Source organism: Toxotes jaculatrix, chromosome 12 (genome assembly GCF_017976425.1).
Source record: "Toxotes jaculatrix isolate fToxJac2 chromosome 12, fToxJac2.pri, whole genome shotgun sequence".
NCBI lineage: Eukaryota > Metazoa > Chordata > Actinopteri > Toxotidae > Toxotes > Toxotes jaculatrix.
Genome location: NC_054405.1, coordinates 5168922 through 5241010, shown reverse-complemented (window position 1 = coordinate 5241010; position 72089 = coordinate 5168922). Strand labels below are relative to the sequence as shown.

The 72089-nt window shown below is 41.1% G+C and overlaps 1 long non-coding RNA gene across 1 annotated transcript; it reads left to right on the top strand.

Moving 5' to 3' along the window:
• Nucleotides 1-11592: 11592 nt before the first annotated feature.
• On the top strand, nt 11593-58432 carry LOC121190246. The gene is made up of 3 exons (XR_005894964.1): nt 11593-11937; nt 43398-43464; nt 57840-58432. It is a non-coding gene; the product is annotated as an uncharacterized LOC121190246 (long non-coding RNA).
• Nucleotides 58433-72089: the final 13657 nt, after the last annotated feature.

The following is a 72089-nucleotide window of genomic DNA, read 5'->3' as shown; positions in this document are numbered from 1 at the left end:
TATGATAATTTTTTAAATTCATGTATTTTGTCCAATTACTTCTGAACCAATAAACTTTGGGCACTACATGTTAAAACAGCTATATCTCCCACACAGATCTCTCTAAACTGATGTAAACCTACAGAAATTAAAGCTGAGATCTGGCACTGTGATGTTGTTTCCATTATTTTTATGTCCAAATATTTATGGCCTGGACTGTGTGCATATATTTACATGAATTTCAGAATATCTTAGTATTTGATTTGCACTTGGTTTGTCCCCCTTTTGCTTTAATGACTGTTCTTGAGCTGGGTGGACTCCACACTGTCAGACTTTTCTGCAGTGGTTTAATGCCACCGAGCGCTACCATTTACCTTGATGAACTAGTTCATAATATTTGTATAATATCAGAGGATGGACACGTGCATTTATTAGCATTTCTTTATCAGATTTTGGGAAATTCTGATAAATTTGTTCTACGTTTGGATGGACACCTCGCTGGTATAACTACAAGTAGAGAGTGTGTGGGTGCAATGAATTGACATTGGTGTTTCTGAACTCCTGTGGTGTATATAGGTAGTACATCTGCCATGCTGGGAGGTTTGTATGTTACTTTCCATTTTGAGTTTTTGAGTATTGGGTGTTGCGCACCTCTCAGGCCACAAGAGTGCAGGACACACTAACATCATATGCTGCTGTTCAGTGGGAGCAAAGCAACATGCTTCGTTTATCCTGCCAAAAGATTAAGATGTAGGTTACACAGAGCTGATAACTTCTGAAATCAAGAAAAGTCTTTACTCAATTTAATATGATAATTGTGTTGATGCCACATATATTTTTAACAAAATTCTACCAAATCATCTGTGTGTCATATCATAACAATATTGGAAACAGGAAAAGATCTGGAGATAATGCAAAATAACTGTTAACATCAACAGGCACCAAAGGTTGTCTATTAACCAAACTGTAGCAGTGAGTCTGTACAAGAGCTCCCAAACCTAATTTCATATCACGAGTTTTCAGTGTTAGTTTTACACTTTTGCCTTTGACGTTATATTTTAGTTTGTCTGCTCATATGTTCTCTTTTCTAATGTTTCAGTGTGTTGTTAAATATCCACACGTTTGAATAAAGGAGCGGTAACTAACTGCTTTGTTTTTCCACGTTAAAAGACCAGACGTGTAGCATCATGCACCCCCACCCCCCAGTGCTTACTGCAGTGAGCTGTGACAGATAGCAGAGGAAACAGCACATGGTTTCAGCTTTGCAACTTGTAAATATTACACAATCTTTATTTCCCTTCCCAAAGTTAATTGACTCATTTTTCAGCAGAGTCAGCGTTTTTTTTTTTTTGTGGAAAAAAAAAATGTTTGTGGAAACATGCAAAAAAAACAAACAAAAAAAAAAAAAAAAAACGTGTGATGGAAGCTCAGCCTTCTGCAGCTGCAGCGGCTGATTCAGGCAAAAGCTTCTCAGCACAGAGCGTTCCAAGTTCACACTGCTGGCAATTGGCAGCCGCCGCATGAATAGAGAGCGGTGGAGGGCATTCTTCACATAGCCATTCTGAACACATATTTAACATCTTTGTTCATGTTGGTCGTTAATCCCCCTTGAACTGAATATCAATTAACAAGCACCTCTTTATAGTCAGGTTTGAGAATAGCTGATGGTAAAAAAGGGATTTCAAATTGCTGCCCGCTCACTTAACACTTCATGGTGCTTTCTGAGAGTCCTGCCTTGTTGGGTCTGTGTTTTATGGTTAGATAAAGGTTGTGCAGGGAGAAAAATGCCATCTGGGCTCTGTGCCAGGGGCTGGTGTTTCACAGCAGCTACCGCCTCACACCGGGATATGATGAGAAACTTGGTGGGAGAAGGGTACTGAGGTGAGGAGGGGGGGCCTCTCAAGGTGCCACTTCCATGGAGACGCAGCTGGGTCAAACAAGACTTCCATCAGTGGACAAACAAAAGGTGAAGTGGCCGTCTGACTGCCTCATTAGCGGCAGCCCAGCAGCAGCCAACCAAACTGCTGAGATCTGCTTCTTTGGCCCGTCAGCGAGGGCAACGCTAATCAACATCTTTTGGTAATGAGTGATGTTGAGCATAAATCTTTTCTCATGTGATTGGCTGTGTTGTTGCTGTTGGTTTGGTTGCCTAGGAAATAAGCATCTCATTGTATGCAGCAGGCTGCAGCCTCCGTGCTCTTTTCCTCAAATCTTTTTATTTTGGAGTTAATGCCACATTCAAAACCAGCCATGGGTTCCCTCCACCTGCTTCTGGTTTGTTTAAACACATTTTCTTGCCTTGATGACTTTCATGCGCCCGTCAGCTCAGAATTGTCACCAAGCTCCGTTTTTAGCTCTCCTTCTGTTGGCTGGTTTGAAGACAAGGGGAACGAGGCAGTGAGGTCACCTCACACTCGACCATCCCTCTCAACGCTCCCTTTTCTCTGTCCGCTCTCTCTAATCATAGACCCAGGGACTCTGACAGCGTTGGCTGAAAAAGTAAAAAGCGCCCCCAGTCTCCTTTCCAAACACACAGTGTGGCACTGTGTTTATGATCTGCATTCAGTCAGCACATGCGACCCCACATGTGTTTGCCCTGATAAGACTGCAACAGGATGAAGTGCTGACATAACAAGAAGGTCACAGGGGAATATGGGATTGGAGAAGAACATGAACCATGCCCTGTTGCGGCTCTTCACTTGATCAGTGATGAAGACGTAGTGATGTTTTCAGTAAACCGCCAGTGCAGAGGCATGCATCGTTTGATCATTTCATTGGGTCCTAAATACACGGACCCAGTCTCATACAAACAAGCCTAAGATAGAGAGCGACAGCTCTGACGCTGACAAAGCACTGAACACTTTGTCCACCAGCCACGAGAGGTCTGTTTAAAAATAGCTCTGCAAATGAGGTGTTTGATGAGAGTGTCAGAGTCGCTCATGATGTGCTGCTAAAACCAACAGTGAGACATGAAGACTTTATAAAAGCAGTATGTAAAAATTATAAGTGTACTTCTCCTAAAAATATTATCAGTGATTTTGTGGAAAACAAACCTTTAAAGCAAACTTCTTATTGTGGTAGCTTTTGCATGTGTTTGTGATGACAGTAATTCTTTGTTTTTTTTTTTCCAGTGTGGTTTTGTATTTGCTGTAAAATGCATTACTGCCTCTGGGTAATCCTTTGTAATAAGTTCTTAATTACGGCCTTGATGAGGTAACTCTTAAGTGCTGCTGAACACTTTTCTTTCAGAAGCAGCCAATAAGAAATGAAGTCATGAGTGAGGAGCGAAGGAAACGAAGCAGGATCGCAGTGAGCACTCCAGACGTTCGGCTTTCAGTTTCCCATTTAGGCAAAGTCACAATCAGCAAAAAGAGCGTGTTGGCCTCCAGTCAATGAAGAAGAGGACTGATGCATTTTATATATGAAGAAACGTTCACTGAAACCCTGAGCTATAAATCATTACCTTAAGCCCTTTCAGTCCACAGTTTTCGTCTTTAATTTGCCCTCCCTCCCCCCACTTCATGGCCCAGATCACTGAGGAACTCACTAAGAGCATTGTTCTTCCTGCCAGCTCACTTGGCATATCTAGTTTTATTTAGAACCCTCCGGCTGTTTGGCAGGAGGAGGGAATAAGCGGTGTTAAAGGTATTTATGAGGTTGTCCTCAAAGAACCTTTCTTTATATCAACAGTTTGACTAATGCATGTGACAGTAAACTTGATGTTGGCAACAGCTATGAAGAAGTTGTCTCTATGACTGATGTTGGTTGTGATAGCTGCCAAGCCAACATGTATTAATTACGGTAGCTTTTAAACAGACTCATTTCCAAGAAAGACAATGTTTGGGAACTACCTAAATGACTAGGCTTTTAATGATTACAACTCCCCAAAAGGGTTTACTTAAATAAAACTACATGTTCTTAAAGTGTATCAGCAGCTAGTATACTGTTAAAGCAAGTCCAAAATGAGAGCAGGACTATAATTTGGAGGAGTGTCCTGGAGGACCAGTAGTCTGGGATACATGCCACATTCCTGAAGTGTCCCTGGTTTGAATCCTGCAGGTCGCATTTGTTGCTCTGCCATGAAACCCTGCTGTAGTTAGTTCCCCTAATGCTTGTATTAGTTTAAAAACAAAACAAAACAACAAAAACATTTAAAATAAAACAGCAGCGAGCATCAATACTGTAATTCAAACCACTGTGGAAATTCCCCACGTTTTATTTATATATTTCAAACCATCAAGAACTCAGTGAAGTGAGTGATGACGCGACAAAAATCACCAACTTAAAACTGAAACTGGGACTCAGTCACTTTGAAACCTGACAGCTTCAGCACGCTGAGAGCCTAATTTAATGCACAGATAACAAATTTCATGCAAACCAATCAAAAGCCGAGGACATCCCACTGCGACAGTGACTGCAGTGTAATCATACCTGTCTGCATGGATGTCTGTACAACTCTGAAAACTGCTGCGGCTGCTAAAACCTAATCCTAAACATTCCCATTCTGACGCCTGTGTCCTGAGATAATTCCTCACTGGAAACCATCAAGATGGAGCCACGAGAAACAAGAGGATAATGAAAAATAGCAGGATTCTCAGTAAAGCCTCGGGATAAAATAAAAATAAATGGGGCTTTAACCTGGTAAGTGTAGTTTGGAAGACTCCCAGGAGGTCAGAATATCTGAGGAGAATCAAAGTGTTTCGTTTATGTTGGAAAAACGTCAGAATAATAAGTACAAGACTCACAGGACAGATGTGAGCGTGTCCATCAAAACTCTCCCATAATCCACTGCGTTCACCTGCAGTTACAGTTAGTGGCACCTAGCCGGAACTCTTTTCGTTTAGGCTCTCTGTTCTGACCGGGCAGGATTTTCAGACCTACACTAAAACTGTCGGTCAGTTTTGAACGTGACAGGTTATTTTGAAAACCGGACGCAGTCGCGTGTGTGTTCTCTGTCTAACTTCTCCCTGTCCGACGCATTTTGACAGAGGGTTATTGTATGTGCTGTGCGCGGCTACAGTTCGCAGCCTCTCTTCAGGTAAGACTTTCATCCTGCAGTAACTGTCTTTGGAAAGTGAGAAAAATGTCAGAATAAAGTCGCCAACCCTGCCTGGTTGCCTGTCAGCTCACTGTTAACAGTTTCAGTGCGGTTACCATAAATAACAGAATACGGGCGCACTCCAAAAACTCAAGGGCGGCGGGTTTGACCACGGAGGAGCCATCAGAGGACTCAGAGACAGGAGTCTCTCATTTCTCTGCCTTTCACAGCTTTATATTGAGCCTTTAAATGAAAGACTAATCAAACAGAAGACACACGGGCGCTCCCTCTGGCCTGCGGATGAAATTTGTCATCTGAATACTGTGTTTATATGTTTTAACCTCACTCCTACTCCAGCCTGAAGATTCCCCGGAAAATAATCTCTTTATTTATTTGTTTACCTTTTAGTTTTCCCCATGTTTGGTGCTTTTAATTTGGAACTATCCAAACACTGACTGCTTGTTTTAACTGTAAGTCGGTGTCGATTGTTTATAAGATACGTTCCCTTGTGGTTTCAACCACTAACATAACACTAAACACACTTGGAATAATGTATGCCATTAGAGGTCTCTCCAGTAAGGTGTGTGTGTGTGTGTGTGTGTGTGTGTGCGCGCGCTTTGTGCCTCAGGTGTTCTCTGTCACCTTCATGTTGTGCTGATTATGCTTTTTGGGCCACAGAAATCCACTTGATAATATTTAAACACGGTCGCCGTCGTACCCTCCTCACTGACAGTGAACTCCAGTTATTAAATGAGAGAGGTTAAACTAACCTTCATTTGCTGGGGATTCCTGCTGAATCCGCCTGTGGCCATTTTTTTTATTTCCTTCAGTCAAATGTAATATGTTCAGAAGTGCTGTATCAAAGTTGTTGACGTTGAAATACTTGTGAATAAGAAAGGTAACCACTGACCCAGCTAATGAAGGAAGTAAACCGAGGGGATGCAAAACATTGTTTTAATTTTTCCTCTTCTTCTCTCTCTGTCCTTTATTTCTGTAGATAAAGCAAGAGAGGGAGAGTGGTATTGGTAAGTGCAGTGGAGAGCTTCTCATTATAATTAATTCATTAATCACGTTAACAAGCATGTGTTGAGTTTTTGGTGGCATTTGGTAGAAACTTAAGAATCAGGACATTGCTAATATTAATATATGACAGTGTGTATGTGTTTGTGACTCAGGGAATCTAGACTCCATGGTACTCAATGTTCGTCAGTGTCTGCTCACTCCTCTGACTGTTTATGAGTCTAGCCCTGCTGTGCATGTAATATGAAAACATGTCATTTTCCCATAAAGAGGAGCGGAGCTGTCAAAGGTTTCAGATCTGTAATCTGCTGTGAAATCTAACAGTGGTGGCGTCACACATACAGAATCAAATAAACAGACCTTTCCTGTCCTTTTTTACACACAAAAGAATATATTTCACATAAAAAGATAATCATTTGTAAAAACAAAAACTTCCTTTCTCTTTAAAATAAGCACATAATTGATCCTCTAATGTGTGGAATCCCAATAAGGAGCATACCTTATATTTCTTGCAAGTTCCTTTGCTGTAAATGTAACATCACATACATACTTTTTTAATTCCTCTCAAAACACACATGCATGTAAATAGCATGACCTTAAACAACTTTTTCTCAGATCTTTCAGAGAAAATACACAGATTTTCAAATGCTTGTAGCTTTTACACTGTGGCACCCACTGAACAGTAACTGTAGGGATATGTCTATTTGCTACCTGTGGAGGGCAGCAGCAGGCTGGGGATGCATCTAGGCTGCCTGTAGTGTCCAAAGAAGAATAAGAAAAGGGAAGGAGAGCAACAACACAGCAGCCTGTTTGTAGAGACCACAGCCGAAAAAACCTCATCGCACATCTGCTCTACCTCAAGCTCGGCCCTCACTGAACAGGTCTTTTAAAAATCGTATTCACAAGTTTTGAAGTTACAGAGCTGAAGCAGATTTATCTCCAGCTGACTGAGAGCAGGCTGTGGTTTAACATGAGGCCAAGTCAAAATGTGCTGGCCATTAATAAATGGCAGAAAGGTAAACACATTTTGAGGAGGAGCAGTAAGTAAGAAACAGTGTGAGCTTACTAAAGAAGTATTTTATAATAATCTTTACAGTTAGAGTATGAAGGAACTGGATCATGGTCACATTTAGATATTTTACACTTGTGATACTTTTGTTGGCTAAAGATTGTTGAATGTACAACTTACACTGTCTGACACTGACGTCAAGTTTTAAATTGTGACTGATGCTGAATGTTGTAGGTGCTGTAACAAAAACTGATTTGTCTGATCAGAGCTTGATGAGGAGGACTTGTTTCAGTTATGATACTGTGAGCTATTTTTTTTTTTAACTTTGTGCTGTGTTAAACCTATTACATTTCTCCCAGTATCCACTGAAGAAATAAGAATATTCTTAAATTAGAAACCATTTTACAAGCATAAAAATATAAATAAACAGGCTCAGGTGTAGCTAATAACTTTAATGATGTTCCTATTTTATCTGAGTGTCCTTGTAAAAAGCCCTGCCAGTGGGTAAATATTGGTATTTTGTCACTGAAGACTTTCTGACTTGTCACAGTAGGAAAAACACAGGTGTAAATAATGAGATAAATGATGTCTGAATTCCATTTAGCTGCTTTAATTTCATGGTCCTGGTACCGTGCATGCTGGCTCCCTGTCGCACTGTCAGGGAGCCGTCAGCCTCCCATCCCTCTGTATCAGAGGGCGGAGGTATGATCTATACACAGTTTCTGAGACCAATACTGATGTCAGTATTTGGTCATTTGAAAAATAAAATAAAATTAGCAATAGCATAACAAAGATAAGATAAACAACTGTCTTGCTATGGATCCTTTAGATTATGAATTGTGACTAAGATGCAAATTCAATGAAACATCTTACAGTTGAAAAATCAACTTCTTCCCTGATAGACAAACTATGTCATGGTGACTCTGTTTCCAGATGACTTCAAAGCTAGTTTGGCATTTCTGTGCTGCAGTTTCTTGTTACATAACTGCTGGTATATACACCAATACGGATATTCTCTATCTGCCATAAGAACATTTCAGCCAGTTTGTCCATCAAGCTCCAGTATGATCCCATTATCCCAGTGAACTTCTACTGCCAGCGTCCTCCGATGCTGGCTTTGGGAGAAGGAATAACCAGAAGTCATGCCTATAATTTATGCAAGGTATTATGGGGCTAGCCCCATAAAAGCTAAGCAATCTAAGAATCAAAGAACAGCTAAATGGAATTTAGCCATCATTAATGTTATTGACAGCTCGTGTGGTTTCCTGTTATGATATGTCAAGATTTCATCTGTAAAAAGACTTATAGCTGACAAGAGCTAAACTTGGAACTGAGCTGTTTCCTAGCAATTCAGTTAGAGTAAAACAGACCTGATATTGTACATTAATATGGTTTATCCATCAGTTTATCTGTAACAGAAATAGCTTGAACTGCACATTGTCTGCAAGTCAAGTTGTTAAATGTTTGCATGTAGAAAATTCAGGAACTAAATTCTGAGGGTGTTGAGAATAACTCATAAACCAGGCAGAGAGCAAGTCGCTTTTATTAACGATAAGATTATATGTTCTTTCCGGTAGACTTCCAGCGAGATGCTCTCTAATTTTCAGTCTAACAAGCAAACGTTTTCTTCCAAAGAAGTTTCCATCTGTAACAAACATGGTGCATTCCAAAGCCTTTTACCAGAAAAGAATGGAGAGCTTTGTTCTTGTGTAATATAGGTATGAGAATCTGACCATTCATCCAGTGTCAGTGGTTCATGGCTGTCAGTTTGGTTTATAGGTGAATAGAAGTGACTGTCAGCAGAACAATACTGGAAAAACACATGCTATTTGTGAACAAAATAACCTAGAGGAAGCAGCTAAAGTCAGGACAGAATGAGGCCCGAGATGGAACCCGGAGGAATTTCACCCTTCACTTGTGACAACTGTGGTTTTTCTCAATGAATTTTTAAAAGTTAGTCAGGGACCAGAACCAGAAATATACAAATGATCGCAGTTAATCCTTGTTGCTCAAGAATGTTTTAATTACCATTAAAACAATAGTTAAACAGTGACTTGAATGGAAATTCGATATTCAACTGTATAGTTTCATGTAACATACAAATAACATTTACAGCCTATTAGAAATCTTACAGCATTTATTGTCACCATCAGATAATGATGTGTATTGTATTGTACACATGCATGGCTCTTAAAATCAGTGAAGCAAATTTAGAAAGTTTAAAATTCCTGTAAAATAGCTAAACAAATAATTAACTGACATGCAGCCCTCTGCCCTGTGTGTTTTATTATTATATATATACATTTTAAATATTTTAATTAGTCATTATTGAGTTTGGAGGGTAAAGAAACATGAAATATATATACAAATATATTAATACTGTATAGTTTACAGACTACTTTTGATGTTTTTTTTTTCTTATATATTGAAAAATAGAAATACATCTAAAGACTTATTTTCTATCTTAAATCGCCAAAACAACATCTTAGTTCAACTCTGTGTCATAGAAGCTTCATCAGAAATGCAAATATATGGAACTTTGTGATTTAATATAAGCATCTGACTGTCCATTTGGGGAAGGTATCTCCTTTTATGTGGGGTCTATCACCTCATTATGTCTGACTTCATGATATAAGTGCAGCTGGGTCCTGGAAGTGGATGCATAATGTATATTATTCCTTTGACAGGACCTTCCTGTCAGGACCGCCCTGCTGGCTGGAGACTGACGGAGGCAGAAATATGAATTTCTAACTGGTAAGTGATCTGCTCTGTTGGTTTACCTTTTACTGTCATATCACAGAGCTGTTGAAGTCTGTGTGACAGGATGTTTTTGTTTTCTTAATGTAATTTTTTTTTTGCTATAAAATGCTTAGGTATCGAATTAAGTGATTCATTCCTTTTAAATGCGTATATGCTGTCGATATGGGGGCATGAATTCAAACTTAAATATATGTATAGAAATCAAACTTGAAAGAAAATGACATAATGCTAAGTCAGTTAAATCTAAATTTCTAGTATAGGTCATAGAAAAAGTGCTCAAAGGCCAAAATGTACAGTGTAATTGTAGGTAAAGGTCTCACTTTGCTGAAAGGTATGAACTGATGGGAAGTGTGTGTGTGAGAGAGAGAGAGAGATAAAGAGAGAGGGCAGGAGGGACCCGTATTAGCTGAGACACTTGAATGAATTCGAAGAATAGGGTTTTACATGCAGAGCAGTTACAATACTGGGCCCTGACTGGCGGACAGTACCAGCTTCTCTGTTTTCGAATGACGCACACCTGCCTGATTGGAGGGATTTAAACTCTTGTTTCGGGAGAGTGTCCACACAAAACCAAGACCAGTCCCGTTGCTTTAACTGCCGCTAATCAGAAATCAGCTAAATGCTAAAATGGACTCTTTTATTCACAGTGTCTTGCATGCAGAGTTAGAATGCATTGTCATATATAATAAGACACAAATGATGTTAGGTGACGTTAGTGATGTCTTGCCTCTATTGATCTATTACAGTAGTTTTATTTTTTTGTGATATTTTTGTTGTGGAGCTCATTTTCACAGAGAGTTAAAAAAAAATGAAATTAAAACATACAGTGTTGCTGTTGTGGAGAATGATCGAACATATTTCTTTAATGTTACAAACACTGCAAACTTTCCCTGAGCCTCTTGTAGTGTGGCCCATTTAGATACAACTTCTTCAAATTAATCAAATCAAGCAACTAATTTAGCAAATCAACACAAATGAATAAACACAAAACCACAAACAAACAGAGGAGACATTTTAAAAGTGAAGAATGGCCAGTTAACGTGATGTTCTTTGACTAACCAGACAAGTTTAATGCAATTACTCTTATGGAGTGCAGACAGCCATTGTGTGCATGTATCAGCAGTCAGTGTGAGATTGATTGTGACTTACTACAGCGGTGTGAATGTCCGACAGTATTAACTCTGTCAAGTGGCTGTCCAGCTACAGTTATGTGATCTCATGAGGCAAAGCTGGTCCCACAAATTTTAGTATATGCAGACACACACTCACACACACACGCACACACAAACTGTGCCTGACCTGGGGGTCAAGGTGCAGTGACTCTGAGGGTTGTCTAACTGGGCCTCTTGAAACTCTTGCCTTGCATTCCAGCGCCCAAAGGAGGGGGTTGTTTCAGCCGGGCTTATTACCAGAGAGAGAGAGACACAGAGAGAGAGTGATAGAGAGTGAGAGAAAAGAAGGAGGGAGAGGGTGGGAGGGAGTGGGGCAAGAAAGAAGCTGGAAGGTATTATGCACTATTTCCTTGCCTTCCTAGAAGCTCCCACTTGTTCCCTCCCATTTGGCCGGCAGAGTTCCACGGCAAAGTAAAGGAAACGCTGAAAACTTGAACCTGCTTTTCTCCGGCTGCCTCGGCCCTCTAACTAGCTCGCTTGTTTTCTTTCCCTGCCGGTCCTTGTGCATGTTTCTCTCTCTCTCTCTCTCTCTCTCTCTCTCTCTCTCTCTCTCTCTCTCTCTCTCTCTCTCTCTTTCTCTCTCCCTCCCTCTCCCTCTTCGTTTCTCTCTCTTTCTCTGGGCTGTGTGTAAGAGGATCACTTTGTTTCCGTTGCCTTTTTCCGCGGTGCTGCAGACACACATTGAGGGGAGGATTGGATTTGAGGAGATACTGACGGGTTTGCACAGCTGCAACAGTCCCCTCCATCTCCACACCAGGACTAATGCCCCCCCTCCCTCTCTCCCTCTCTCTCTCTCTCTCTCCCTCTCCGTGTGTTTGACTCTCCCTCTGTCGCACTCTCTGCTTCTGCCTCTCGGAGGGGTGGGGGTGCCATATGGGAGCTCAGAAAAATGGAAGTGGATCGGAGATAGACAAGAGAGGAATCTTTCATTCTTGGTCTCGGATGTCGGGATCTATGTGGTAAGTGCTTCTCTCTTTCTCTCTAAGCACTTTTTGGAAGTTCTATGTTTCCAAAGAACCCCCCCCCCCCCCCTTCCCCTACGCCTGGATTTTCAGCACTGTGTTTCATTCCTCTTTACTTTTGATTTATATGTTCCCAACAGTCACCTATTTAGAGTTTTTACTGCTGGACTTGCGGTTCTGTTTTTTCTCCTACTTCTTTCCAAAAGGGTTCAAGTTCATGGTTCATTGTTACAATTAATTTTCTAGCTGTGGAGATAAGACGGGCTTTGTGCTTTTGAATTTGTAAGTTTTGAGGGTCAAGGTAGAGCGAGAAGGGAGGTGGAGTGGAGGCCGACTGGGGGAAGGGAATCTGGAGGGGTCAAAGAGAATGGCACTTGGCCCAGGCAGCACAATGGCTCTGAAAACTTTTCTAGTATGACATTGTCACTGCAGAACTTGTGCCTGTTTCAAATCCTGGAAACTGCTACGTGTTTCAGCTGTCTCTCTATGGAGGCCATTTATTTAGCTGATGAAACTGTGAGAAGTGTGGGTGGAGTGAAGGTCTGAGACACTGAACATTGAAGTTTTTCTTACCTTCACCTTCACCATCTGACAAATCTGTTGGATCACTGTCTCACAACAGTCTCATTATCAATTTTAAACTGTACCATTTTATTTTGTACAGAAATAACACAGAAGAAGCAAAAAAAAAAAATAACAAGATGAGAAATGTGCTGATAACTAAGTTTTGATAAAGAACTGACAGAACTTTTAAGACTCTGAGTTCACTCTGCATCCTGTAGACTAAGCCTTGATCCAGATTTCATCAGCCCAGGATACTTCGCTCCATGAGGTCACGTTTTATGAACTGTGTTGCTGAAAGGTTGCTTTTTGCAGATTACTCATCTCCGTAGGATATTTGAACAGTTCATGGTAGCTAGTGTAAACTAATACATTACTGCGGGCTCACTGAATAACTCCATTATGTGTAAATGTAAGAGTAAGATTACCTCTTGAGCACTAGCCAGGCATATGGATGTTAAAGATACACTGTTCCTTTGTTTCTGTTGGTATAGTTACGGTAGCTTGTACAGTGATGTTGGTGATGAGGAAATGTTCCAAGTAACTTTAGAGAATTAATAATAATTACTATTAGCTATTATCTTTGTAGTTACTATGTCTTTGGATAGTTTGAACAGGCAAATCACTGGATATTCTAACTGACCATGTTTGCACTGGAGATAAATCTAGACAAAAGAAGAAAGCAGCCACTCTAACAGACCACTCACTTAACAGACTTCAACATGAAATAATGTTTAATTTAATTTAAATGCCGTTGTATGTCTTTTCTGTAAACCACAATTTAAAAAAAAAAAGTTCTTTACAAGTTAGTGATATTAGCTCTGAGAAACTAGGAATATTTTTTCACCTAAAGGTGAAACATGTTTGCACCCAGAATGAACGTGTGTGTGTGAGTCTGGGAAACAAGCTGAGTTAAGTAAGGCAGTGAACTTGGTTTTAGGAAGCTGTTGAACTTCAGAGCTATGATTTATGTGTCTCACCTTGATGGTTCATTGGCAGTTTGGGGTTTTGACCTCACTCCCTCGTCTCTTTGAGGAAATCAGAACCCGTCTCTCTGACTGACTTATTGTGTGCCTCCCTCGCTCCCTCCGTTCATTACACATCTCAGTAACATGGGAATGGAGTGTCTCGACCGGCATTAATGGACTTATTTCTCCTGTGAAAGCTGGTTTTAAAGCACCATTTTAAAGGGCTGAAAAAAATGGAGCCTGGGCCTGTATGAATTTATTTTCAGTCTGCTCTCTGTGCAGCATAATGTCTGTTTAACTGCTGGTACGTGGGGAAGCTTTCCTGAATTTCAGTCACTATTACAGATCTTTTATAAATACACACAGACTGTGTCTGCTGCAGGATCTAGTTCTCTATTTTGGGCATGTGGGTCACAGTCTAATGAAGCAGCAAACTGCACACCTTAATGAGGACTCGTAAAGTTACTGTCAAAAAGTTGGATTCTCGGTAAAAGTGGCGTCTTTTTCAGCTTCTACAGTGTAATCTGATATAAGCATATGGAAATATAAATTGCTTGCTCAGCTCTGGAACCTAGGGGATGAATTTGTGGATTACTTCCTTATGGATCAGCAGCTCTTTCACATCTTTTCTCTCATTGTCTCGGCACTTAAACAAATTTTAGAATTCTCTAAAGATTTGAATTGAACTCGGGAACATATTTGGATTGTCTGTTGTCCTAAAGCTGTGTGTACTTTGTTCAGCTGAAAGAGATAACAGTTTTGTTTTTGTTTTTTTGTCAAGCCATTTTGAACAACAGAATTTGAAGTCGTGTATATAATTTATATATTTTAGTTGCAGTGATAGTCATCTCCTACATTTCTATATATCACACCATAAAGTACTGTTGTTATATGGTACGTTTTGCGAGCCTGCATAAAAAGAAACATATTTTAAATGAGTTAAATAGATGGTGGATTCATAGCAGCACAGGTTCCTAAACAAAGGGCTACATTGTCTGGTGGGTCACTATTCAGTCCGTTGGTATGGTACAGCTCATCCTCTCACTGAGGACCCTGGATTATTTGAATCTGGGAGGTATTCTGTGTTTTTATTAATAGTGCTCATCTAGCGTGTATCTGTAGATGATCTAAGTTGTTTGTTTATGCCAGTTGAAGACATGTAGTCAGATAACCTGCCTGACCTCCACAGCCAATTTTAGCCTCTCCCTCATGCCTCCTCTGGTTATAAATTAGCCCGGTTGTTGTTTCCAAGCAGTGAAAGGAAAAGCTCACTTAGTAGCAGTGATTTATTAGTTGTTAGGCCGATGCTGCCATGTGACTGACAGAGGTGCCAGTCAGGATGAAAACAGAAACCCAGAGAGCGAGCAGGATCGGACTGCTTCAGGAAATAGGAGGTGGTTTCCCTTTCTGCCACTCAACCGGGAGAGGAACTGCATGATTTACCTTTTAGTGTTCCTTCCAAGGAAATTTTTCATCAGAGAGCTATTAATTAATCGTGCCACGAGGTAATTCATGTAATATTTACCATGATTTTAATAGGAATATATCTGTACCACTTCCTATGCCACGAGCTATTTAAGTCCATTAGGGTCTGTGACGAGCTAAAGTGAAACAGGAAATAGAAATGTAAAAGTAAAATTGTGGCAAATTTGTGTTGATTTTTTGCTCGTCACCTCAGTGCGGCCTGTCTCATATGCAGTGGTACCATTCCATCCATTTAAATGAAAGTTTCATTTTTCTGCACCTGCTCACCCGGTGGCTCTTTCTTCAAACACATCTGGTTCTCTCTGCGAGTTTTGTGGCACATGTGGAAAATCGACAATGCAAAAAAAAGAAAGACAAAAGAAAAGAAGCAGGTCATATGGTGTATACATGCTGAATCATTTGAGAGATCAGTGAGTAATCCATCTCTGTAAACTGAGTTGTGCTTGCTTCAATTACAACCTTAATGCAAGTAAGATAACTTTGTTAAGATGTTTGTATGACAGTCACAATAATCTGAGTATTGCCTTACTCGGGTTGTGATTGAATTACCAGAGTGCATGTAAACGCAATGAGTGGCAACCCTGTTTGCTTCTCCTCTCCTCTCCTCTGCTGTTCACCACTCTCTCTGTAGCACACAAGTCAAACCTCAGTTTTATCTTCTGAGCACGAAATATTTTGAGGAACAAACCTCAGACCTTCAGGTCTTGGATCCATCTGAGAGGCTGTATCTTCTGTGAGAGTGAAGAAAATGTCCGGTTCCCTAAGTGATACACTTCAGTTCCCTTCTTACTGAAGGCAAATGACTAACACAAGTTACACTCTTGAAAGTGGACAAAGGAATATGCCTGTAGCTGAGTTTTGCTCACTGATGTGGGCACGCTGAATGACTGTGAATTCATCCTGTTCCAGGAAGAAATGTGATGTGGGCTGTTATCAGAATAGCTGCTCCAACAATGCAGCTGTTCTTGTAGCCTTAGAAGTTCATAACCCTGGAGCAGCCTGACTGACTGCATCCCCGTCTCAGCACCCCTGTCTCGTTTCAGTGCTTAGACAGATATGAGTGGCACAATCATTACATCCTTAGAAAGACCTCTTCAGTTTGTTGATCGAGCTTGGATGGGGCCCCTTCATTATCCCGACAATATGCTGCACTAAGCTGAGTGTGCAGGTAACCTCAAGCAGGAGATCCAGCTCCAATTTGGATGGTTCAGCCCCAAAATGAACGGCCAACTTTATCTGTGATGAAGAAGGAGAAGTTGTCGTGCTCTGCATGCAACTGTTAGTGTCACAGTTTATCAACATAATGTGCCATTTCAGCCTGGGTTTGTTCTGCTCAGAGCTTGTATAATCTTCTGTGGTTTAGGCTGCTGACAGCAGCTCCATGGACGTTCAGATAATCAAAGATCACATCATCATGTTTCCTCAGTTTTTTTTCCTCCTGACAAGCTGTGTCAAGTGCATGAATGAACTACTTATGTTCCCTGGGGTTAATTAAGTGGAAAACTGGTTGTATTGTTTTTCCTTAAACACTGTGCAACAATGCAGGAAATAATGAGTTTGAGAATAAGTTTGTTCGTCTCGTGACAGAATGGTCAGAATTCTCCAGTTTTCCAATATGTAACTCAAACTCTGGGATTCACTCCCACTTAGTTTCTGTGTGCCACGCTGATAAGAAATTCTTTCCCATTGACTTGTTAACACTTTTACAAACTTCTGTGGCCAAGGCCCTCCAATCTCGAGCAGTGCCACAGCTTATTCCACCAGGATGGAAGCCTCTTTGTGTACTGAGAGGATTCGTCATAGATGCAACACACGTGCAGCCTCTGAATAAATCACATCTGGCTGTTCACCATTTTGACACGATTATTGTGCCACCGCCACTGAGCTGCTGTAGTTTGAATTCAGATGTCAAGAGACTTTTTTCACTCATCATCCTGTGGGCAGTAATTATCTTAAAGCTGTGCATGGATCTTTGAACCTGAGACCCAAGGATGACCAGGAGAAAGTGACCAGGTGGAAACAATGGAAACAGTAAACTGACAGAGTAAACTGTACTGTCATGACTTAATGGGCCCTTAACATGAATTATTTTTATGAATATTATCAAGGCCAGATGGATGCAAGGTGTCACTCAACACTAAGATAATGATGACAGATGATAGGCATCATAAGTCGGATTCTTACATTCTTGATTATTAATTATTAATGTCTTGAGCCAAGTCTTGGGCCTTGTTAGTGGAAAATAACCCAGATGTTTACTGTTTATTGTTTGCTTAAATGAATCAGTACCTATTACTACATTTTCAGTTTAACATTTTATTATGAATATGAGAAGTAGAAAAACGTGTAGAGTGATGTGATAATATATATGTGTGTGTGTGTGTATTGCAAAGACAGCTAAGTTACAGTTTGCATGCTTGTAGCCGCATACATGCACATTACACACAAACACTCATACACACATCATTGGATTCTAGCACAAATGGCCCCCAATGGGTTGGTTATAAAGAGGGTGAAGTCATGTCTGTGATCGAGACTGTGTGTCCCTTTACCGGTGATCCATTTCTTACCCAGCTGTCCTTACTGATACAAAGCACAGAGAAAGAAAGAACAAAAGAAAGACAGAAAGAAAGACAGAAAGTACACAGGCGGGCGTTTCTCTTTGTTTTTATCCCTTTCTCCACCCACCTCCAGCCAGCTTTATATCTGCCATTAAAATGTCCCTGTCATTAGTTGAAGGTGCTGAGACCAAACTGTCTGCTGAATTTTGGCTGTTTAAACACTTTATTTCAAAATGTGCTGATCTTTGTTTGTACTTTGATGCATCCAATTTGCATATTACTGCACACCGGATATTATCTTATTTTGTATTTCATCAGCTTTAGAGCAGTGCATTTTGGATAGTTGCCAGTTTCTCAGGTCAAGAGATCATAGGCAATTTGTCTGCTTGTCTTTGAGCTGACAGGAGCTCATCCTCCTTGTTTGCAGGCAAAGAGGGTGCAGGATGTCTTTGTGGAATCAGCTGCACGCATGAGTGTGCGTCGGCCCGAGTGTTTGTAGCCGCATGACTCTTCCCCATTTTAAACAGCTCGGCTTCTTTAACCATCTCAGCCTCTCGGTGGTCACACACAAATGGGAGGGTCGGGGAGGGGAGGGGGGGCTGCATGGGGGAGGGGAGTCCATACAGAACTCAGGGGCACACGGGGGAAATGGCTTCCATACATTTAGTATTTCCTCTTTGAGGGCAGTCCGGTGTGGTGCAGAGGGGTTGTCGCGTAAAGCTGTGCTGCGAGGAGGGGTGGAGGCGCTGGATAATGCAGACACAATGGGCTAAGGCAAACATTAGGAGTGAGACAAAGGACACTCCACTCAGGTCACAGGGGGGCCAACTTTTCCCATTATCTGAGGGAAGTGTTCTTAACTGAGGGACTTTTTAAACCCATCAGCAAATTAGGGGCTGTGCTGAGTTGCTGGTGTGCACTGGGTCATGATCAAAGCCTTGAGAGTGCGTCTGTTTACAGAGGAAGGCTGTAAAGCATAGGACAGCAGTCACAACATGACACAACATGGGGCTGGGTTAGCACTGAGCATGCTATCATGACCATGTTATCATTGTCACAGCCAGGGTATTTACTCATGGGAAGCAGAGGATAAGTTCTTTCTCATCTACATTAAAAACACCACAAGCACCATATGTCATAAGGTCAGCTGAGGGTTCCTACACCATATGCATCCACTTCTGTTTTCAAATTAGCCAAAATACAATCATAGTACCTCTTTGTTCAGAGTGGTAGTTAAAACTTAGTTTTGGAGGAAATCAAAATCTCCTGCATGAAAACAGCCTGCAATCATTTTAACTGAATAACCAACTTCATCACTGATATTGTTGTAATTGTAGTTGTGTTTTCATCAGTAGAGAGTACTGACCACTACAAATTATTTTCATCATCATTTTGTCTTCCACTTATTTTCTCAATTCAGTGATAAACTATTTGGATCATAAAAAGTCAGTAAGTAATGAAATATCCAACCACAGTTTTCAGTGTGATGTCTTCAGATGCTTGTTTTGCTCGACTGTCCTAAATCCAAAGACCTTCTGTTTTACAGTGATATAAAACAGAGACAAGCAGCCACTGCAACTGGAGGAACAGGAAACTGAGACTTTTTGGTATTTTTGCCTTAAAATGACTTAAATTATTATTATCGATCATCAAAACATTTACAGATTCATTTTCTGCTGGTACGAAACACTTCAGAGCTCAGAAGTAGGTTAGCTTTTAGCGTTTTTTTTTATTAGCTAAACAGCTTGTCAAGTTGTGCTCTAATTTATTACTTGAAAACAAGGCGTCAATTACATGGCAATTACACCCTCTTAAAGCTACTGCCTAACTGCTCGACCTCATGAACATTTATGCTGTTGTCTCTTAGTAAACATGCAATTTACTTTAGGGTTGTTTAGTCACTAGGAAACATCAACATCATCAAGACAATTAACCATTCTGCATCAAAAAAAGGAAAGATCACTGAAGAAACCAGCACAGAGGAAAAACTAGAAAACGAATGTAGGTAAGCAAACGAACAGAATTCTATTTTAAGGAATCTTCAAAATGGCTCAAGTGAATGTCTATATATTCACATGTGGTTGTCCAACTGTGTGTGCTTTTTTTGTGTGAAACCCTATGCGTGTTTGTGTGACTGAAGGGCCATTATGGGACAGGCTTTTAAGGGAGATCTGGGAAGTGGAAACCTAATACTGCCTGACTGCTGCTCTTGTGTACATGAACCCCACAGCTGCTGGAGAGAGAGAGAGAGAGAGAGAGAGAGGACCCAGGGAGAGAGGAAGGGAGGAGGGGGTAGAGGAGAGCGTGGTGCGCTCAGTAATTAGTTGTCTGGTTTTGTATTGACCAGTCTGGTGCTTAGACCTTAGGGACTGTTAAATTTGCTATTGAAACTGAAAGGATTATGCACCCAAAAGAAATTAAACGGGAGCAATGAATAGATTGTGGGCCACATGGTGGACTACTGTTTTTTTTTTTTCCTCTTTTTCCTTCTTCTTCCACTGGCCTTCACTCTTCTTCAGTTAGACAAGGTTGTATTCTTCTTGCCAGAAACGGTTGTTTTTCACTTTATAGGTAAATTGAAAAACGCATCACAGGGTCATGACAGTTTTATGTCGTGATAATGATACCCCATTTAGAGACGAGGGCCATTAAAAAAGCAAAAAAAAAAAAACCCCAAAAACTATACACTTATTTGCCCTTTGCCAACTGTCAAATCTAGAGTGTTTGTCAGGGTCTGTTTATTAAACAGAGACAAAAATCCAAAATCATTTCCGCATGTTAGCTGTTGAAGGGTGTGATGTTGCGAGGGTGTAATGAAATCTGTTTGAATGTAGACGTGGTGATTGCAAGCGGGAATTGATGTCTCCTGCCTGGGCCGCCCAGAGGGAAGAGAGATTTGTGTCTCTGTTTACTCCTGCTGAGGTTGGCCGTACTTATTACAGTGGGCACAGTCAGGAGGGAACATCCTCCACATGCCTGCAGAGGGTTATTGCCCAGAGAGACTGTATTCCCTTTACACCAACATCCAGCGTGGTCAGGCCGTTGTTTCTCTCTCCCTCTGTCACCGGTTCAGCATCTTTTAGGATCGGTGTAAGAACAGAAAAAAAAAAAAAATCTGCTTCAGACCAAACCGTAACACAATCCCCTTGTAATGACTTCCAGCGTCTGTTACGCAGGCCAGCGCTTCGGGGAAAGTTTTAAAAAGGTGGCTGTAATACGAAGGATCTCTTGCTTCAGTGAGTTAACATTAGCCTCCATCTGCATCAAGCATTTGAACCTGCTGAACTGTGAGCCTTGAGTGTATCTAGTGGATGATAGAGGGGTGATGTCATGTTCTCTCTCTCTGTTTGTGTAGCTGGCAGAGGCCGACAGGCTGCTGGAGAGGGTCGAACACTATGACTCAGTCAGGACCAGAACAGCCCAGTGGGACAGGGTCCAAAAACTAGGATATAATCAAGTCTTTTTTAAAGCCCCAAAAACATATAACTGACTTTTTTTTTTCCGAGTTTCTGGTTTCCTCTTTGATTTTGTTTTGACATGATGATTTGAAATCTCCTACCAACATTTCATCTTTTTAATCTTTTTGAGTTTCTTGTAACTTTTTGATCTGGACAGGAGTGAGCGTTTCTTTGTAGATAAGACAGGCAATCTGGTCAAGATCGGCCTTTGTGATTATCACAGTGTAAATACAGGAGGGCCTGTGCACAGGTGGCTGGCGCTGGGCTGATGGTAACCAGACCGGACTGATGTCTGCACGCAGAAAATAAATCACTGCTGTAATATCACAGAAAGCCTGAGTCGATTTTTTAAACTATGTCAGGGTCACCGAAACACACAATAGAAGTTTTTTTTTTTTTTTTTTTTTTACAGTAGATTTCACAGCACAAAACAACGAGCCAGCTCCAGCGTAGCAGCATAGTCAAACTTTGTTAAAGATCATCAGGTTGTGTGTGTGTGCTGTAAGTCAAAGGAGGTCTCACACTGATTGCACCTGACGAATATCACCTGTGTCTTTCAAGGGGAGGCAAAATCCCTGCTGTCTGATTGGCTCTTCCTAAATAAAAACATGTACACACACACACATCTTGCTGTACTTCAGTGATTAGCTGTGACAGATATTTATGAGTAGCATGATTCACTATACCGGAGACCCCAACAGTTGCTTAGTGTGTGTCCCCAGATGAGGACGAAGTCAGGAGAAAGGAAAAGAAAATGACCAATGAAGGAAAGCTGGAGTGAGAATCATCTTTCTGCTTTGGACTGAGTGAATTTACATTAACGCAGTTAGCTTGGACACGGGATGGTTATAATTAAATGACTGTGCAATGTTGTTGCAAAATAGCAGGCTGTTTGCCTTCCTCTGTGTGAAGAGTTAGGGTTAGAGTTTGTTTGTGGTGCTTTGTTTATGATTACTGCACTGCGGCCAGCAGTGACATTAGTAAAGCTGATCTGGGCGATTTGTTTTACGAAGCCTACACGAATAGTCATTTTACATGCACATTACTGGTAATAAAAATGGGCTGAAACACATTTCCCTCGGTGGAAACTTTTCCTCACATCAGATTGGTTCCCTTTGCAGTTTCTCGTTTTCTTTTGTAACTGTTTTATTAACTTCACTGTGACTCTTTTAACTGGTGCATAATTGCATCCACATTGGAAACACAAAAAGTCACATATCCTTTGAAATGTTTTTTTTAAAAAAATCTAATACCATTTCAGATTAGTGGGGTTTGTTATTTTGATTGTTTTTATCAAGACTTTGCAGATTACTATTATCAGTAATAACTACAAACTGGATTTGATAACCAAAAGGCAAAGAATCAACAATAGAAACACAAAATGATCATGTTTAATTCAAAATAATCTTTGTAACATCAGCTGAATTATTCTCTTTTACATGAATAACGTTTGTTAGATTCTCCGCACCGTGTTTCTCCACATGTACTTAATTTATATCAGTGCTTTTTTAAAAAAAAAAATTTCTGCTAAACCTGTTCTGATAATATAAAAGGTAATATCCCACCACATCCCTGACTCTCCAGCCAAATGAAAGTGGAATTATATGATTTCATGTGTTTTTATTTCAGACCTCTAAACAGTAAAAAAGCTGTAAATCTGAAAAGGTGTTTTGATGTTCATAGTATCTCTGTGCTGCTGTGGACGCCCTGGTCCTCAGAATGTGGCAGCAGTGGGCTTTGGGCTCCTGGTTCTCACCGGCAGTTATCAACCTAGCTGACTGAGCTTTTCCCCCCATTCTGTCTCTGGCTCTGTCTCCCCTCCCCTCAGCCCTCCTGGTAATAGATGGCCTCATCGCTCTGGGTTTGAACCAACCTTTAAACAGTTAGACGGGACTGGGGTTTGTCTCCGGCCAAACGATGGAGTGGAACAATAGGAGCGTGTGACATTGTCTGTGTGTATTAGGAGGCCCACGTCTGTCTGAAACACAAGTATTAGCACGTGATGGCACGGTGCTGATGCGGCCGGCTTCAGCCCGGGCCTGCCAGGTAGCAGAGGGAGGATACAGGACATCCAGGGTATGCAGACCTGTGCTAATTTGTTCATTTTTACTCTCGTGTCTTTTTGGTCCGCTGCTGTTTCTCCATCATGGCTTGATGCTTCTGGGCGGCTGCTCGATGCGTTCGTCTGTGCATCACGTTCATTGCCGTTTCCGTGCGTCCTGCTGTTTGTCTTTCAGGACAAACCCTTTGTCTGGCGAAAGCCTTTATACAGAGCGACTGGGATGTAGCCTGCATGGAGCTGTTCTTGTGTTTGTGTGTGTGTGTGTGTGTGTGTGTGTGTCTGTGTGTGTGTCCAGACATGATAAAGCATCTCTACATATGTGTATGCAATTGTGTTTTGATTCATAAGCTGCTAGGCTGATAGCAGCGTTGACCTTGGCTGGGTTTGAATGTGTGTGGAGAGAAGATAGAGAGAAAGAGTTTGTGCGTATGTGTGTGTGAGTGTTTTTTCTTTCTCTTTTTCATTATTCTGTTTAAATGCGCTTATGATGCCAATATTTCTGTTATTTGCCATGGGGGAGGATGTGGAGTCCTCCTTGCAAATGTGTGTTTTCTCACCCTGCAGTGGCTCCCTGGGACAAGGATCTTGCTTGTTTTTTTTTCTTTAGCATATTCCACATTCATATGGAAATGTGGGGCAGAGGAGGGACAGAATCTCACATCAACTTGATCTGGTCATGAATAGCTGCCAGTGTTTGGACTGACCCAGAGCTGGCTTAAAGGCACTGCCCGGCCTCTGCCCTCAGACCACGGAGCTGAGAGCCGAGAGCATTTTCAGCTGCAACACACGCGTCTGTGTCCTCACATACGTAACGCTTACACTACACATGAAAAAAAGCAGATGCTTATAATTGGACTCACGCAATTAGATACACTTGAGCACCTGGGAACACTGAGCGCCATCTCATTCTCTGTCACTTTCTCTGTCTTACGCATACACAGACAGCCATGCTAAATCCCAGGGAGACGCCAGGGTTGCAATATGCTCCTCTTTTTTCTCTCAAATCTTTTATTTTTGTTAACCCTCACTTCCCTCTTTCCTCCAGCCAAACTGTCACCATAACCCCATGACGGTGCTCTCAGAGCAGTAAGGAGACATTTTGACTTTTATTCCTTTATCTTTGATTTATGTTGTTGTTGTTTTTTTCTTTTAAAATATATTTTAGTTGTTGAACTGGCCAAAAAAAAATCAGGGAATACCTGAATAATGAAATGCTTAAAATGTAAAGAGCACTAAGTGCTAGAGTTTTTTTTTTATCACATTATTTCATTTAGCTATTAAATTTGACTCATTTGTTTATCTGCATTTAGGTTAAAAAGAGAATGTGTTACCAAAATGCGCATGAAAGAATATGTATATGTGTGTGTGTATGTATATATATATATATATACATATAAATATATACATATATATATATATAGAGAGAGAGAGAGCGAGAGAGAATATATATATTTTATTTTATTAGAATAGCTGCAATTAAAATAGAAATATACATTTTAGTGTAAAACTAAATATATTTAATAGAAAGAGACAAGCAAAATATTAAAAAAAAATATTTACCAAGATTTTTGGTGGTTTTGTGTGAGAACACTGTAACAACAGTATTAAAACTGTGCGTTGCCCCTGAGAGAATGCACGGGCCTCTGTTGGATTAAGATAATTTGCTTTTACTCTGCTGTCCGTGAATTAATATTGTATTTGAAGAGTCCCGTTTCTAATACATTTTTAGTGTGTTTCCTTCTTGAGCGCCTCTGATACAATGGGCTTCCCAGGCCGGACTGCTGCGGTTGGATCTAGCAGCAGGGATCCATCAAACAAGATTTGTCTCGGTGGATATGCTGGTTTTGTCCTTCAGGATTAGAGTCCACCACCCATATTCAGCCCTGGTCTGAGCTACTTTGTCTTTTATACATCTAGGCAGTTACCAAAAGTGTGCCTGTCGAGTTTTAATTAATTTAGTAACAAATCCTTTATTTCAAATTTGTGTGTCTCCATAATTATCTCAGTACTTTTGTTTATTTTAAGCATACAAACATTTTACAAAATTGAAAATACAAAATATGATAAAAGTAAATAAAATATAAAAATAAATGATAAACAAAAGAAGCGCAACTATTATTTTCTAATTCAATTTAATTTAATACCAAACATCTGTTTAAAAAATAGAGAGTTTTTAAAAAAAAAAGCTGATTTTTATTTATTTCACAAAGATTTCAGGACTCAGTTTTGCATGTGTTACAGTAACATTTATTTTCATTTTAATAGTGTGTTACATTTTTCTTTACTATTAAATATTTTGAATAATATTAAATATTAAATTCAGCACCTTTTTTTCTGGTGAATTTACCTTAATAGAATTGTTTTCTGTTTCATTTTCATTTTATTTGAACATTTCTGTTTTTTTTCCCTAGTTTTATTATATTTTCATTGTTCATTGTTAAATTCAGTTGCAGTATAACACACAACACGCTGACCCATGGTATGTCCACAACTTATAAACACAAGTGTCCAGTCTCAGTCTATAAAAAGAGCAGTGTGTTGCAGGAGGGCCTCAGTGTGTGTGTGTGTGTGTGTGTGTGTGTGTGTGTGTGCTGTTTTGTCTCTCCATTAGCACCCATTCAAGAGACAATGAGTTAGAGAAGCAGACGATGGGCTTGTTAACACACAGGCATTAGTTGAATCAGTGTGTGTCTTTGTGAGGGAGGGGACACTCCTCTAGTGTTATGACGGGAGTCTTTCACCAACGATACACTCCCCTCCAACACCACAAGTGTCCGGCCACTGAATGGGGAGGATTTGTTACTCTACACCTAATTAAACAGTGCTTTGAGTAGCAGTTATGGTGAGGGGCCCTTTGTCCCAATTCACCTTCTAAAGCACCTTCAAAAGCTCGAAGTTTGACTTTGGTGACAGTGATGGTGTTCGCCTGAGACCCAGCACTCACTGAGAAAAATACACGAGCTGCCTTTCATACACAAGGATCATAGCTGTTCACAGTGATCTACAGGGGCGTTCAGTGTGGTATTTCATCTCAGCTAGTGAGAGCAAGTTTTCATACAGACAGAGTTTTCTTAAGACGACCTGTTTAATTACACTTCAATGCTGAAGAATAACATTTTAATAAATAGCTATAATTAAATGTGAGTTGTATTTTTTTTTTTTTAACACAGAAGCCAACTTCAGTGAAACAGCATGAGGTAGATAATATAGTGAAGATGTTTGGGATCTGCTTAGCATTGTGGATTTTGAGCAGGGCTGACTCCAGGGGGTTTAGGAGATTATGATGCTCTCTGTGCTTTTGTGCAGCAGCCTATGGGCTTGACCTGAGGGAGGGAGACACATGCCTTTGTGGCCCTGAGAAGGGACAACAGATCATGGTGTCTAAGTTAGTTCAACTCAGAGGTTTTTGTGTGTGTCACAGAGGTTAGTAGCAGTGTTAGACTGGTCAGTTTGTGTGGCGATAGCCTGGGATGATATTTGCCTTTTATTAAAAAAATGTATTTTAGCCTGTCACTGTACTTTCTTGACCACAGCTACATTAGAGCAATTTGTAAAGCTGCAATTAGATTTTATTTCCTACTCATGTTTTTTTTAATATTGTTTAATCATTTTGTATATATACACATACATATTTATATACATTAATGTGTGTGTGCACTTTTTTTTTCTTTACATATACTACCAGAAATGTAACCGCTGACTTTAGCGTGACTTAAGTTCATTCTTTTATTCATGTCAGTCAAACTCTAATTACCAACAGCAGAGCCTTGGTCTTCTTCCTCAGCTCGGCTGACATTAAAATGAATGGTAGCTGCTCAGATATGTCACATGTAAGCTGTAGTCACACGGTTTGCTGGCTGCTCAATCTGCATTCAGGAGACCGGGACAGGATCAGTTCAGAGACAAGGGGGGAAAAAAATCCGAAATCAGAGAGTGAGAGCTGGAACTTCTCATCCCTTGCAAACTCTCCCTTGTATTTGGTTAGCTTCGCTGCCTTGTAATGATGCGTGTGTTCTGCTGACACTGGGTCGTGTCTTTGCGGCAGGGAGAGCAGACGTTGAGGAGCTGCTCTTGGCATTCGGCTGCCACTGTTTCCAGGCAGGATGATGGTGATGATGGGGCACTGGTTTACTTGTATGTCCCAGGGAACATCTGCCAAAGCTGTTGTTGGAGGGTGTGTGTGTGTTTGTGTGTGTGTGTGTGAGGTGCAGAGACAGTGAGTGGTGCACTGAAATCCAACACTGTTCTTTGTTATCTTTTAGTAGATTATTTTTCTTTTTTTTTTTTGCTCTGCTTGTCATTAAGTTAAAACCAGAATGTGGCTGTGCTAATACGAACAATACCAGGTCTGTCTTTCTGTTTCACTCCTCTGCAGATAATTTGAGATGATGAAAAAAAGACATACTTCATTAAAAGAAATAAAAATTTTATTTCTCTATTTATTTTAGGACGTGGTGTATCAAAACACATTCAAGAAGTCTGGACAATTTGGAGCTGGTTCAGTTTGAAAATGATTTGAACAAGAAAAGCTTCCCTGCTGTATTTTGTTTCTTACTGTGCACAAATCTCTTTTAATCATTTTATTTTGTATATTGTAGCTCTCTAAAATATTGGCTCGTGCTGGTGTGTAATATGAGACAGGAAGGTTGAGCGTGTCTTTGTGGCAGATTTGGCCAGCCTGTCCCTGTCAGTGTGTTGTTGTATGTTGTTTCAGTCGAGGACCCCCCCCCACACCCACCCACACCCACCCACTCGCACCCCCCCCCCCCCCCCCCCCCTGCCTGCCCCCAACCCCCTTCTCCACCATTGTTCCTGCTCAGATCAGCCAGCTCTATTTTCAACATACTACTTCTGTTGTTATTATATCACGTTTTTTTTTTCATAATAAAAGGATGAATAATATTCAGCAGTATTTTGGGGACTTTATTTTGTAAACCCTCTTTATTTTTATGTAATTACTTTTAAGTAGCGAAGAATGCATTAAAAGTATATTCATCTTAAACAGTTCACACTTAATTCCATATGTTTTTTTACTCTTTAAAATTATGACTCATTTTTAATATTGTTATTACCTTTTTTGTTCCAAATTGGCATTTAAAATGGCACTGATACAAAAGTATTCAGAAGCCTTTAGTATTAGACATTTTTTTGACAGTATTTGTCAGAATTATTATTTTTGATTTTAGATTTTTCTCACATTATAATCCTGCTGAATTTTAATCTCATAAAACCCAAAGTGATTCAATACAAATGCAGGATTGTTGGAAAAGAATTTGTCCTGGTTGTTGGCGACGCTGCTTTTCTGTCTGTTTAATTACGTCATTTATTTTCACATAAAGCCGCGTTTTCTAAAAAACCAGTAGCAGACCTCCTGCTGTAGCCCTTTGGTTTTGTACTGTTTGGATGTGGGTTGTGGTAGTAGCAATATGTTCGGAGGCAGGCCTGGTACTCACTGTGGGAGCAGCCTTGATTGTTGTGCGAACACAATGCCTTTGCCTTCTTACTTCACTGGTTCCTTTGCTTTCCTCCTCTGCCTTTGAATTTGCTCATTTTCTGCCCTGTTTTGTTCCCCCTTCTGCCCCCTTTGATTGGCCCCTGCATGGCAACTTGTCACATGGAACATGGACGCTACAACTGCTCTTCTTTGCAGACTTTGCTTTCTAAATTTTATTGTAAATAGTCCGTATACAATCATAACAATTAGTTTTTCACCTTATTTTATTTTGTGCTTTTAACTGTCATTATGCAACTAAACCCATTTGAAATAGAATTATTTACCTGTGGCTCTTAGAATGCATCGTCTATTTAAAATTTCTTTTGTAAAAAAAAAAATGTTAATATGATCAAGATAATGTCAGTGATTTGTGAGTATTTATTAATTAGATTCTGTGCATTTACACATTTCAGTTTATACGATAAATCATGAAAAACACAGCAGGGATGAATTCTGCTTTTTTCTCTCTACACCGATTTTAAAAAGCTGTTTAAGAGAAATGATGACAAGTCATCAAATCACGTGTCATTTCAACAACAGAAGGAGTGCTGCTGTATGAATCATATTGAACACAGATAGTCACTTTATCTGTGGCCTCGTCCCTGATTGAACAATATTGATATGTTGACATTGATCGTTTCACCTTTTACTAAAACTGTCATCAGAGCTCTCCTGCCCTGTCTCTCTCTCTCTCTCTCTCTCTCTCTCTCTCTCTCTCTCTCCACTGCCCTGTCAGATGTTCCCCCATAACCATTTACTGCAAGAGGTCAATATGTAAACACACACACTTTATGTTAATATAAAGCGTGTATATAATTTTAGCTGCCCTGATGTAATGATTATATCTGGGTAATTGCTGTTGATTGTCATGACCCAAAAAATTCAGTGTATTTTTTTTACTTGAAATTATTTTTTACGTGTCATTTTGTCTAAACTGAAAAATATACGTGTGGCTCAGAAAATCGAATAACTGAACATTAATTCTTGATCTATAAAATAATGAAATGTTACTCAGGAAAATTAACAATGATAGGAAATAAGGAAATAAAGAAGCCCTTAAGAAATGTCTGCCACAAACAGCAGCTCTTAGAAATAAAGCTTCACTTTAAGGTTTTTATCTATTTTGCCTTTTTTGTCTCCCCAAAATGATTTCAGTATTTAATCCAAAGGGTTTAGATTTATTTTAGGGGTGTAGCAAATGCATTAAAAATTAAATATATAATTGCTTCACACCCCTGATTGCACCTCATGCCAGCTGCTCATTTCCTGATTCATTATAATTCTCAAACATTTTGTGGCCGTTGTTGATTTTAAATCACTATAACATGATTTTAGTTTGTTTTTTTTTTCACATGTAGAAATGCCTTTAATCATTAATTAAAACATCAAAAATCTGTACTGAAGTCAAACACAGTGATCAGAATGAATGATGAAATCTGCTACAACTAATTTCTGCATCAATCACTTATCCAGATATCAGACCACATCAAAATCAAACTTAGCAGGAATTGTTAAAGAAGAAAAAAAAATGTTTTAAACAAAACTGACATTCTTACAAATAGTGAGAAAAGGAAGCACAGCTCTGGGCCCACAACGCAGACCTGAGAAGAGAGGGAAAAAAAATGCTTGCTAAGCTATCCGTTTCACACACACAGGGACAGAAGGTTCGATATTCATTCGATCGATGAATGAAAAGGCACAATGGCAAAATCGGACGGGCTCCTTTTCAAATCCACGTCTCCAATGTCCCCCCCGCCACCCCTCCACAGTCTGCAGTCGCTGGGCGGCTGGTGTGGCAGGCAGAGAGAGAAAGAGAGAGAGAGGAGAGCAAGGGTTACATCAAGGCTGCTCCCTGGACCGTGCAAACAAGTCTAGACCAGTGACCTGTTCAATGGCTCCTTTTGAGGAGTGGGGCAAGTTCGGTCAGAGCGAGGAGAAAGGCAGGCATAGCCTCTTTTCACTGCCGAAGCAGCTCACAGCCGCGATCGACAGGAGGTAAGGAGGGCCGGGAGGGCAGGCATCTGCTTCCATGGTTACGGGCCGGGTATGGGGACCCTACTATTGAGGAAGCTCCGTTCTCATGCTCCCACAGAGGCAATGTCACGCATTTTAAAAATGCGTCAGGCCGGGGCGAGGACCATATCCACCAGCGGCAGAGTCGCTCTTTGAGAGGGGAAATAAAATGATAGCACGTCAGTTTGAGGAGGGAAAAAAGAGTAGGGGGGAATGCTTTGGGATGGGGGCGGCAGCATGTGCTCGAGAAAGAAAGAAATGCGTCACATGATCTCGGCAAATCCTAATTCAAAGTAAGACAATTTTTTAAGACGAGCCGCGATGATGTTCTCAAATTTGCTAGGTCTGTGTTTCGGGCTGCTCTTGTGTGAAAGTGTATTGTTCTGTGGAAGTCAGTGGCTCAGATGATTTATTCTCAGAGGGAGCAAAGGTCAAGGTTTATGTGGTGAACTCCTTTGTGGAGAGGCAGAGATATCATCTTAATGAGGGTTCTCCTCAACCAGCAACTTTCATGTTTTAAACATAAAAAGAGGAAGGAGGGAATGGAAACTATGCATTGAACACATTTTTGCTTTTTTGCAGGAATTTGTCCTTTTAACATTTATTGCTCTTAACAAGCAGAAAACTGTACCCTGGTAAAAATGTCGGTGTTTATAGGCAGGTGTTAACAGATCAACAACAATCGTTACAATAACAGTGAATGTGTGCGTGAGGGCTTTGGATTGAAAATCTGCCGAATGTGAGGAGTCACATCTGTCTGTTTGTTTGTTGATTTGTTTGTGTTTGGGCACAAGCTGTGTGTGTGTGTGTGTGTGTGTGTGTGTGTGTTGAGATGAATGGATGCTTTGGGCTTTTCTTCATGAAGGAGGGGTGTGTTGGAACGTTGAATTTGGTCATGCAGCTGACGCTTTACCCCCTAACACACTCCAAACAGAACGGACAGATGGCCGGCCCTCAGGAAGGGCTCGGGGCGTTGGATTTGCTCTCAGACCGTGGGAAAGTCTTTGGCTGACTTCACCTGCTCAGGGAGCTGATGTGACTGGATTAAACGGCAATGAAAGAAGTGAGAAATGAAAACTAACTTGGACCACGGTGCACGAGGCTGTGTGCAACCGCAAGCATTTTCTCATCTCTTGTTTAAGAAAGAAATATGCCATAAAGAAGGACCTATAAAAATGATTTACTATTTGAATTTATTTATTTTTTCTAAACAGCAAACGTGTAAAATATTGTTTTTTTGTGTGTGTGTGTGTGTGTGTATCAAGGGAAACAGGGTGGATGGGTTCATTCTATATTTTGCATGTGTCTTTGTAATCCTAATTGGAAACAGTTGATCCTCAGTTTGTTGGGACATTAGACATGATGTTTGGCCATCTCACTCTCTGCTTTTGATTATCTCTGTCTCAGAGAGACGGCCATGTGCGCGCTTTGATTTATTGTTATTAAAAAAGAATGGGGCCGTTTGTCAGGCTTTCATCTGATTGATGCTAAGATGCAATGCACACTTCAACTACATACTCATAAGAAACCACGGGCCATGCATTTAATGGGTCATTAATTATCAGTTTGAATGTGCAATAAAGTCAGATGAATTACTTGCAGTGAAACATTGTGTTTTGCTCATTTCATTCCAGCATCTGGATGCTGGAATTTATGAAGATGCCACTTAAAGGGGTGCTGACAAGTGTGAAACTCCATTGTAAACCATACGAGTGAATTATCAGAAACAGAAACAAAAATCACTGTCATAACAGGGATAATGATCAGTGTAGCATGAAGTCCAGACAGGTAGCTCTTTATTCACCCCTCAAGGATTCCCCTCTGTGATCTGAGTGCAGATTTCAGAAATAGAAAAAGAAAAAAAAAAAAAAACAACACAAATGCTCACGTTCAAACATCGTCAGCTCTACTGTTGATATAACAGTTAATATTCTGCTTTAATTCGATATTATTTGATTTTATTTTGGAACGCTTCATGTTCCCGTGACCGTATCAGTTATACTCAGTGACATTTTTAGGATGGTGTGTGTGTGTGTGGTTCTGTGAATATTTGAGATTAGTTACTGGCTGTTAAATTATTTAGTTAATTGTCACTCACTTTATGATCTGTTACACATTTTAGAAATAAGAAAAAACATTTTTTTTGCCATTGTTTTAGATTCTTCTTTCTGATTTAACTCTGGCAGAGACTTGGTTAAAAAAAATACACTAAAAAAATGTGCCAAGTCTCTTTGTGCACTGGCAAATAATTGCACACTTGTTATGTTTGTGACACCAGCTCAGGCGTCTCCAAATGTTGATTCATAACCACAAGATTTCCTGATTGCTGCTACTTTGAGTGCCATGCTCTCAATGAAATACTCCATTGCTGTTTGACTACAAAAAGGCATTATCTTTCATAGAAGTAGAGTGCATAAGAGTTCAATTTGGGTACGAGTCAAGTGCTCTCCATCTGAGAAGGGTGTGTGTGTGTGTGTGTGTGTGTGTGTGTGTGTGTGTGTGTGTGTGTGTGTGTGTGTTGTTGCATGCAGGGTGCTGTGGAGAACTAATCAAATGTGGTTATGCGCAGAGCAGTGTAGTCAGTGTTTGACAAGAAATGTGAACTTGACTCTGCAGTGCTTAAGAGACGTTTCAGGAATTTAGTGTGGAGCAGTTTAGTCGTAGGAGCATTTTGCTTTTTCAGATTTCGCCAAAGCTGCTTTATTTCTGGGAATAATTTATGCCAAACGAATTATGTCATGCGGTTGTACATTTGATATTTATTTGCAGCACATTCGGGGCCCAGAGCAGTGACAATGATACAAATGTCTTTTTTTTTCTCTTGTTCTTTCTTTCTCAGCTCTAATGACATTACTCAGACTTGCTAAACACTTCGTTCAAAGAGACGTGAGGCTCCAACTTTGTCTTTTTTTTTTTCCTTCTAATTGCGTGTCTGAGTTCATCTCATCCTTTCACAAAAAAAAAACATTTTTGTGTGACTGCAGAGCCGTGTAACATTGATGCAGATGGAGCTGGTCTCTGACAGTGGACCAACACTAATTGGGTTACTAGAGCTCGTTCCCCGTTCGCTCATACACCGTATATAAATACACACTAAGAGACATTTTGTGCTCTGGCCTCGCTGACCTGTTCACATCATGGTTTATTTTTATAGTGGTAATTTGCTATTGGCCCGATGGTTTGGTTTCAGAGGCCCACATCATTAATCATGGAGGGCATTACTGCAGTATAATTACACTTTCTCTCAGTGAACCCACAACATTTCCCGCGTGTGTGCTCTGTATCTCAGCTTATAGCACAAAAACGCACACAGCCAGGATGCAGTCAGCTGCAAAGTATGTTCAACACAACAGCACAGGAGAGAGCAGAAGTGCCTGGTCTGTAATGCTGAAATACTACGAAGCAGTGTGTATCCAGAGAGTGAAAAGAAGTGTAACACCCTCCTATAAAATTCAAAAGCCAATATCCTTCTTAACCACACAAAGAATGGCTGAAAGAGTCGTTTCAACATGAGTGTGTTGGTGTTGATTGACTACACTGAGACATCCTCTTAAAGGATGTCATCTAAAGGTGTTTGAAGAAACTTAAGACAAGAGTTGACAATAAAAAAAAATTGCAAACACATCAGGAAACAAATGAATGTGTGTGTGGGGTGTGTGTGTGTGTGTGTGTGTGTGTGTGTGTGGAGTGGAGTGGGTGGGTGGGTGGGGGGGGTGGAATCATTGGCAATGCTATGTAACCTCTTTAAGATGATTATTCCACACAAAATGCACCCCCGGGGTGTGTGACACATTTCTGAATGGGCTCTTCCGCGGGATTTAACGGGTTAACAGCAGACAAAGGGAGCTGGGACCATGTAGCCCAGCAGGGGAGACCCCAGTGGAAACACCAGGCTGCCTTATAATCCCTGCTCTGTCCCATCCTGCTTGCCCTGCCTGCAGTCACGGCTGACTGACATGTGCTCTGTAAGGCTACATGGCTTTGGGGTGAGAGGAGCCACATGTTTTCAACTGGAGCTCATCTCTGCAGAATTCCCTCCAAGACCTCCTATACACACATATACACACATACACACACATACACACACACACACCCCTCCAGGCCATGTGAGGATATTTCACGCGTTTATAAAAGCTGGCTAGAGAAATGATAATCTAAGACAAATGGTTTAATTCCAAATGGATGGACATGAACTTTGGACAGATGCCTGACTTTATTGCCGTGACCAGCTGCATGTGATTTCATGCTGTAAGTCCTGCTCCATCGTATACATTTAGACCTATCACACAGTAAACTGTGGGTCTACATGCATCATATGGATCTGGGTGTATGCTGGAGATCATAGAGCTCTAGCAGAATAAATCCAGTACATAATACAGTGTTGCACAGTTGTCAGTTCCACTGGTCTTTGCAGCATGTCTTTTATCTGTGTTATACTTGGCCAGTCCCAGTCTGACTTGCCCTTTTTGTTTTGTGTGATATCACAGTCATATTCTCCGAATGAGCAGTTACATTGTTTTAAAAAGATAAATCAAAGTAGGTTTATTTTCTTTCATCGGAGTCGACCCTACAGCTCTGTGCATTTTTATTTTTTTTGTAAATTTTCATACAGCATTTTAGATTCAAAGTTAATAAAAGATTTTTATGTTACTTGACTTTAGGTATTCAAATGTATGCCATATTTATGACTATTATTTTTTCCAAAAAATAGGAAATATTTTTACTTTCTTTATGAGAGTCTTGAACAGTTCAGGTTGGTAACACAATTTAAATTGCACATTTCTGTGCTGTGAAAATGTCTGAAATCCAAATGAGCCCTTGCCCCCCCCAAATATTTACTTTAATTCAGGCACTTTGTAATGAATATTTGTGGGAAGGCTGGCTTAATATCAGCATAGACAGATGTTTTAAAAGCTCAGTTACAAATCTTCTGCTTCGATACCCATCACTTTCTCTCTCTTTCTCTCTCTCCACCCAACCGGGGGAGGCAGACCTTCGTCAGACCCAGAGCCAGAGCCCGGCTCTGCTCGAGGTCTCTACCTGTCAAAAGACAGTTTTTCCTCAGCACTGTTGCCAAGTGCGTGCTCATGGGGGAATGTTGGGTCTCTGTAAATAATATTAGAAAGAGTAGAGTCTCGATCTGCTCTAAATGAAAAGTGCCCTGAGATAACTTCTGCTATAATTTGGTGCTAAATAAATAAAACTGACTTGACTTTTTGTGCTTGGAGATAAAAGGTTCTTTCTTGGTGAAGTGCAGTTTTTAGATATCACTTATTAAAACTAATGTGATAATATTTTTCAATTACACAAGTGATTATTCTAAATAACCAATTACCAGAAAGCTGCATCATGAATATATATGCCCTCTTTTTAATTAAAATGAATGCGCAGACAGAAACTTTCAGAGCTCAGTGGTTGTCTTATAAACTGTAATAGTTTAGTAACCCTGACTTTGCCTGTAGGTTTAGAGTTTGTTTCCCACTTGAGTAAAAGTCTTGGGTAAAACCTTTTGCTGTAATATCTCTGTGGCTGTGGATCCTCTTCATGATCATCATGTTTTCTGCAGGTAAAAAGGACAATAAAACATAATTTGGGGCAGATTATCTAATAGCTCCAAAAGGCAGGAAATCATAATAATTTTAATAATGTAAAGGTGGCTCATTTTGATATTATTCCTGACATCAACATGAATGGATGGCAGTGTTGTTATTACATGTGGCATCTTACAGACTTTGGCTATGACATGAAACTGTTTGTTTGTGTGAAAGTTTTAGGTTGAAAGTTGTTGTGTGACCTCGCTGATATCTGTGGACTGTGCGCACTGTGGACGTCTTCAGGATTCAGAGCATGTCTCTGGACCCTCTCAGACGGTGCTTAGGAAGTCAATTACAAGCTAATGGTCGTTTCCATCTGAAGGCAGTGCTGATTCACCTGCTGATTTACCTGCAAGTCACCTGCTTTATTAGCCACAATAAGACATGTGGAGACTTTCCACTAGCTAGTACCCAACTGTGAGCAAAATGCTTCTGAGCTCAAATAGCCATTTAAAAATCATCAAATATTAATTCATCTCCACTTGCTTATGAGTTTTAGCTTATTGACTGGTACCTCCTAATTGTGTCTGATTGTTTTGCAAGAGCCTAATTAAAGTCTTGAATCGGCAGTCATTTTTCCATAGTCGTACTCTAATTCACGTAATTTCAAGTGTTCTTCTTCCCATTGTCAGGCGATTGCTTTGATAATGAGAGGTTCTGCGGCTGCATTATCTTTGGGAAAAGCATTTGGTGAGGACACGCACAGAGAAGGTATCATTATGATAACTGCCTTTTCTGCCTCCTAAATGAGAAGTCATCCTTAATGTTGTCAATTACGGCCTGCTTCTCTGGAGATGGCCTGTGGAAAATTGTTTGTGCCATATAACGTTTCTTAAGTTTCTTTGAAATTTACACATTTGTCGGTTAGATCTTAGACGGCAGGCAGAGCCTAAAAACTGTCTCTTAGTTTGGCATCATTACTCATGTTGGGTAAAACTAGAGCACGGTATTGAATTAGCACTGATTCCTCAAATAACCTTTGGGGATGTACCAGATACTGATGCTCTTTAAAGAATACGTCTGAGTACTCTTTAAGTAACAGTAAAATAAATCTGAATTTTATACAGAATAATGACATAACCTCTTGTACCTCTTTCAGTAGGGAGTGTTTTGTAGTTGAGTTGTATTTATGAATTTCAGCTCGCCTGTGTTGTTTCGTCCTCTCCTGGTTTATTACTGTGTTATATATTTATAATGAACTAATAGCAGTAAAGCACAGCTCAGTAAGAGCCTCCAGATTAAATATTGCTTTGCTTTTTAATGTCAAGAGCATTTGTCAGTTCTCTCCACAAGCATCTCTTCTAATGGCAGAGCACATGAACAACAGCAAATGTTAAAATGGAAACCATGCATCTACCTACTCACCTGACTTCTTATGAGCACACAATGAGAATTTATCCAATCAATTATCACAGGAAGATTTTCAAAGTTGCTCTGTCTGTTTGAATCATGTTTTATTTGGTTTGGTGTTAAGGTGGAAAATTATAATATTAAAGCGCCTTAAAACAAGTGTCTGCTTCTAAGAAGGTAATGAAAGCCATGAAAACACATCACACTAACAGTTGTTACTAGATCACACAAAATGCGTTGAATGTCGACGGGATTCATCAATGGATTCTGTCCAATCTTTAGTTAACATTTCTGTATAGCAGCTGTGTCCTTTAATTACATTTGATTTGATGACAATGCTAACCTTATCGGTGCTTGCTGCTAATTCTATCACTATGTAAATGCTAAACTAAGCCTTTCATTTCTCCATTGTTTTTGTCGTATTGCCTGTGCTGCCTGATAGGAGACAGAGGTAATTAAAACACAAGGCCGGGTCAGGAGGTGAGCCGAACACACATGGAGAAAAAAAAGCTCTCTCCGAGATTCCAGGACGAAGGTGCCGCACAGCCCAATCCATTTTAATTGTTGTTTGAATTAATTTGAAAATGCTCAGGTCAATTAAGAAGATGCATTCCTCTGGCTGTGTGTAATGTCATATTCATCGATCCATAGAGGTTACTTTATGCACTCATGTGTAGGATACATTTATGTTTCTGAAACTCCGCCGTTTGGAATTCATTAGGTATTGATCCTTTTTAGCGACGGTAAAAGCACGGTCTGATAGCAGCCTTGTCTGAAGCCAGGTAATCAATTCAGTGCCATTCAGAAACAGATGCCCTTTTACTTTGTTATTGTTATGCATCAACATTTGATATCCCAGCAGAAACCGTTTATTTCTCTGTCGCCAAGTGACTTTGAATTAAGATGCAGCATTTTTATCTGTTTAGCTCAAAAGACACTCTTTGTGTTCAGTGACAGAAAATGATGAGATGATGTTCTGTGGAAAAAAAAAAACAGAACACATCGACAGTTGAACTTGTTGTGTGTAGTTTGTGCAGTTTTTGGTCTTGGCATCCTTTCATGTTTGGAGTCTGTATGAGGTCTGGTTGTCTCTGCACAGCCTCTTCCTCTCCTTTCTACTCTCACTATCCAATTCTCGCCCTCCATCCATCCCTCCCTGTGCGCTGATTGGCTGTCGCTTAGTCAGCTGCAGCCAATGAGCCTGGTTGAAAATCTCAGTGTTTAGTCTGGTGCTAGGCAGCAGGATCAACAGACAGGTGGGTCAGTCAAAGTCGTCGCCCCGGTTGGCTGCGCGGCAAAGCTCTTTTAAAGCAACATTACACCGTGGGTTAGCAGTCACAAAACATTATGTCTGTCGTTTTAAACAGTTTAGTCAACATTTGGGAGCATCAACAACTCTCTCCCAAAGCCAGAATACTGAGATGCATCGCTGTGATTTTGTCAGAACAGAAAGAAGGTGGCTCTGCTCGCTCACAGAATTTTCATTTTGACTTTTGTTCCCAATTAAACTGTATTTTATTGTAGTGTTAACACATAAAGGATTGTAAGCCTGTGACACTGCTCTGTGTGCATCATAGGGGTCAGAAGTAGTTTTCCAAAATTAATGTTCATGGTACAACAAGAGAATTTATCTCGTGCAGTGTCTGTAAGTATCCTGACTCTCTTGTTTTTAGTTTTTGAACGTACCTGTTCCTGTCAGGAAGTTATATTTCTTTTTATACTAAAGTAATATTAATTCTTTGTGCACCCTTGTTTTTTGTTTTGCAAATGGCTGAACACTAAGAAAGAGGGGCCAGACCAGGACACAGTAAGACTAGGCCTCTCTACAGGGGAAGCAGAATAAATCCTGTGTGCAGCCTCAGCTCTCTCTTTCATTGCCAGTCACAGTCTGCAGTTTCTTTCCAGTATGCACAATAACTCAGGAAACAGACTTGTCCAAAATATTCTGTGCAGAATGTCAGATTTCAGCGTTTGGGTTTTTATTGTGTTATTCTATCCTTGGCAAGTCAAGTCACATACTCGAACACCACAAAATGGCTGGATGCGTATGTCTCTCATTAGACTGAACTGTATAAAATTCTGTCTGGATTAACCTGTTGACTGTTTTTCTGTCACGGCTTGAGGCAACATTAAATTAACGGAGATAAGAGCTTTGAGCCAAAAATAACACCCTGTCTCTGGTGTGCTCGTGGAGAAATAAAATAGCACAAATTATCTTCCTTCAGACTTTTGGCTGCTAGTATGCCGAGTTTTAGTAAAGATAACAAAAATGTGTGATGTGTCAGACTTTTAAAAAACACCAATTGTCAAATGAACAACTTCGGATTGATAGAGCATTTATTTTCATTCTTTTAAAGATGGTTGCCAACAAAGAACAACCATTCATAGTTTCTTCTTTCACATTGTTTCCACCCCCCCCCCCGACCATAAATATTTATCGCAATCTATGTATTATCTGGTGGAGAGCTCTGTCTGATTTTTCCACCCCTGTCTGGTTCACAATGGTATATCCCATCCCCAAGGGAAGTCACATACCCCCCACCCTCCAATTTGAACTTTGACCCTGGCCTCCTGCCTTTCAGGATATGAAATGACCCTCTCAGTGGGGGAATGTTTTGGAACTGTTTTAGCTGAGTCTGTTTAATGTGGGCTGGAGCAGATCAGGAGCTCAGTAGGAGTCATGGCCATTTTTGTTTAGAGCTCTGTTTTGTCTCTGCAATGACAATGATAGCACAAACTAAATGATTGTGTGTATAGACAGTGAGGATGTAGGTAATTGCACTTCATTGTCTTATATATAGTGTGCTATGTGCAAAAGCGTTGTGTGACATGGCATTTAAAGTGGGTGTGGTGGTTAATCATCATCTTCTCAGCCAGTAATAGCTCTCATCTCATATTTAATAAGCAGATGTGCCAATCATGGAGACAAAAATGGCTCATCAGTGGATAGCACAGGGCTGCTTCTCCATCTGAAATGAATGTGATTGTTGCTGAGGTGCAGAGGGGCAGTGCATACCTGGGACGTCACTGTTTCCTGCACCTGCTGATTTTCAATAAATACAAATACACGTCATAACCGAGCAGTTTGATGTGCAGGAAAGCACAGGTGTTTGTGTGGCTTTATAGCAGCAATAACGTGTTGAATGCACATGATGTAATGGTGTAGTGGTGGTAATGATGTGATGGCACTGTTCTTTGGTGCAACACTTCTCAGGTTCGAGGCTGCAGGTGTAACACACACGTCTGTCCCTCTGCCTTCAGATGGCTGTCTGGATTTAATCAGCTGGTGAAAGTTTTGTTACAAGCAGTTGTTGATGATAGATAAGAGTAAGAATCAGCCTTTAATCCTCAGCTCGGTGCAGACTGCTTCACTGGAATCATAATCACATCACGCTTGTATCTTTGTTGCCAATCTAAACGTGTCGACTGGTTGGAGAATGCATTTGTTTGCATTATTCAGCATTATTGTGTAAATGGCGTGCATTTCTGTCTTGTTTCATTTGCCTGTGGGATTAGCAGATCATCAGTGAAGACCACATCATCTCGTGGTATTTTGATGATTTGCATGCATCTCCAAACTTTTTGCACCTCTCTTCCTGCCTTTATTGACGCCATTTTGCATCATGAAGAAAAAAAAAAAACAAAACGACTGAACTGCCATGACGAGGTGAGGCTGTTTGCCCAGACAATCAGGTCTTACTCTGCTTCTCCGGGGCCTCTGCAGCCGTCTGCGGTCGACAGTGTCAGCCGTAAGACAGACTGGCCACTATTGATTTTGGATAAATATTCTATGGCTTTTGCACTTGATTGCTTATATTTTATTGTCTTCTCTAACCAGGATAATTCACTTTCTCCGCTCTTCTTTAATGAATCATAGCATCAATACATACGCAACAATCTGCATTTCTAGCAGCAGATACAAAGTCTTTGTTTCAGTGACATCCTTTCTCACTAAAATCAAATAAAAAACACTATATAACAAATACACACATGAATATACCACTGCATGTCACTTGTTTACACGTCTTTCCAAATATGTTCCATGTCAAATGCTGCTCTGCTCGGCAGTCTGGTGTTAAACTGGGTGAGAGTGCTGGTGTGTGAGAGGCTCTCGGAGCACAACTTTAATCTACCTTGCTCTTTAGTGAGTTTGGCTACTGTTTGGCTACTGTTCTGGTTAAACTGCAGATGTATGCAGCATAGGAAAACAAGTTTGTCTTCTGTTGATTCATGAGAGATTCATACTCAAATTCTGGTTGGAAGTCAGGGCTTGTCAACCTGAAAATAATCTCCTTGCTGTATTTAATCAGTCACTGAAGGAACAGGACTTCAAGAGGAATTTAAACGCAGTGTATGGGGGAAAAAAACAAGGATATTATTTACTACACAATCATATTAAGTTCCCTATTTCTTCAGTATAACATTTTTTGGACTCTCCAACAAAGCCACATTACTGGACGTATTTGATATATCATAAATCTGTTCTACTGTTTGTGTCAGCTGAATGGGCTCACATGGTTTAGATGAATTGTGTTTTAGGAAAGAAGCATATAAACTTTATTTCAGTCATATTTGAATCTGGAGGCACAGGATGAGTTTGTCATTAGTTTGTCATACATCCAGTCTTTTGTATTTACTCTGTCAAAAAAATTCTGGCATCTGAGCTGAAATCTTAGGCAACCACCACGCCCATAGAGTTGACTTTGGACGGCACTGAGCATTCCTGCTCGACACCACATTAGCCCCTACTTCTCCCCACCTCGGGGTGCTGGGCACCCTGCCAGGTAGAGGTTGCCATGACTTCTCACACCACCCTTTGCACTGCCTCCCCTTCTAGAAGGTGCCAGATTCTGGGAGGGGGCAGGCTAACGTTTTGATTTAGACAAAAGATGTCAGCAGATGTCACAATGTCAGCAGAATAGTTACTGGGAATGCTGTGGCTTTCTGGTAGGAAATCATGTGATCTTTCCAGCCAAGATTTTGTAGTGGTGTGAGGCGCGCAAGAGTGAAAGACACTCGAGGGGGGGTAACTTCTAATAAAGCAAATCGTTTTGATCCAGTTTTTTCTTCCCTCGTTCTTGTTTGTTTCGTAGAAAATGGCGGACAGTGCATCGCTGAACAGAACCCGTAATGTCAGTGAGCTCAGTTTAGAAGCTCACTCCTCTCATTCCTCTCATTATTAAAAAAAGAAAAAAAAGCACCCAGGTAGAAAGTGTGGACAGAGAAAAATAGAGGTGATGAATCAGACAGGATAGTAGAAATCTGGGTAAGTGGTGTTTTCACTCTCTTCTCACTTGAGACTTTCCTTTGTCGCAGTGCAGCCGTAGGAATATTCCGTCGTTTGTGGCTCTCTGGCACTGGCACAGTTAATGGTAGCTGACCGTGGCATGCTTGATTACACTGGCATCCCTCTCAGGCTCAGCTTTCTGCTATCTGCAGTCTTGGCTAAGTTGCACTAACCTCTTACCACAGCCACATTGCTGCTGGCCAGGAAGAGGACTGCTATGGCAATTCTGCAGGCTAGTTTGGGATAGCAGTCCACAACAGAGTCTTTATTGTTATTATTATGGACTCATAATAATATTTAGGAACTGCTGAGGCATGTGATACTCTCAAACCGAGGCTCAACAACTTAAGAATGTACAGTCATTTGTTCTTAAATATTTTTCCCCATGTGAATCTGATGTTGTCAGTACAGCTACTGGCATGTAATGCTGCTCTTTTTCTTTTCTCACCATCATACCACTCATTGGTTTCTTACACTGTGCAGTGATAGTGTTGCTGGTATTTCACAAAGCACTGTTGCAGTTCATCCAGTGTTAGAAGTAAATCCAAATATGCAGTACCAGGCCTTAAAAACAGCACTTACTCATTGTGTGGAATTTAAAAAATCTCTTTTTCCTGTTTTCAGAAAAGGCGAACTTAAAAATTGACCCCAGGCAGCAAAACCCCCCATGAGGAAGACACATCCATGAAGGGTAAGTTATCACAATCCTCTCACCATCTGTGTGATGAACTTTCATTTTTTTGGGGTGAATCTCAACAAAGGCTCTTGCTGCAGTTTCTCTAAATGCCAGCTGCACTGAACTCACAATCCTTCAGACTTTCAGTTCACCGTCACTGTCATGCTCTGTCAGCTGATGTCAAGCACACTGGGGAAGTTCTATGGTCAAGTCTTGTGTTTTTTTGATTGGCGTCTCTCTTTAAATAACATTATGTGAGACACATCACACATACTTAGTCCTTAGTCCTTTATTCAATTATTTTGGTACTTTGGCCATAACCATTTGGCACAAACCCGTAGATCCGATCTTGTGGCAAATCTGACAACACAAGCTCGCCTCTGTGGGTCTTTGTCACTGTGGTATGAACGTCGTCTTTTAACTTTTTTTCCTTTTGTTTGAAAAGCTTCAGTTGTGTAGGTGAGATATATATATCTGTATCTATATATAGATATATATATGAGAATTCCATGGCAGTATTTATTTAAAAGTGTCTCTAATGTCCCATCAGTTTGTAACTTCTCTGTTAGTTGCAGAACCTTTTGTTGGCTTAAACCTGAAGTAGGATGAGGATGATGAAGCTTTGTGTTAGCTAAGGAGGACAAGTAGTATTTTGGGCTAGAGGATGATATACTCATAAATAGAGAAGAGGAACCCTAGTTGAAAATGTGTGCATCCGGGTTGAGGTAGTAGGTTGTATGGTTTAGAATTACACCCTGGGAGTTAACTGTACAACCTTCTAGCTTTCCTTGGAGTACACGTATGACATCCGTCTGGACAGACGTTTGCTCTGCTTTTAGTGCAGCACACTGAATGGGATTTTTCAGCAGCGTTCCATTTTATAGCGGCTCTATGCAGTGTTAATGCTCTTTATATTAACGTAATCTTTGCCCACCTGAGGTTCTCATTTCATAGCTGACCTTTAGCCGTGGTCAGTCAGCCTGCTGCGGCTCAAAACCTTTAATTAGCCTTAGCTTGATGTACGCTGTATTTTTAAACATCCTGCATTGTGGTTAGTTGCAGTAACCGCGGTGCATTGATTGCATTATGTTGTCCCTTTAACTGCAATAGACACAGAACAAACAAATGGGCAGTCTGCTGTTTTCCTCTGTCTGTCTCTACGTTCTGATACATCGAGCCCTGTTAATGACACGTCTTTGGATGAAGTGCGGTTTTATGCCACTAAATAGGCCCAATGATATGTTAAATTGTTAAACCAACACTATGGCATTTTGATAATTAAAATGTTGTAGGTATGCTTTATTTACTGTCTTATTTGGGATTGCCATTGTCTCACTAAGGTGTAATTGTGTGATGGAACCTATTTCACACAGCGATGGCTTCGCTTTTCAAACTGTTGCTCAGTCTTTGCGGCCTGGTATTACACCTCAGCCTGTTTAGTCAGCACAGGGCTCTGGCGTCTTCTGAGTCAGTCGCATGTGAGCTGTGTGCCAAACATTATGACGCACAGATGGTTCGACATAAACACAAAGTATGAAATATAGTAATCATAATAAACCTGACTTGTTCTGTTTAACAGATTCTTCCTGGTGACTGTCATGCCCCGTGGTTTTACAGCGTTGCCATTTGCACATTACATTTTAATATTTTTCGGCAGCTGACTCTGGTTAGATACATTTCTCGGGCGTTTAGAGGTTTGATTATCACACCTGCCATTATTTAAAGCTGTTTTCCCCAAGCTTCCTCAGTAGAGCTCAGTCATATTCCAGGTTTCCCAGCATGGGAAAAGCTGAATGTTTATACGTTGCTTCTGAGCCTTGTGATATATTGTCTGCAGTTCCATACAATGGGCATTTGTGAGATGAGGTCTAGTTTCAGGTTGAAGCTTGCCTCGGCGACACTGAAGTCTCTGTTTACCGTGGACTTGTCCACTAGGCTGAATGCATCTGACTTCATTTCTGTCTGGCGCTCAGCCATGGCTTGTAAAATGACTCCAAAGCACCACACAGGAGAAAAATGGCCTGGCAGATCGGCTCAAGATTTACCACAGTTTGTTACTCTCTAGGACGACTTGATTTGAAATGCAGCTTGAGTAGGGAGCGTTGTTGTAATTTCTGCTGTAGTTCTTTATCATTGTGACAGTGTTTTTTCAGTTTGATGGATGACACTGCATTTGCTGTGTTTAGGGCCAGGGCTGAGTGGACCACCTCTCTCCAACCTTTGTCATTTATCCAATTAGTTCTTTGGTTTCAAGTGGTTAAGACGGCGTCTAATTTGTGGTGTTTGATGCTTAAAGTTTCCACTGAACTGGCCTCGTACAAAGCCAGATGCGTTGTTGTACTTTGAAATTTTAAACTTCATTCATCATTTACAATAATCACCAAAGGCTGTTTGTTCTTTAGATTCCCTTGGGTTTAAAGATTGTGTATACATTTGATTGAAAATACTAAATCCATCATTTTACAGAAATTTAAAGCTGTACAAAGGGACTAGCTTAATAGACAGTGTAGTCTTTGGGATTTTTTTACGTTAACAGAGGTATTTGATTCCCCAAATCATCTTGGACACGTAGACAACCCTGGAAAACCCCTTACTTGTTTCCTGCCCGTGCAGATATTGAATGGGATTAATTGGAAACAGCTATTTTTAGAACATCGGTAATTAAATCTGGAGTGATACTAAGACTTCCATTGAAGGCCAGAGATCCTGCTCAGCTTTACACCGGTAGCAGGGTCACTGTCATCAAACAGGTTTCTGTGAAGGAATATGATCCTGGTAAATCCCTGGAAACCCAAGAACTCCTTTTATCTCCTATTTTGCAACCCCAGTGTCAGGAAGATCACGCCTCCTCACTCTGCCAAACATCACCAGGGTTCACACCACTGCTGCTCTGACCTGCTCTAAAAAAAAAAACAGAATAACTGCTGAAAAGTGGACAGAGTGACACAGAGGGGATGTCTGCTAGTCAGCTTGAAATGAAGAGTTACTTTAGGCAGGATAAAATCTGGCTGCTTCATTCAATCAGAAATATACATTATTTTACAGTTTCGCTGAAAAGAGGCCTTTCCTCTTCCTTAGCTTGCACAAGTTTAACAGAGCATGGAGAGTCAAGATGTGCCTTGCTGGAGTTTATTTTAAGAACTGCGATTTTCTCATCTTTCCTCACCTCTGAACCCCAATCGTTCCTCCAGATGTGGAGAGGAAAGCGTTGCTGCTGAGAATCCTGCTGTCTCAGCACTCCCCTGTCCAGCTGCTCCAGCAGCACAGCTAAAAGTCATTGGTTCCAGCTGGGCCTTCATTTATGGGATGGTTGAACAAATAAATTGTAGGATTAGATAGGGGCGGTTCAGGCCACTGATTTTTTTTTTTTTTTTTTTTGGGTCCCCACTGCTGTAACAGCCTGTTTTAGGAGTCAGTTGACCAGCAGCGTCAAAGTTCTTCAGCTGACTTTAAGAATTAATAAAACAAGGCTTCTCTTTATTGAATTTGGTACACTGCAGTCCAAATTATGTATAGCAGAGAGTGCTGGCAGTGCCATGGAGCTTGACAGTGACTCAGTGTCACCTTTACACCTCATTCTGTCAGTGAGAAACAACAGACGCAGTAAATTCTATACATAAGCTCTGTGTATTTTCCAGTGATAGTGTCTGTTGCACGTGTCATATCTGCCTTTCATTTCACCACTTTCTGGTTTTAAAAAACTATTTTTGAAAACACAAAGCCTCGAATCAATCATTTGAAATATCTTTTCTTCATCCTCGGCCAGTTCAATATGCATTAGTCAGTCTTGATATTTATTGACTGATGTCTTTTACTACCAGAGCCAAAAACGTTGATTGTTTCCTATCATGCGTACAGCTAAAGTAAGAAAGACTTGGAAAAGATAGAAAATGTTCATACTGCAGTGCTCTCTATATCTCCAGTTGGAGATAAATCTCATGGAGTTATAAAAGCAAAAACACACAGCCCTCATTGTCAGTGGAGTGGATCCAGTATATATATTCCAATCACACTGCAGATCACACTTTAGCACTTGTGTTTAGAGATTTAGGAAATTGTGTATACACAGGAATTGACCCAGCGCACAGGGGCAATATACTTTGATACTTCTTCTTCCTCAAGTTTTCCAGAGTCACCCTAATCTATCAGAGCGAGCGACACTCAGGCACAAAATGCTGGTAAAATCAGCCAACTGCATCTGTAACCACTCTGAGAGCAGCGATTGGCTTCTCGTTCTTGACGTCACCGACGGGTGGAGACCTTAGTAACAAATCGTCTGAGACCAGAACACTGTCAGTTCTGGCCAGACCGGTACTTTAGCTCCCTAACTCATAAAATCTCACTTCCCTATAAAAGCGAGCAGCCTTGAGCACTATTTCTTCCCTAGGAAACATATTCCCTTAATGTGGTCGGGTTAATGGCAAATGAATAATCATAACACACCAACGGCAGACGGGGGGTGTCATTGATCTGTCTGGAGTCAGCCCCTCTCCGCCTGCTGCATCAGCCACTCTCCTCCTTTTGATACGCTCTTGCCCCTTGACCCCTGGGACAGATCAATGCCATTGATTGGAGAAGGGCAGGGACAAGGGCAGGATCTGCTGACTGGCCCGACAGCTAGTGTGACAAGACATGATCGTCATTAATGTCCCGCTGGCTGGCTGGCTGGCTGGCGAGGCGCTGTGCATCACATATTCCCTGCGTCCTGCTCGCCCCCCCCCCCCCCCCCCCCACCCCTCTTCCTCCGCTCTCTGCCTTCACCCCTCCTTCTTCTGCTGCTCCATGTTCCCATTCTGTGCTGTTTGCACTGACTGAGATAAGTCCATTGTTTGGATACCTGTCTGATGCTTGCCTGGCATCTCTGGCACAGATATGGATCTCCAGGCTGCGTGGAGATATTTTGAGCTTATTGTAGAAAAACGAACGGTGTCATTACAAGTGTCTGCTGCATAATGTCTCTTAGCTCATTCTGCGTGCTACTTAACAATCACACTGGAGCCGGTCCTATTTTTGGGGCTCTTTGAAAAGCTTTTTCTTGGCACAATTCAAAGAGAGTAAGTTAGAATCTGCCTCAGCTCTGTCACAACAACTTGGTTCTGTATTTCTGATCAGTGGCAAATCCCACCCTAATAAGATATCTGTGTGCCCTGATTATCACCGCTTCTCTGAAAATGTGTCATCGGCACATAACAGCGACTGGATTGTTTGTCTGCCATTGTGTGCAGTTTGCTCTTGTGGACCAATTTCATCATGCCAGTGGGTTCTATTTCCAGTCTAGACTAGAAACCAAAGCAAGCAACGCTTGTGTGTGTGTGTGTGTACGAGGAGGGGTGATGGGCGGGATGCGGCGACAGCTCCACACTCTGCAGTGACATGGCTGTAATGGAGCTGATTGATCACCTATATGGCCGCCTGCTGGCCCCGCTGGCTTTAACATACAGCACATTCCCAACCCCCCGTCTCTGTGTCACCACCGCCATCTCTAAGCCAATCTGAGAAGACCAACCATCCCCCATAGACTTCAACCTGGCCACGGTTTTGACATTGGCTGCAGGATTTACCTTTACACCTCTTGGGCTCTTGGCTCTCCCAGCTTCCGTATGTTTCTTTAGGATAGAAAGGCAGCGACGCATTCGCCGTCTTTGATGAAGTGACATTTTCCAATTCAGCCTTTTCCGTATTGCAGCAGAGTTAAAAAGCTGCTGTTTTCCATTTGAATTAAAGGGCATAATCAATCAATGATAACATTTGCAGATCTCTTTCCCTGCCCCCTCTGTCACACAGGGTCATAACCCTAATCTATCCAGGGTGTTGAAGGTGATTAAGCTCTGAGATTAGAGCAAGCTGTCAAGGGCAGATCTCATTCAGACAGAAGGAGAAGGAGAAAAATGTCTTCTTACAGTGTTTTTTTTTTTTTTTTGGTACCGTGCTGACCCACATTTACCATAATAAAACATCCCATACTGCAAAAATAAAAAACATTTGTAGCATTCACAATATCTGAAAATAATAATAATAATAAGCTGGAAATAATGGATTGTTGCTGTATCCATTAGTGAAGCAGTTGTTAAACATTAAAACCTCATAATGATATTCCTGCTGGGGATGTCCATCTGAAACACGTTTGATATGCAAGAAAAGAATATTTACCCCTGAAAAGTACATTTACTCTGAAATGAACAAAGTGCACTTACCCTTTGTAATCATTGCCATTGCAGAGTTCAAATGCATATAATATTTAATGGCTGTATGTTTACGTATGTGTAAGTACTGAGCTGGCAGTCCACAGCACGGCGAAGTGTTTCTATACGTAAAGGCCGCTGGTGTGTTTCTGTGGCGCTAAACTGGCAGAGAGACACATGGGAAATGGATCAGTTTTCATGTAGAGAATTTAGAGGAAGATACTTTGTGCGTATGTTCGTCTGCAAAAATCCGGAGCTTGACAGGCAGAAATTACGAGACCGGTCTCCAGTGATGGAGGAGTTCTCTGACACAGTGTTAGCCATTGCTTTCCCATCTAATTCAGGACGTCGTGTGCTTTACGCTGCTGCTCGCTGCTTTCAAGTCTCAGTCACAATATTGTGACAGTGACTGTTTGTGTTCATGCTTGCACTGACCACATCGCTGACTGTGTGACAGTTCGTGTATGTGTTAGCTGAGCCGAACCACTGTAGTGCCACTCTGTGCCCTGTGTCTTGTCTCTCTCTCTCTCTCTAGCCGTGTTGGGTACCTCTGTCTTTTTTTAGGGGGTCTTGTTATTTTGTTTGCTGTCGCCTGTGCATGAGCTGCAGGTTGTGTCTGTGTGAACGTCCTTGTTTGTGTGTCATCTGTCTCCGGTGACTGTTTGTGCTCAATTTTGTATCAGCGGCTTATATCTGTTGATTGCTGCTTTTTTTGTTTGTGTTTGCACAAAATAGTGCAACCTGTGTTCATGTTACAAGACAGTGGGATTGCTACGGTGCATCTTCCTCCACTGCCAACCAGTTCACTGCAGTATATATGTGTGTGTGTGTATGTGCGCCGCTGGAAAAAAGAAGAAATTGATCAGCACAGGGAGGAACGTGTTCACCAGCAAAGGCTGGATGGAGGGTGTGAGAGAGAGAGAGGGAGAGAGGGAGAGAAAGAGCGAAGGCTGTCGCTGCAGACTCCTGCTGCAGTATCTCACTTTGGGCAAGCAGCTGCAGACAGGGAGTAACAGACAAGCGAGACAAGCAGACAGGTACAGACCTGGTGTGATGGGAGGGGGGTGGGTCGTGGGGGGTTTGGGAGGTAGAGGGCAGTGGATGCTGGAGAGGCAGGGCTTGGTGGGGGTTGGAAGGGTCAAATGGGGGAGGGAGGGTGGTTGTGTGCAAGATAGCGAGTTGCGGTGGCGGTGGCAGCTGGAGGAAGCAAATGTTTTTGTTTTTTGTTTTTTCTGTTTTGTTTTTTTTTTCGGTGATGGCAGCCTACCGTGTGGAGAGGTGGAAAAATAAAAGTAGAGGGTGTAAATGACAGTGTCACGACATGGCTGATGTCCCAGTGTCTGGAGCAAGGAGGGGGAGTAGGAGTGGTGGTGGTGTTGGGGGGGGGCATGCTGAGATGGAGCTGACAATGCAAGCGCTGGGATGGAGCGATGGTCTGTGCTGAGGGGTGGTGGTGGGGAGGAGGGGCAGAAGGTGGGGTGTGGGGGGGGTGGTTTGGGGAGGGAGGGGGGTCTGTCCCACCTCACTGACCTGCGTCTGGCTGCAGCTTCCCTCGGACACCTCGGCTTCTTAACCCCCCCTCCCCACCCTCCATCTCTTTCTTTCACCCCCTTTTTTCCCTTCTTCTGCTGCTGCCCTTTTTTCCCTCTGTTCTTCCTCATCCTCAGCTCAGAGGCGGATAACAAAAGGCGTAGTCTGTGGCAGTCAGAAGAGTGAGCGTGCGAGGCAACGCGTCGGGTGGTGCGGAGCATTCATTTCCGGAAGCCTCCACTTTGCCTGGCGTTCCCCAGAGAGAAGGAGACAGTCAGAGACATCTATCCGATATTTTTTTTTTTTTTTTCAGTCTGAGGGGGAGGAGTTGTGAGGTGGGTGTTGGGATGGGAGGACGGGGTGGAGGGGGTGGGGGCAGTCAGTGGTGTGTTTGGGTACATGACAGGCAAAAATGACATGGGAAGGTTTTCAATATTACCTGGTTAATCTTTAGTTCAGCATTTTATGGCTCCTACTGTGCCCGAAGCTTTTTTTTTTCCTTGGTGTAATAGAAGCTGTTTTATTTCTGACTGAAGCTTGTTGCCTTTGACACTGACAACTTATTGCATGCCAAGCTTGCCGCCATGGTGGCAGAGTTCGGCAGGTGGGTGGCGTCGAGGGTGTTGCAGACAGTGGTGGAAAGTTGGGTGGTGTGGGGGTGGGGTGTGTATGTGTGTGTGTGGGTGGTGGGGGGCCGGGGCTGCGGGGGGGGGGGGTCACAAGTTTTGGAGGCATCTTGCAAACCTGTACCTGTGTTCTGGAGACAAACCTGTTCTATTCTGATTCTGCTTTTGTAAAAAGCTTCTTTTCTTCTGTGGAGTTGTACCTGCTCTCTCATCCGTGCCGAGCAGCCACAGAGCAGAGCCGCGGAGCTCTGTGGTTTTTTATTCATTTATTAATATCTGACCGAACAGTATCAGTGCTTGCCCCTGTGGTGGAAAGCCAGAGGCTGAGGCTGCTAGGTGGCTCTCTGGCTTCATCAGTCAGCGCAGACGGACGGGTGGTCTAACACACGGATCCGGGTCCTGCCATCCTGGATGAGAGAAATGTAGACTGATGATCAGCCGACGCTCTTTAGGACAAAGAGGCGAGCCCGGCTGCTTGGCTGGGGGGCTTTTCCTTTTCCAGCACAAAGGCTAGTTAGCACAGAGCAGGCAGTGCAGGCTTGTCTGTTTGTCTGATCCTCTGCTTCTGCTTCGGTCTGGGTACTGCGATGAAGATAATTTAAGTCTGGCCGTCACCAACGAATTTACCGCTACGTCTAACTAATTTCCCTCTTTGTCTTCCTTTGTTATCTCTTTTCCTCTTTTGATGCTGCTGTTGTTGTCTGGTGTCTTGTGCTATTTAGTGCGTGTAAGCATTTGTCTGAAAATGCTTCTACCTTTGCATGTCTTTGTGTGCACAGGGATCAAGCTGATCCTTGTGAACAAAATAAGTTATCTGCAGTGGAAGAAAGGAGGAACATGAGGACCTTTTTCTCTGTCCGGGGCACAGAGCTGTTTTGTTTTTTTGATTGCATCCCATGCCTCACCAAAGATAGACACTCTGTGGCTGTGGGTGCCTTTGGGCAAACATTGGGTAATTTTAAGTGGCAGTGGTTGAGGAAGAGACAGAATGTGTGTGTGTGTGTGTGTGTGTGTGTGTGTGTGTGTGTGTGTGTGTGTGTGTGTGTGTGTGTGTGTGTGTGTGTGTGTGTGTGTGTGTGTGTGTGTGTTGAGGAGGGGGGGGTGTCAGTGCCACTCAGTGCCCTGCAGCTGACTGCGGCTCCTTGGTAGACTCTGTCGTACTTCACCTGCTCCCTGAGACCCTAACTTGTGAGCTCTCTTGATAAAAAATCACGGGTTAGGCTCTTGGGACGCGGGCGGAGGGCACAATCGACTTTCCACCGAATGTTCCCAGGGAGCAGTCGGAATGAAGCAGCAACTGATTTACTGTTAAAAATGTATACATGGTAGGGAGGACGTAGAAAAAGGAAGAGGCGTTGACACATGAAAAGGAAGTTGTTGAGCAAATGTTTGTAGGATATTTGTTCACTCAGCTCCTGCATCACATCATTTCTAAAATATGAACTAAACTACAGCATTGATGAAACTGTAAACGCAGGAGTGTGCATGTTTGGTATGGCCCGAATTTTTTGGTTTTTCAAAAATTAATCACGAACGCCTTCCGTGATCGCAGCAGTGTCATTGGCATAAAACCGAAATGCCCGTCAACGCTGCACTGCGCAGTCATCCAACATTATAATGTCTCTTTGTGCCAACATCTTTGTTCGAATGCCATTCAAGTAACACATGACCTGATTATAAATGACAGAACAACCACTCCGAACCACCACACCCCAGACTCCTGTTGATTAACCCCTGTCACCACCACAGCACAGTATCGCCGAGACCCAGCCAATAAATCTGATCCATCATTACCAAGACAGTCGTTCTGAATTTGATCAGTCCAGCTTCATTTGCAGGCTACAGCAGCAGTCTGAGACCAAAGCCACATCTGCCGCTGCTGTTTTCGGATTTTAATACACCCGTTTTATAGTTTTGCTTTCAGCACTTCGCTAACTTAACCGCTTGTCCACTGCTAACTCATTTATTTACCCTTAATTTAATTTTGAAATAAATACATGATCTGTAATTTCAGTTATACTGCGTCATAAATGTCTACATTTCTCAGCCGACCATCACAAAGTGTTAAAGTATTTTACGGTTATGGTATTGATTTTTAAAAATCAATATCAGAATTTAACATCTGATAAGAATTCCCTAAGAAGCAGAGTCGTTTAGAAAAGCAAGTTCCAAAGTTTTTACTTGCTAATTTTGTAAATATTGTTTTTAAAGTTAGAATCAAAATTACAGAGCAGTTATTTGATTTCTAAACAAATTAATTTACCATAAAGGAAAGGTTCAAATCGTTTCACATGCATTGTATCTATGAATAAAGAAATGCATTTAAATAGTCAGTGAGTGACAGTGAACAGAAAGTTGTTGACAGTGTTCAAATCAGGGAACAGAGGAAAGATTTCTTACAATATGTTAAAGAAAAATCAATGAACACACTTTTAAAATATTTAATCAGCTCCACAGGCATTTTGTTGCTTTGTTAATTTGATCATTTCTGTCAGAATCTGCCAGTGTCATGAGATGTCACAACCAAATTGGTTAATGACCTAAATCAATATTTAAAGTGGAGGCATTGGACAACTCAGACAGACATTGTAATTCAGCAAGTCGGCATGGTGAAAAGACGAGACTGAACACTGAATAGAAAACGAAAACATTGGACTAGTCTCTTAAGGACACGACTATAGAAGTGCAATTACAATAAATTAGGCCTGCTAAAAAAAATGTTCTTTTCCTTTATGCTATTGAAAGGTATGAATTCATTCACCAGTACAGCTTGACCTGGTTTTTAAACTTTCAGTTTTACCCAAGGCAGCATGCTTTTCTGAAAACCTAATTTCTGCTAAATTACCCATATTAGGAATGCAGTTCAAAACAATTGATTTTCTCTCTAATACCCTCCTCTCCATCTTTCTCCCAGTCTCCAGTCTCCCTCTCTCCCTAATTATGTTTCTTTTTTTTCCTCCCGTCTCCCCATTTGGTTTCATAGCGAACAATGCCGATGCCAACTAATCAGTCTGTGCCTATGCCACAGAGCCCCCAGCAACAGCTGAAGGAGTGCCATGCCCCATGAATACCAAACAGCCAGGCACAGTGCGACAAGTGCTGAACAGTCAGACGCAGCACAGCCAGAGCAGAGCTGGTGCCCACAAAACAGCCAGACAGTTTTATTAGGGTCTGTCTGACACACAGCAAAGTCTGGCAGCACCCAAGCCCACTGATGAAATCCTCACCGCTCCCCCAACAGTAACAAAGCAGCATGCTCAGAGCAATCCGCCAAGGATCCAATAAATATCACCCCGTAAAAATCAGCTCCCGGCTAGTTTCTAACTCCACTGAATGGGGAATACAAAACTTTGTTCAAAGTCAAACTAGTTCTCAATGAGGAGCTGCTAAACTGATCTCTTTTGTGCCATCTAAACATTACGCTACATCTGACAGACCAGGGGAAGAAAAAAGAGAAAATCTCCTTCAGGGAAAGGGACTTGGGGAAAAAAGGGATATTAATTAACTTTTGCATCTCTGAGCTTGAGCTTTATGAATATAATGAAACCTGTTTATGGAACATGTTTTAGCTAAGGTTAAGGTTTTTTTTTTTTTTTGCTTTCCAAGTTGATAATTCATATTTTCAGAGGAAACGCAGAATGAGAAACCTGCTTTATTTTATTAATGTAAATCGGCTATGAATTACTGAAGTGTATGAAATATGAATATATGTGAAATAAGACTGGCTTCATTTAAAGTAAGAGCAGTGCTTTTAATTTTGCTCCTTTCTGAAAATGCTCATTTTTTTATCTTTTAATTTTGATATAATAAGATGCAATTATATTAAATCTGGAAGTGGTTTTCAAGGTCAAGTTACTTAGCAGCAGGGTGCAGAATTAGCTTTTTTTGTCTTTCAATAAAAGCATAATGTACTATGTTTACACAGTCACGGTGTTTTATTAAACTGAGAGTTATAAATCAGTGACGGTTTAGACAGAATAAAATTACTGAAAAATTGAGCAAGTGAGATTTTAGAATCTGTTTAAAAACCCAATTCATGAAACTGATCAAAAAGCAGAAATTAAGCTTTTGCTTCATTTTGTGCAGAAGTAACCAAATCAGTGCCTGAGCAAAATGCTCAACATAAATACGGTGCGGCACGTTTTATCAATACGTGTCCTAAATAAACAGCATTCACTGTGTGGTTTCTATACTCAGCTGGTCTTCAAGTTCCTGCGGCAAAGATTGATTCAGACCTTGAATAGGTGTAGATAAACCAAAGGCTCCAGCTGATGGACCCGAGTGTCTGTGAGAGATTACACTCCATTGTTCAGAGGTGGTCATGTAACACACTGCGCCGCCACATCGCTCCCCGATAAAAGTAATAAGAACAGATTAACATTTATCCGCCACATTTGGATTTGGGCAGGAGCTGACATGGAAATCAGATGGATTTAGTGAATTAGAGGGCTTGTTTTTTTTTTTTTTGTTTTTTATGGTGGGGGTTGCATTGATTGTCAGGTTGTGTTGTCTGGTGAAGCAGCTCAGTGTTCAACGCATCTCTTATCGCAGCGGGGTGGGGGGAAGAAGTGCAGGTGTGTGTGTCTGTGTGTGGTGGTGGTGGTGGTGGGGGGCGTCAGGTATGCCTGATAGTGGAGCAGCGTGGAATGGAGGGGGGCGGTGGGGGGGGGGGCGTCTGAGTTTCCAGACACTGCGGCAGGAGGCCAGACAGTCACCTGAACACACACACACTCACATAAAAGTGTGCCGATGACACCGCACACATGCGCCCGTGCAACAATGTACAAAGACACAATTTATACACAAAGCCCCCCCTCCTTTAAAGTCTGCACTAAAGCCAAATCAATTTTGTTTTTAATTCAATCAAGGGTATAAATCGTATTGCCACTTGTAATGTAATTATCCCTGTGCATCGAAAGCACAAAAGTTTCTCTATTATTCTCAGGGTGACAGGATGAGAGATAAACTCCATTAACTTTTTCAGATTACAGTAAGTGCTGTGGGAGGTGGGGGTGTCTCGTGAAAGGACAGTCGAGCTGCTCTGAGACTCAAGGATTTTCGCGGATGGGCCCGTGGGCACAGAGCAGGAGTCTGGAAAGTGAGGCTGATGATTGAAAACCAAACAACAAAGCTCAAAGGGAGCAGACTGACGGCCTGGCAGGCCAGAGGTCTCAGCACAGCCAACTGGAATGCTCTCAGACCTGGTTTGTTGTTGCGTGTGTGTCTGTATTGTCTAAAGGTCCACAGTATTTGAGGGTGAGTCCCCCCCCCATCGGTCCTCCTGGCCCTGCTTTCTCCCCGGGTCCCGTGTTATCTCCCTTTCTCTTTCTGATCTGTGATTCACTTCGGAGGCGTTGCCAGGGAAACCTGGTATCTGGCTAGCAGCTTGATGGAGTTATTGAACTGTAACTGGCTGGGATAATTATGCTCTGTCTTGCAGGTTGGCTATCCACTGGCTGGGACTTGCATGTGACCTATAGCTGGCCTAGCATTGTCGCCACAAGCAAAAGCTTTTAACCCATTGGCCACCAGACAGTTAGACTATTGGAACTTTAGCAGAGATGTCCAATCAGCATTCACACCTTCGTCCACTCTGTGACTCTTCCTTTTATACGCCGACGCTGCATTAGTGCCTCAGTCAGTGAGGTTGTAAACTAAAGATTCAAATGACTTCACTTCTGGTTAAACTTCTCATTGGAGCTCCCACACGACACACACAAACATACACACCTACGCATACACACACGTTCAGCTCGCCCGATCACATACTCGTTTGCTTTGTGTCCCTGCTGAAACAGGCCACGGCCACAAATTCCTAGTGTGTCCTCAAGTGCGTCCACTCAGCTCGGGGGGCAGGTGGACACTTGGATAAGCACAAGTGATCTGAGTGATTTCACTTTTGATTTTTCCACCACGACAGAGCTGATGTTTTATTTCAAGTTTTCCTGAGAGTTTTCCCGTCCTCGTAGAGGAAGTGCAGTGGTCAACTCTTCTCTCGTGTCTATTTTCCCACATTTATGCTAAAGTGCTATCATTATCTCTGTTTGTCTAGGAGCCCTGGCAATTGTCAGTCTTTCCCCGCTCTCAGAGGTAAGACAAATCACAACGAGCAAGGTAAGACAAATGACATAACTTTCATTTGCAACACAACGACCAAATCCAAAGTCTTACTTTCCAGTATTCCTCAGCAGACCAGAGAAAGAGATAGTGTTTTGGTGTATGACTGCCTTGTTTTGCTTGCGCACTTGCACTAGACGAGTGAGTCAGTAAAAGTGTCAGACTGCCGTAACAGACGGCCTGCGCAAGATAATTAGCCTGGAGTCATTTGGAAGCAGCTCAGCTCTGCCCAGGTGCCCACTGTGCACAGAAAGAGACCAGATGACCTTTTACTCAGCTCCATCCCACTGCAGTCACTTAAAACAGTGATGGATGTTTCCCTTAACACCCTGCTCCCTACCAGCGCTCGTTCTCCTTTTCCCTTCACCCTCCCCTCTCTCTTATTTCACCATTTTCCCCTCCTTCCCTCTTCTCTGTTCCGTTCCAGCATCGCTCTCGTCTTATTTGTCCCCTCTGCTGTCCTTGTTTTTCTACCGTCCTTTTACAGCCCCCCGTTCTCTCTGTTCTTCCAGAGTGATGAGGAGGAAGAGGAAGAAGAAAGGTGGTGGTGGGTGGGTGGGGGGTTGGGGGTGGGGGAGTTGAAGTGAAGTGGAGGAGGCGTTTCCTAGCAAGCGCAGAGCAAAGCAGAGTCAAGCTACCCCCTCAGCTACCCTCCACTCCCTCCCCACAGCCCCTCATTGGTATGCAGCGGCTGTTGCTCAGGTGACATGGCCGCTGGATTCGGTCCCGACTGCAGGAACATCAGCAGCATGGCGGAGAGCGGGATCGCAGGTAAGGACAACAAGAGCAGGAGGGAGAATGGGAGGAGGGAGATAGGGAGATGGGCAGGGGGGGGGGGGGGGGGGGACGAGAGAGGCAAGGAATGGAACTAACGCACGAACACACACACTTACACACTTAACACTGCTGTACTGCATACACACATATGTTCAAGGTTCAAGTCCAGCCTCCCTCCTAAAGCCATACAGCAAGTGTGTGTTTTATTTCATTAAAATAACTATTGCTATGTTCTGCGATGTTCTAGTTGAGTTATTGTAGTAATTAAGAACATGGCTTGTGTGGTTTTATCTGTGTTAATAAAATGTTCTGTATTTTTCATGGTGTAGACTCCAAGATTCACTGATTTAAATTTTTTCCTCTGCATTTTAGGTCTTAATAGAAACTGTAATAATTGTAGATGTTACAGATTCGACTTTTTCAAACTGCAAATAGTGATTTCAATAAACGTCTCTGCTGAATTTATTGTGTGTTTGGTTATTTCGAAATCTAATGTTTTATTCCGTGTAAGCAAACAATGAAGGAATCCTGCAGTTTCCCCTCAAAACATTTTCATTGTTTTCACTTGTGAGGTTTTCATTCCCCTTGATATGTAGGATATTGGTTTTGTTGCCAAAGGCAACAAAGAGAGAGGTGTATTAGACAAATACTCATACTCTCTGTAAGTGTGTGTGTGTGTGTGTTTGTGTGTTAGAAGAAAAGGGAAAACAAGGAGAGGGAAAGAAAGGGAGGAAAGAGAGTCTATGTGTAGGTGTGTTTTTGTTTGCTCTGTTTGTGTGTGTGTGGTGTGTATGAGAGCTAGAACCAGACTGTGTGTGTGTGTGTGGTGTGTGTGTTTGTGTGCTTTGGGGGAGCAGTGCGGCCAGGCTGCAGATATCATCCATCTCCCTGTCACCGGCCCAAGGGCTGCTGGGAAAGTGGCAGACAGCTCCCCGGCTCTGACAACAGCGACTGCATCCTAATTTTCCGACACAGAATGCTTGAAAAACCTGCGCTGCTCCTCCCTCACCACCCAGTACGGAAAACCATTAACCCTGCGATCCGGGAACAAAGCACGGAGCTCAGCCCGGGCCACCACTGGCTGCGAGTCATATCAGCTCCCATCATCCACCAGCCGTAACTCTGAGCAGCAACACTTTGCATGAACTCCACTTTATAAAGCATTCAGAACACCTCGCAGACTGCAGAGGCAAAGCTGGACATATCAAGGAACACCTCAAAATGAGATCATTTCTGAAGTCAGATCTAATTAAGAGGTCGTCTTCCTGACCGACACTTCATGACATTGCAGTGATTTCATTTGTGAAGTGCCTTTTAAAATAAAAATAAAATAAAAGTCTTCCTTGCAATAGCTGTAATAAGTGGATTACATGCTGTCTGGTTAGCCATGACTAATTGTGTTATAAAGCTGTTGTCAGACGTTCTACAGCTTTTGTTATATACACAGGCACTTTTTGATTTCCCATCTCTCCAAGTGTTTTTATTTCTCCTCTCTGGTTCCAGAGAATCAGATAAACATTGGCATGAGGATTAAATTAGTGCTCATTAATGTGTCATGTGTGGCTCTGACAAAGTTCTTACTCAGACTTTTACAATTGTGCCGTGAATCAGAAATCATTTTTTGCTGATTAAGTTGTTTAAGGTTTGTAGTTTCACTGAAGTAAGAAAATGAAAAAGCCTCGAAAAAACGTAAACACGTGCAGTTCTCGTGTAGACAGGAAATCAGAAGTGCACAAATTTCAGGTCACATTTTTAAGTCTAATTAACACAATAAATAACAGGTCTCATAGTTTTAATGAGCACTTATTACAGTCTAACACAATGTACAATAGAGGAGAAATAGCATAAATAAATGAATATAGATGCAAATGTGAACAACTAGTTCACATATATGTAATAAAAACATTCTCAGTGTAAAACTGTACATATGGTGTTAAGCTACTTGTAAATAATTTTTTTAAAAAAAGATTAATTTGTATTTTTAACAAATAACAGAAATGACAGAACAAGTATTTATTATCAATTAATGTGATGTTATGTGCCAATTAATGTAAACAGTCATTTGGTTTATAAGATTTCAGAAATCAGTTAAAACAATTTTGGTAAATGTGACAGACATCGTGTTACCTGTCATCTCAGATTTTGTTTTGTTCTACCAACAGCCAATCAATTAAAGCTTTGACTGGTATAAACCTGAATGGATATATTTATGATGAATGAAGCTTTTTATATCAATTTCAGCTATTTCAGTTTGTTCATTTATCTTAAAGAATTAGATTGCTACATTCCACTGTCAGAAACTAAGCTCATACTTTACTTTCTGGAAGGTAATTGCACTTGAATCCTGTTTCCAAATTCAGCAATACCATCATTTGTTCACTGTAAGGAAGATTATTATTGGAAATAGTCCAGCAAAGACTCAGATAATATGAGGAATCAAAAGATGAATTGATTTTCCTCTCAGAAAAAGTCTATGTGCAACAGAGCTATCACAATTAATGTTTGCTTTTCCACGTTTTGTATAAATGCAGATAGCGAGGAAGTGATGAACCTGTGCAGGTCATGTTGTGCGAACAGGCAGAGACACCATCTTTTAAATGACACAGAGACTGCCATAGATAATGTCGATCTGTTTATCCTGCCAAAATTTAAAAATTGAAATATAATGACAGAAAACTGCATCCAAGGTTGAAACAAGATGGAAAATTTGAGACGGTTTAGCACTTTTCATTCAAGCTGTCATTACAGAAGGGCTTTAATTTAGTCCCAGATCAGGGCTGATACGGGAACAACTGCTGTCAGGGCTTTAAAAACCCATGAATTCATGATCAAAGCTGTGTGGACAAGGCCTGCTTCAGATCTGTGGTCATTGTTAACAAATCAGGAGAACACTCCGGTGGGATCAAACACATTTAGTACTGAACAAACCATCCACATGTTGGGTGGGAGGTAATGTATGTTACACAGAGGAATTACACTCTTCTGAATACTTAGGATACTTATCTTCACATTAAAGCAAAAAAAAAAGAAAAAGAAAAACAATCCACTGAACAGCATGAACACGTACTGCATTTGTGCATGTGAATGTGTTAACTGAATACTCAAAGCACTTAACTCTGTGTTTCGAGACAACATTATCACTGATGTCAGCACAGAATAATGTAAAGAGCTGATTTATTGTTGCCTAAATATTAACACTTTATTTTAACCCCACTACATAGAATTTATAAGCAGTTTATCTTACTCACTCTAATGTATTTGTTACATCTGAGAAAACTCCATCTGCTGATGAAGACCACCAGTGGCAGCTGAAACCTCCAGAAGAAATCTAGTAGTGTTCCTTGAGTTTTGAACGTTCATCATGTCTTCATGAGTTTTGAACACATTTGTAAAGAGTTTTAAACTTGCCTATGGGTGATTTGAATTAATGATAAATAATAAATATTTATTGTGACATCATATATCAGTTAATGGGATTAAAGCTACTTTATACTATGTTACCAATCATTCATTAACTGTTTATACACCAGTTACAGAAGGCAAAGCGTCCTTATATCCTCTTCCAAATACATTATAGTGTTATAGAAAGTGTTAGTGTTAATGTGTAAATGATAAGTAGGGGGTGAAGTGAAGTGTTTGTTGAACAAATTCAATTGAAATATGCTGTTTTTAGGAGGGTCACTGGTCACGAACAGCACCAGTAAGTGGATTACTGTAAAATCCTCTTCACCAGTGATGTTATATGGGTTAAATGGTAAATAACAGCCTCCTGCGGTTGTTGAAAACACCGTTCAGCTGAGCCTTTGAGTCATGAGAAATGTGTTTCAGTCGTAGGCTTTGATTCTCCTCCTTAGTCCTAAAATGATACATTCACCTTTAAATAAACCAAAGGAACTGAATGACCTCAGCCATTTTTTTTTTTTTTTTTGCTGACATGTAAAAATACCACAAGAGCATACAACTTACTGGATTTGTCATTTGAGGTTTACATCTCTGCGTTTGGCTCGCTGTAAAACATGAACTCCATAACCAAGAGCACATGTGAAAAAGCTTATGAGGAGAAACTAAAATCTACAGACAGCTGCAGTCATTACGACTTCAAAGTACATCCAACATGAACACTTCCACCTCTTTGCCTTTTACCGAGCAGTAATTTCCTCAGTTATCCCCACGTGACATGAACTTAGCTTGACCATTTAGTTTTCGTAGACAGGAATAATTGCGGATGAGGTGGTGTCTTCATGCCAACATGTCAAACAAATAAAACAATCCTGAATATGGTTCAGTTTATGTGTTCTTGCCTTTTTAAAACATCGTTAGCAAACGGTACATAATAAACGAACTACTGTCAAAATAAATAAATAAATACCAACATGTCAGGACAGAGACGTTACTGCTCCTTGATTAACCCCCTCAGCTCTGCTTTGGTGTCTCACCACAGCACTGTACATGAGGGTTTTGGATGGAGCTTCCCAGCTGTTTTGAAATCCCTGTGCCTGTGATTCAGCCACATCTTGGAAATACTGCGCTCAAGCTCAAAGAGGCTTCTCTGAAGCCTGGGAATCCAACCCTTGCTCGGCACAAAGACGACTTTGATTTTGATTTTGATGAGTAAAATAAACATCATGCCTGTACATGTTATCAGAATCTGCTGACTGTGTCTGTTAAGTGCCCTCAGGGAATCTCACACTGAGGGGGAAGGGAGAAAAAATACAAGCTTCTCAAATGTTGCAAATGAGGCTTGAAAACACATAAACTCAGCCGACACTATGAGTGTGTGTGCGGTTTCAGCAGTAAACTTAGCACTTGGATGTATGCACATTGTAGTTGATGCTTTTTAATATTCACATGCAAACGAAAATTATGTTTATATATTGTTGAAATAAAGTTTGTTCCAGTTCGTATCCAGCTAATTTCAGAATGAACTGCTTGTTATTTTCATTTCATACCAAAATGGTCCATACCACATGGGACACGCACCACATAAACACAGAGCTACGGCGGTCAACATTCATGTTCCAAAGAAAAACAAGTCATTGGTGTCTCATCACACATGCTATGTGGTTCCTGAACCAAAGGAAAGGAGGTAAAACATGCTTTATTAAAAACTATAAAGAAGTCACCTGAACAGCACATTTAACCAGAAATGCTAGCATGTTTGCAGCAGGTCTCGCTAATCTTGGATGGGTCATAAAGACTTTGATGATCCCCCGAGTTTTCCCCTTGTGCCCATGAGGTTTGACACATTTGTTGTTTCGAGTTAAATGTCTTGACAACCACTGAACAAATTGTCTTGACATTTTTGTTCACACACTCACGTCCCTCCAAGATAAACTGTAACATATTAAGTGATCTCTGAGTTTTCATCTACCACCATCATCCGCTCTAAATTTCAATTTCCAATTCTTGGTTCATGACCTAACACCTGCAAAGCTGACATTCCCATCAGCCTCAGCTGTAACTTGCTTCCTTTCAGTATCTTTTCATTATCATTTCAGTATCTCTAGAATTTTTTTTTTTTTTTTAACTCTAAGTAACCTCATTCTTAGATTACGAGACAAATGGCAACATAAAACAAAATGCATGTCATTTTATAGGGAATTAAACTCATGAACATAACGTACTGTTTCCAGACAGTAAGACACCACACCTCAGCTGGACAAACAGAAATCTTTTCATTCTGAGCAGATTTAGCTCCACATCATTTTCCAGTATTAAACTCTGTTTTGATTAAACCACATCTTCTGCGTTTCAGCTTCTTCCAGATCTCAGGAGCTATTTCATCTTTAAACAACCAAAGAACAAAATCTTAAATCAAACCAGTATAAACTTTCTTTCAAAATATACTTCCTCTCACACTATTTAATGAAATTAAGTGAGCATGTACTGTGTCCAAGCACCACAGCAGGATTTTCTAACAGAGTCTTCTGTCGTTCAGTCATTCCAGTCTGTTCCACAGTCTACTAATACAAACAGCCCAGTGTACTCACAGGGTTCCCATCACGTCCCCTTTCACAGCCATTGTTAAAGCATATTTATTTATTCCCAAAAAGTACCTCATGACTTTATTGTGAACCTGCTCACATCCTTTGTAAGCTTGAAATCCCCACACTCGAACAGCACAGTCCAGCACCGGGCAGACTCAGGCATGGAAGAGTTGTATATCAATGCATTTAGCTTCACCTGTGTTTGTGTGTTTGTGCCCATTATATTTGTGTTCTTGGTGTTATATATATATATATATATATATATATATATATATATATATATATATATATATATATATATATATATATATATATATATATATATACAGTTTCCTCTCCTCCACCATTCACTAATGATGGAAAACTTCAGCCAAAACTTAAAATGCATTGTTACCATTCACGAAATCCTGCTTCTGAGCATCAACGTGAAATGATGAATCTTGCTCAGATGTTTTAGGCCACTGTCTGCCCTGATTCAATAAACTGCCTATGGGCCTTCACACCATATAGTTTATTGATTCATCTTTATTTCACAGTCTCACACAACAATGATGGCAGCCACGGCTCGCCACGCAGCCAGGCGAGCGTGTACCTCCTTGTGTCCTGCCATGCACACCGAGCAGCGCATTGCAGGAGTAGAAAACCTGAATATACAGATGTCTCCGTCCCTCACAGGCTCACTGGTGCCTGCACACACGACAGCAAACACACAGCACTGCTGCTACTGCTGCTGCTGCTACTGCTGCTCAGGCCTGTCAGACAGACATCCATCAGTGCAGAGACGGAGGATACAGCCGTTTCACTGCGGCTCCGTCTCGATGATGTAAACGTCTGGAGAGGACAGACTTGTGTCAGAATTTGCTGGTAGCACAGAGAAGACAGAGCTGCTGTGTTCTTGGGGTGTTAAGGAGCCAGTTTATTATCTGTGAGAATGTATTTCAAGTCAAAGCATTGAGCTGGAAATATTTTAGGTAGGGAAACTGACTGACAGCTCCTCAGAGGCCTATGTAATAACTAAACGTATAGTTTGTGAAGCTCTGAAAATATGTTTTGAGTAAAACAGCTGTTGACCACATTCAGTGTCCCGTCTAGATGGTACTCAGAAATATCACAGTAACCATGAGTCAGTAATACTGTATCTCTCTGGTCCTACACATTCAGGTCTGGTGCTCCAGCAGACGCACTGTCTCTTGATCAGATGAAAGACCTGCAGTGCTGTCTTATGACCAGAGAGTGCTCTGACGCCATCTTGTGGTAGATTTGAGGGCATCAGCAGTAAAATGCCACATTTCCTACCACCTACATCAAGACAGTTTAGCCACCATTATGCGCCATTATTTCTCTGCTTCCCTCTTTTAGAGATCATTTATAAAAGAGGCCCATCATGCAGTCAATCCACAGAACTTACAGTTTAATTTTAGAAGAAAAAAGCTAAAATGATTTTTTTTCATTTTCCATCTTTTTTGAGCTAAAGTTGACATTTTTTAAATGAACAGTTTAACAGTTTGGGATTTGGCTTATTCACTTTCTAGGTGAGAGTTAGATGAGAAGATCAGTAGCTGCCACTCACATGTCTGCCTGTTAAAAATGAAGCTACAGCCGGCAGCCACTCAGCTTAGTTTAGCATCAAGACTGGAAATGGGGGAAACAGGTAGCCTGAATCTGCCCAGCGGCAACAAAATCCACCTACCAGCACCTCTAAAGCTCATGGATTTCTTGTCCAGGCACAGTAATTTACAGTTTCCAGTCTTTGAGCTAAGCTAAGCAAATAGGCTGCTGGCTGTGCACAAACATGAGAGTGGTATCATCTAACCTTCAGGAATAAACCAAATAATCTTATTCCCCCAAATACTGAACTTCAGCATGACAAAACATACAGAAATGTGGGAAATTACAGTTTAGTTTAAAATTTAAAAGGAAGCTAAAACATTTGTCTTTATTGTCCAGAGTTTGACTTTTTTTTTTCATTCTTGAAATCATTCTCAGTACAAATGACCAAAATGAGGTTCTCCAGTTTAAAGAATGTCCTTTTTTTCATCAGTTCAAATGAAATCAGGAAATTAAAAGTACAAATAAAATGACAGAGTAAAATACAGAACCAAAAACTTAAACTTTACTGCTACAAAGTTGTAACACTTGAGCAGATGCTAGAAAACTAACAGAGGAGTAAAGCAGATGTTAGTCTGTATACACCCACACAGTCCTGAGGAAAGAGTATTCACATCCAAGAAAATTGTCCCCTGTGACTGAAACCTCATTCTAAATGATATTATTTGGTTGTTAAAACGGATGCGTCAATGTGTAAACCACATTTTACTGTTTGGTCGAGGGGGAAACAGTTTCAGCTACTCTGTAAGAAGTTTAGTCCAGTGGTTCCCAACGTAGGGGCGGCCCCTCCTCAGAGGGTTACAACATAAATCTGAGGGGTTATAAAATGATTAATGGGAGAAGAAAGAAGGAAAAACAAAGGCCTGCTGCACAAACCTCTGTTCAGTTTTGGCCTGAATCTTTGCTTTTATGTAAAAAATTGGATCATCCTACTGAATTTTGACCTCAAATATTACTTCGTTGAAAATAAAAGTCTAAGTTTGACATCTCTCTTTAGTAGAAACATGACCTGGATGTACTAATCAGACACTGCTTTTTTTTTTTTTGGAAAGGGTCTCAAGACAAAAACAAGTGTATTTTATAGGCTCATTATATGTTGTTAATGTAAAATCTTAATCTAATTTTAGCTGTAAAATAAATGTTGCAGAGTAAAACATACAACAGTACAACATTCCCCTCTGAAATATGTTGCAGTGAAAGTAACAGGTGGCATAAAGTGGAACCACTGAAGTAAAACAGTAAAGTAACTAAAAATTGTACTTAATTAATTCAGTGAATGCACTTAGTTACTTTCCACCTGTGGGGGTTGGACAAGTTAATGTCCAACAACAAAAACAGGCCCGTACTGCGAAGCAGGTTCAACACATGCAGGATATCTTTTCGTTATCTGGCTTCACTGAGCATAACCCTGACCCTCCTGGATCACCTGTGAAGCTGGATATCAGCTGGGCCAGGTAACTCTACCACGAGCGCGTTCAGGTGAGGGAGGCGGAGTGTTACTTACAAGCTACATCGTCAGAACCATGAATAAAATATTTAATATGATGTAAACAGAAACGCTGATCCCTGCAGGTAAATTCACTTACATCTAAAACTAATAATCAACACGATGAAATGTAAACAACATGGTCACATGATCGCTAGAAATAATTTACAAGCGACAAAGTCAGGCTAAATGAATTAAAATGAATTAGTAACTAATTATTATGGATGGTAAAGTAGGAAATAAATAAATAAATAAATAAAGTTAATGTCAGACTGTATCTGCTGCCAAAGCAGGGAGGAGAGATGTGTGGATCCATCACAGGGTTTAGTTTTAATTATCGCAGTGTCCTCATGTTATTCTGAGCTGCAGTGATAGAATCAGAGTAAAAGCATTAACGCTGTCAGGAATTCTGTGCGATTAAATAATATTATTAATTTTATTATTTAGTGTCGACTGATCTGCAAAAATATCCATTGCTCTTTATTATTTGTCACTTTATAATAAACTCTTTTGTCCCTGTCGGGATCCTGTAGGAATGATGACTCCGTGTTTCCAGTGATCTGATTGGTCAGTAGTCGGGCTGCAGACAGGTTTTGGTGTGATCCCCTGAAGTTAACCTGCTCAGGAGCAGGTGAGCTGTGCAGCAGAAGTCACCATGATGATACAACACGGTAAGAAGTGAACCACCGTCGTAAACCTCAGTTAGAACTGAAGTGATAACCGCGATAACCACAAATCCTGTTTCTGAGTACAGACCTCATTGCTGAGGGCAACACAAACAAAACACTGTTCCTTTCCATTGTTCTGTGGTGGAGGGAGAAATGACAGAAATCTCTGAACCTGCACAAAAATACAAGCAGAACTATGTTCTTCTGTGAACATTGTCAGCCATGATCCTCCTGACACACTATCAGTTTACACTCAGCAGTGCTGACAGATCAGCTCATATAAATCAATGTACATATGATCAAACAGCAAACAGCTCCTTTTGTTATCCTGAACCTCCTGCTGAAGGTCTGGGCCTGCCACACAGAAAACGTGTGTTAAATATGTGCAGTGTTAAATGTGGCAGAGTGAGTTAACAAACATGGTGGGATTGTAAGCAGCTGTGGGCTGAAGTGAGCGACCACAAAAGCTTAAAGATGTAAATGAAGTTAATGTGCAGAACTACTGTGTTTTCAAGTTTAGAGGAACACGCTCCAGAGGCAGCCATGCTGTCAGTGTGAATTACTGACATTGCTCTCACCCACAGAGATCTACCAGCAGGTGACAGTAATGGACCTTTTTGTATCCTGACAGACTGCAGTGTGTTTTTTTTTTTTTTGTCACTGCAGCTGGCTTTAGTAAGTTGCTTTGTGCAAATACCCTCCTGAAGAGCCCATGATCAACCTGATGGGGAGTGTGTGCTCTCATGCATGCCATTAACTTGGCAAATGACAACATGGACTGAAATATCTCATGTATTATTGGACTGATTGCCAACAGATTTCTTTATTCTTCATTCTCCTTCATTCTTGCTTGAGGATTAATTTGATTGACATCAGTGAGCCCCTTGCATTTCCTCTAGTGTTGAAGCTTTGTACAGGAATCCATGGTCAGCAGCTGATAAACCCTGTGACTTTGGTCACCCCCCTCCACTAAGGTCAACCTCATCATGCATGAACTTAGTTGATCCCTGAACTTTTCTTCTTGTAAGATGAGATTTATTTTTGTAAGGATTTATTTAATGCATCAGCTTTTGTAAAGTTTACTGGGATGTTTACATAATTCCATTAGTAGTTCAAAGTTACTATCAAGTTTACAGTTGATGCTAAGAATAACCAGTGCTGCACTAATGACTCTGCCATTAACTTCAGCTGTAGCACGAAGTAGCCAGTGTTAGCAATATTGCAGTCAAACATTTGTTTGACTGCAATATTGCATCACTTCTTCTTTTTTCTTTCTTTTCTTTTTTTTTTTTTTTTACATCAAAAAACAACACAGGGCATACACCTTTCCACTGATCATTAACGCACAGCAACTGGAGCATGTGCCAAGTCTGATGATTTGGAGTAATTCATCACTGTCATCATTATTAAAGTGAATAATTACTCTTTTACTTTTTTGGGTAACATGCCAAATATGCTGAACAGCATCTGTGGTGGCGGCGCTCAGCAGCAATTTGTTTCGAACCTTTCAGTAACTCCTCCAGGAGAGAGGTCACTTCCTCCATCAACCTTTAGAAGTCAGACTGTAGGAATGTGGGGATGAATGATGTTACGTTAGTTTGTACATTGATGATAAATTATGCCTGAATGTCATCTGAGGTGACACCTGTCAGCCACAGGGAAATGAAATACTGGTGCTGTGCTTGTTTTTTTATGGCATGGTGAGTGTGTAGGTCCATTATGTCCATGTAGGAGTTCTTAACCTTTTACTCATGCTGGTGATGTTGAGGACTGAAGGAAATTCAGAGGAGAAGACCAAAGGATTTCCATTCGAATAGGACGGCCTGTGTCTTCTCTCTGTTTTTATCAGTGAGTGAAATGGGAAATCAGAGTGACCACAACAGCGCTGATATCCAGCTTACAGGAAGAAGAGTCTACAGCTCAGTGCCCATCCAGACATGTTATCATAAAGTATTATATTACCAGTCCAGCTGGGAGATGATACTTGAAACTACAACACCTAAGATCTAGTCAACATCTGAAGGTTTTATGATTTTATTTTTTTTATTTTTTTTCTGGCTTATCCCTCCTGTAGCACCTGCTGATTTATCTTCACAGCATAAAAGGGACAATAAAAAGTAAGGTTGGGTAGCTGGGGCATAGTGGCAACAAACAACACAGCGTCATCTCTCAACAGCCTCTGGCTCTGCTTGTCCTAAAGCCTGACTTTGCTTCTGGCTATCAAACATTTTACAACAAGGCTCATATATCTGACAAACAGCCAGCCCAGACAGAGACTGTGACACAGCCACGTCGGGCCTGTTTTATCTACTCTTGAAAAGCAATGTTTTCATTTTCATCAAGATAAGTGTGAACTTCATGTGTCCACTCAGAGCTGGCGCAGTTGGACAATACTGAAGCTCCTGCTGATGAGAAAAGAGGGAGCGAAGTCTGGATCAGTGAGAACCACGAGAGACGGCTGCTGTGTGCTACCTACCTACCCAGACTACAGGTACAACTGGTTACTACTTCACCTCCTTCACAGTTAGCTCTGTGTTGCTTCTGTGAACTAGACCAGCACAGACTAGGTAGCAGCACCTTTTCCACTGTCTAACCTCAGTTCATACTGCAGGTCAACACTCAGAGGATTTATAGTGAGAGGTATATAGTTCACTCTGTGAGAGCAATCAGCTGAGGAGTCATATTAAAGCCCAGCGCTGATCAGTTGACTTGTATTGATCATGTTAGCTCTAATCCATCTTGATGACATGGAGCTGACCTGTAAAACCAGGTTTTGTTCTTTTCTTCTCTCGATAATTGCAAACAGTCAGTGCATCTTATCTTCCTTTTAAATGTACTCAGTGGTTTAATTAATTTACCAGTGCAGCCGTTCAACACACACAGCTCCCTGTCCTTCAGTCTCCCTTTTCGGTGTTTGACCGTTTTTCTCTTTTTTTCTTTTTCTTTTTTGAATTAAATTCCCAAAAGGGAACGGAGGGATCCAGGCTTTCTAACTGCAGTTAGTTTGATTGAGAAATGTCTCCTTCACTTCTGACATAATGACTATTCATTCTGACCATCCTTTGTGTGTGGGGGGAATTAAAATGCTGGCAAAGCTGAAAAGCCTGCATCATGAAAATATGTGAATTAATACCTAGGGTCAAATCACTAAACAGAAGCAGTAACTTTGTAGTAATGGTTCAAAACATGTAACACAGTAACTGATGCAGGAGTCATGATGCTATAAAGCAGGAATAAACACAGTTGTATGGTGAATTCTTGTTGCTCACTATTAAGAAATGATCGAGTAACTATGAGTTTTTGTGATTTGTTAAGGCTTAATAGATCGTCAGTTAATTATTAACTCACAGTTACATCATGCACTATTTTTTATGCCGCCAGTTTAGCTTGAATCCATAGAAAAAGGACATTTCAGACATTTCAGTCTCTTTGAAAACAGAACAGAACATCACAGAAATCTGAAGCTGTTCAGCTACAAACACCTACTCTTCTAATCAACAGATAGTCACAACAACATCTTTCCTGTACGAGTAGTCAAGGGATCCACTGTTAATATAAAGACACTGATTGTAGCCGTGTTAAGAATGTGTTTTATGTCCTTATTATAAAGTGTAACCACAGGAGCAGCTGCACAGTAGATGTTTAGGTTGTGAGAAGTT